Genomic DNA, 72,089 nt, shown 5'->3' with positions numbered 1-72,089 from the left:
GACCCCGCACTCACGCCCCGCCTGCGCACACCAGAATCCCAGCGGGATGGCTCCCCGGCTGGGACGCTGCTTTCCCCCACTCCGAGACCTGTCACTTCCTCCCGGGGACTTCTCCCTCTGGTGCGCCGCATGCGCGCACTGGGTGGGGGTCCCTGACACGAACGTGTGGGCCCCACCCCGGGGTCGCTTTAGGGAAATATATTTGATCCCCCCGCTCGCGCCACGCCCGCTTCCCGCCAAACTCCCGGCGGCACGGCTCCCCGGCTGGGACACTGCTCTCCCCGCTCCAAGATATGTCACTGCCTCCCGGGTGCTTCTCCCTCTGGCTGCGCCACTATGCCGCCAGCGCCAACCAGCTAGACTCCCTCCTGGGATGGGTTCGGAGGGGTAGGGCTGGGCCCCTTGTCTGTGCCGTCTGCCGCCCTGGACTCTGCCCCAGATCGGGCTCCGAAGGTCACCTGCCTGGTACGCTGGCTCCTAGTTCTGAAAACGGTCGCTGTCTGCCCGTATTTGTTCGTTTTCCGTCTCTAAGTCTGTGTTTGTTGTTCAGAGTTCGTAGATTGTTATGTATGTGATCGATTCACTTGTTTTTCCGAGTCTTTTTTGCAAGAGGGATCCGCGGTAGCATCCACCTAGTCCGCCATCTTGGCCCCGCCTCCTTATTTTTATATTTCCTTTTAAGTTGATAAAAGAAAATACAAATTTATATCTGCTGAATGACGCTCCTTATTTCTCCATGTCTCACTCTTCCACATACACACTTGTATTTTAATAATTTGTGGTTAACTAGCGCACATGGACTAAACCAAAACAAAACCAAACCCATTGCTGTTGAGTAGATTCAAACTCCTAGCAACACTATACGACAGCGTAGAACTGCCCCATAGGATTTCCAAGTGGTGCCTGGTGGATTTGAACTGCTGACTTTTTGGTTAGCAGCCATAGCTCTTAGCCACTACACCACCACGGTTTCTGCATATGGACTAGAAGGACTGAAAGGTTTTTTTTTTTTTTTTCCAGCTAACGCTCTTAGTTCATGCTGTAAATATAAAGCTACCTAAACAGACCTTCAAAAGGATATGTGGTTAGGGCTTTGATGTTTACACACTATCTATGGCTCTTTGCTCATGTCCTTTACATCAGTCTCCAGTGCAAACCTGCCATCACAAATGTTATGATTACTCACCAACAGGTACAACTATACAGAATAAATTTCATTAAGACTAACATCATATATAAAAAGTAAATAATCTTAAATATTATTCTCATTTATTTAGGGGCATATATATGGATTCTATCAATTGTCTTCTTTGGCACTTCTAGCTTCTGCAGTAATTTTTTTCAAATTCTAAGTTCTACTTTTTGGAATGATGAATAACATCTCATGTTTTCTTCTGAGAATCGCTTATTACAAGATTAAATCCCCATGGAGAGATCTAAATTCAACTGAATTTTTTTTTCTCATCTCTGATTTGTTTGCTAAATCATGTGTTTGTTAAAACATCACTTGAAATTTCGAATTTGTAGCACTAATTGCATCTACTTTGAATTCTTCATGAAATCATCTTTATCAAACAGTGTAATTTAATGTATCATATTTTTAGGAGCTTCCCATTGCTTTTCCTTTTCTGTTTCATACATTTTAAATGGTAAAACAAGTTATAAAGAGAATGTTTACTTCTATTCAATAATTCAATATTTATTAGACTTCATTATTACAATAAATTATTCAAAAACATCGAGCTATTTAATGAATGCCTTAGATAGCAATTATTTTACCTTTTACTACCAGAAAATATGTCTATTTACAACCACTTACATACCATTTGCTATGAGCCTGGCATTTTTCCATGTGCTTTATATAAATCTCCTAACACCTTATGATGCAGTTACTATTGCTATCTTTATTTACATTTTATAAATGAGGAAACTGAGACTCAGAAGGATAAACTAAACTGCTCACCATTACACAATGAGTATTTCATGGGACCAGGATGCAAACTTTGGCTATCAGGCTTTTAAAAAAACATCAATGATTCTCCAACTTTTAACATGCATTAGGAATCATCTCAAGCTCTTGGGAAAACATACTTTTCTAATCCCCACCCTTAGAGATTCAGTGATCCATGGTGGTGTTTGTAAATTGCATTTCTAACAAACTCACAGATGATGTTGATGCGGTTGACACAAACACCACACTTTGAGGACCCCTGAAGTACCCTGTATTGATTCTTTCCTGAGGGTAATCAAAGATAATAGGACAGAAACCCCAACAGTGCTTACTATTTTTACCCTGAAAACACCAAAATTTTGTTTTGTTTTGGAAGAGCTCAAAGACTCTTCAAACAATATATTATACCTAATACTTAATCTTAAAAACTCTATTAAAATATCTTTTGGTAAGGATGCCCTTTACCACTGCTCTTATTCAACATTGTGCTAGAAGTCCTAGCCAGAGCAATTAGGCTAGACAAAGAAATAAAGGGCATCTGGATTGGCAAAGAGGAAGTAAAATTATCTCTATTTGCAGATGACATGATCTTATACAAAGAAAACCCCAACGAATCCACCAGAAAACTACTGAAACTAATAGAAGAGTTTGGCAGAGTCTCAGGTTATAAGATAAACATACAAAAATCACTTCGATTCCTCTACATCAACAAAAAGAACACCGAAGAGGAAATAACCAAATCAATACCATTCACAGTAGCCCCCAAGAAGATAAAATACTTAGGAATAAATCTTACCAAGGATGTAAAAGACCTATACAAAGAAAACTACAAAGCTCTACTACAAGAAATGCAAAAGGACATACTTAAGTGGAAAAACATACCTTGCTCATGGATAGGAAGACTTAACATAGTAAAAATGTCTATTCTACCAAAAGCCATCTATACATACAATGCACTTCCAATCCAAATACCAATGGCATTTTTTAAGGTGATAGAGAAACAAATCACCAACTTCGTATGGAAGGGAAAGAAGCCTCGGATAAGCAAAGCATTACTGAACAAGAAGAAAGTGGGAGGCCTCACTCTACCTGATTTCACAACGTATTATACAGCCACAGTAGTCAAAACAGCCTGGTATTGGTACAACAACAGGCACATAGACCAATGGAACAGAATTGAGAACCCAAATATAAATCCATCCACGTACGAGCAGCTGATATTTGACAAAGGCTCAGAGTCAGTTAAATGGGGAAAAGATAGTCTTTTTAACAAATGGTGCTGGCATACCTGGATATTCATTTCCAAAAAAATGAAACAGGACCCATACCTCACACCAAGCACAAAAACTAACTCCAAGTGGATCAAAGACCTAAACATAAAGACTAAAACGATAAAGATCATGGAAGAAAAAATAGGGACAACCTTAGGAGCCCTAATACAAGGCATAAACAGAGTACAAAACATTACCAAAAATGACGAAGAGAAACCAGATAACTGGGAGCTCCTAAAAATCGAACACCTATGCTCATCTAAAAAAAAAAAAAAAGACTTCACCAAAATACTAAAAAGACCACCTACAGACTGGGAAAGAATTTTCAGCTATGACATCTCCGACCAGCGCCTGATCTCTAAAATCTATACGATTCTGTCAAAACTCAACCACAAAAAGACAAACAACCCAATCAAGAAGTGGGCAAAGGATATGAACACCCGCTTCACTAAAGAAGATATTCAAGCAGCTAACAGATACATGAGAAAATGCTCTCGATCATTAGCCATAAGAGAAATGCAAATTAAAACCACGATGAGATTCCATCTCACTCCAACAAGGCTGGCATTAATCCAAAAAACACAAAATAATAAATGTTGGAGAGGCTGCGGAGAGATTGGAACTCTTATACACTGCTGGTGGGAATGTAAAATGGTACAACCACTTTGGAAATCTATCTGGCGTTTTCTTAAACTGTTAGAAATAAAACTACCATACAACCCAGAAATCCCACTCCTCGGAATATACCCTAGAGAAATAAGAGCCTTCACAGGAACAGATATATGCACACCCATGTTTATTGCAGCTCTGTTTACAATAGCAAAAAGCTGGAAACAACCAAGGTGTCCATCAACAGATGAATGGGTAAATAAATTGTGGTATATTCACACAATGGAATACTACGCATCAATAAAGAATAGTGACGATTCTATGAAACTTTCATAACATGGAGGAACCTGGAAGGCATTATGCTGAGCGAAATTAGTCAGAGGCAAAAGGACAAATATTGTATAAGACCACTATTATAAGATCTTCAGAAATAGTATAATCTGAGAAGAACACATACTTCTGTGGTTATGAGGCGGGGAGGGAGGGATGGTGGGAGAGGGTTTTTTATTGATTAATTAGTAGATAAGAACTGCTTTAGGTGAAGGGAAGGACAATACTCAATACATGGAAGGTCAGCTCAACTGGACTGGACCAAAAGCAAAGAAGCTTCCGGGATAAAATGAATGCTTCAAAGGTCAGCGGAGCAAGGGAGGGGGTTTGGGGACCATGGTTTAAGGGGACTTCTAAGTCAATTGGCAAAATAATTCTATTATGAAAACATTCTGCATCCCACTTTGAAATGTGGCGTCTGGGGTCTTAAATGCTAACAAGCGGCCATCTAAGATGCATCAATTGGTCTCAACCCACCTGGATCAAAGGAGAATGAAGAACACCAAGGCCACATGACAACTAAGAGCCCAAGAGACAGAAAGGGCCACGTGAACCAGAGACTTACATCATCCTGAGACCAGAAGAACTAGATGGTGCCCGGCCACAACCGATGACTGCCCTGACAGGGAGCACAACAGAGAACCCCTCAGGGAGCAGGAGATCAGTGGGACGCAGACCCCAAATGCTCATAAAAAGACCAGACTTAATGGTCTGACTGAGACTAGAGGAATCCCGGCGGTCATGGTCCCCAAACCTTCTGTTGGCCCAGGACAGGAACCATCCCCGAAGACAACTCATCAGACATGAAAGGGACTGGACAGTGGCTAGGTGAGAGATGCTGATGAAGAGTGAGCTAATTATATCAAGTGGTCACTTGAGACTGTGTTGGCATCTCCTATCTGGAGGCGGGATGAGAGGATAGAGAGAGTTGGAAGCGGGCAAAATTGTCACGAAAGGAGAGACTGGAAGGGCTGACTCATTAGGGGGAGAGCAAGTGGGAGTACGGAGTAAGGTGTATATAAACTTATATGTGATAGTCTGACTTGATTTGTAAACGTTCACTTGAAGCTCAATAAAACTTAATTAAAAAAATATATCTTTTGGTAGAGTTTTAGAGTCATATGGCTTTGTGTTTCAACTCTTTCTGTGGCAGTTATGCTAATGTGATGTTGAGAAAATGATCTGTCTTCCCTAAATTCCAATTTCCTTAGCTGCAAAATGGGCATGATATTTACCTCACTGAGTTTTGAGTAAGTTAATTGAGATAATGAGTATAGCATCCATGATGGTGGCTGGAACTCAGTATTTGCCTATTGTTAGGTCCCATCAAATCAATTCCAACTCATAGAGATCCCATGTTGCAGAGTACAACTGCCTTACAGGGTTTCCTTGGCTGTCATCCTCACAGAAGCAGATCTCCAGAGCTTTCTCCAGTGGAGCCGTTGGGGGGGGTTCAAACCACCAATTTTTTGGTTAGCAGCCGAGAGCTTAACCATTTGCCCCTCCAGGGATCCTTGGTAATTGCTTAGTTAGAAGTTATTTTCTTCCCCTTCTCAAGCTACTCTAACCAGGTAAGAAATCACAAATCATTTAAATGAATCAATAATATATATCAAAGAAGAGAGGGAAACAGCATAAAGAAGAGGATTCAAGAAAATGGAAGTTATATATTGACAAACTTGTTTCATTCAACTGGAAATTAAATTAATTTTATAACAAAAGTAAAAACATTTCCTGACAACCTTTCTTGCTAATAGCTTGAGTGAAGTGATTAAAGGCCATTAAACTCTCTTAAAATAGTTGCTTTCCAGTAAGAACCCATTAAGCACTTTAAACAGTGGGACATGATTACGGAGAAAAGAATACTAATTATTAGAAATAATGCCATGCCTTGAACTAACTGAATCATTATTTTTTAATACGTTGTTATATAACGTTCTGTAACTGCGTATAAATTCTTAAATGTAAACTTCTCCAATTTTTAAAAATTGTTATCCATCCTTATTCCATTTTATTTGCTATATATTAGCAGAAAATGGTGGGATTTCATCTTTTCCTCTCTTAAATGTAAATGATAGGTCAAAAAATGAAGGGAAAAGTGGAATCAATGATTTGGCTGTCATTAAAACACGGTCTTTACTGTCAACCTGGGTCATGGTATTAAATTCCATGCTGTTTTCAATAATCATAAAGAGTATAGTCACGTTAAACTGATTTGAAGTATTTGATTTTCTTCTGATTTCATGGTGATACCTTTTGGTTAACAGCTGATAAGTGAGAGAATGCAAATCCTACATGCAAGATATTCTAAAACAAAACTACTATGTTAATTTAAAGTGTTGCCTTCAAGAGAACAGATAAAACTAACTCATGGTGTTAGAAGTAAAGATAGCTATCATATTTAGGGTGGGACACAAGAGGGCCTTTGTTGGTCTGGTGTGGTTGTTATATATTGAAAAGCAGGTCTTTGACTCATGCTGACCTCATGCATGACTGAACCACGTGTTCTCAATCCTGAGCCATCTCCATGACTGGTTGCAGGTCAGACTTGTGAGCCATAGGGTTTTCACTGGCTGACTTTCAGGAGCAGATCTCCAGGGCTTTCTTCCTAGTCCACCTTAGTCTAGAAGCCCCACTGAACTATGTTCTCAACATCATAGCAACACAGAAGCCCACACACACAGACAAGTAGTGGATAAGCATGAGGTACATTAGCTGGGAACTGAACTCATCTCTCCTGCATGAAAGGCAAGAATTTTACCTCTTTTTTTTTTTACCCTGGTGGCGAAGTGGTTAAGTGCTACAGCTGCTAACCAAAGGGTCGGCAGTTCGAATCCGCCAGGCACTCCTCGGAAACTCTGTGGGCCAGTTCTACTCTGTCCTATAGGGTCGCTAGGAGCCGGAATCGACTCGACAGCACTAGGCTTGGGCTTGGGGCTGAATGTTCTGTTAACATCTTCTTTTTATTGGAATGCTGGTTACCTGGGCATGTTCACTTAAAATTCACTGAACTGTGTGCTTATGGTTTGTGCACTTTTCTTTATATACACTAACTTTCAAATATATATGGCCTTCAATTCAGGGTCCTCTCCCCTGCTCCAACACTCACAATTTATAGCGTAGGCCACAAAGAGGACTAAATCAGAGAAACCATTTATTCGCTCCTAAAAATTTTTATTTTTTGGTTGCCATTCATAGCAGCATTAAAAAGACAACTTTTTTCCTGAACAAAGTATTTTTATTTCATGGTCTGTGTAAACACACATTTCAAAAGATTATAAACCGATTCTTGTTTTATGGTGGCTCTTGGTTTCCATTGCTTGATGCGAGTCAAAAATCAACTCTGGATAAAAATCAATGGCCTAAATTCAGAGGCATGATCTAGGACAAACCCATCTAGTGCTGGAAAGATAAAAATCGCCATCTACTAGATTTATTTCTCTTGTTACTATGCTCCAACAGCATCATTTTGGTTTCTAAAGACTTTAGAATAATTTGTTTTCTCTAAACCAATTTGTATCATGTCAAAGTGAAATTGCAGTTTTACAACCACCTGGGGAAACAAGCGATCCCCTTCCATAAATAAAAAAGTGATCTGCATAAATATGTACTAGCATGTCCCTATAGACTTTAGGGATTTTGTATATGTGGGCAGGGAGAGGTGTGCATAGAAACAACTAAAATATTACATTAGGTGAGTTACAAACTTAATTTGTCATATTCTAATTGTCTACTAAATTAATATCAATGTTGATAGTTGCTTTGTCCAAATATTCATTGGGGATTGCAGCCAGTCTTTTTAGAGAAACACCAATTTTCCCACTGAGCTGTACACTTCAAAGCAGAAACTTAGAAATTGCAGTTCAATAATTATGAATAACATGATACTTGGAAGAGCCAATATATTCAATTAAAAAATTCTGAATTATCTTGCATTATACTGCTCATCAAAGAATACTTTTACATTAATCAGCCCTAAATGTGTTTCTTTCTTCTCTATACTAGGTTCATATTAAGGCGACAGATACGTTATAGATAAAGCAGAAATGTACGTCTTCCCGTTGACAAGCTGTCAGGAGGGCGTGGATAACTCTACTCCAGAAGAGGAAGAGCCAAATACATATATATTTTGAAATTAATGTCTTCATTAGTTCCTTTCTAAAGATGGTTGACGTTTTCAGTATTCCAGCTAACACTCAAAGCCTGAAAAAAACAAGAGAAAAGCTACACTTGCAGCAATCAGTCTGCAAGATGTTCTGCCATGCATCCTTATCTCCAGGTTGTCAGTTAGGGCAAGATGACTAAAGTGAATCAGAAATTTAAATGTTGATGTAATTATACAATCACCTTGAGGAAATGCAGCCTCGATTAGTAATCACTAGCATCACAGGCTCTAAAATGCTCACGTCTCTAACTTGGACATGAACTCAGAGTAAGGAGGTCCTACTGCCACCTGTCTGTCAGTCTCTTGTACTGTGGTGGCCTGTGTGTTGCTACGATGCTGTAACTATGCCACCAACATTTCAAATATAAACTGGGTCACCCCTGGTGGACAGTTCCAGCGGAGCTTCCAGACTAAGACAGATTAGGAAGACGGGCCTGGTGATTTATTTCCAAAAGTTCTCCAGTGAAAACTGTATGGATAGCATATCAGTTTTGGAGGAAACAAAGGCAGGATGTTCCTTAAAAGCAAGGAACTTTGGGCATGTTTACTTTGGGCATGTCATCAGGAAAGACCAATCCCTAGAAAAGGACGTCATCTTTGGTAAAGTGGGGGTTCAGCAAAAAAAGGAGGAAACCCTCCACCAGATGGATTGACACGACAGCTACTACAATGGGCACAAAACACCATCAACCGTGAGGTGGCACAGGACTGGGCAACACTTCATCCTTTCACAGGTGAGTTTGCCTAAGTCAGACCCAACTCGACTGCAACTAACAACAAGCACCAAACTTTGACAGTTTGGATCATAAGTTTTAAAAACTTCAACAACTGGCTTCTTGCTACCAGCTGCACCACTGAGTCTCTTGGAGTCCATCCGTCCATCCTCCTACGTCTCTGTCTGTCCTACATATTTCAGGTACACTTATATTCACATTATTACAAATACTTTTATTTTCCCTATATGCCACTTCTCCTTTTGTACTAGAACATTTCTCCTCTCCTTTAAAACACTGATTAACTCCTTTCCTGGGGAAATCTTTACAGTTAGCATTTATTCTATGAAATGCAGGTAGAAAAAGTGACTATTTTCTTAATGTGATTGCAAGCACATTAAAAAGTGTTTGGAGGCGGGGCCAAGATGGCTGACTAGGTAGAAGCTACCTCGGATCGCTCCTGCAACAAAGACTCAGAAAAACAAGTGAATAGATCACATACGTGACAATCTACGAACCCTCACCATCGAACACAGATCTAAAGAGTTGACCTGAGTGACAGAGACTGAGAACGAACAACCACAGGGAAGCAGCAACTCTTTTCGGAGCCCGGAGCCAGCGTCCCAATCAGGAAACCTTGGCGCCGGGCTTTGGACTGGGCGCAGGGGAGCTGAGCATGGCATCCTGAGACGGCGCAAACACGGGGCACAGCCCTAGCCCCCAGAATTGACCTCGGGGAAAGCCCAGCCAGTGCACGCAGGCAGCACAGAGACACGGCTGACAGAAGAAGTCACAGGGAGACAGTGACTGGTTTTGGAGCCAGAAATGCGGCGTCCCAGCACGGGAACCTTGGCGCTGGGCTTTGGACTGGGAGCAGAGGAACTAACCGTGGCTTCTGAGACAGCGCAAGCATGGGATGCAGGCCTGACCCTAGGGAGCAATCTCTACCCAGCCAGCACACACAGTCGACGTGCCCCTCAGGAATCTCAGATAAAACAGTCATCCCAAGCAAGATAAGTAACTTTGTCTATATTCCAGGGTGCTACTCTCTCCTATTTATCTGAACCCTCCCCTCCGCTTCCCAGGCGGCTTCATTAACATTGGAATTTCCTGAGCCAGAGAAGGAACTGTGCTGCCCTTTTTCTCTCTTTCTTTCTTTTTTTTTTTTTTGGTTTTTTCCTAACCCATTCTCCTGGCCTGAGAGAAGCAGCTACAAAAAACCCAGGGACCAAAAATCCTTCCCTAATTGGACTAAAAACACAGAACCAGCTCCAGCCAAGCATATGTGATCCACAGTCTTGGGCTTTCATCCCTACAGGGAACAAGGTGGCTATTAAAATGCAAAGGCATTTCTGATAGGGATCTGCCTTTAATTGTTTTAGTGGATTACTGGAAAGACAAGTTTCCCAGGTCTGACATCTCTGCTTATTCAACAGAGCCTTCACTGACCCACAACAGGGAACTGAGGGCTGAAGCTCCCCCCAGACCACCTAGCCTCTTGCCTTAGGGGTATAAGGAGGGTGACACCTACCAATCAGTAGAGGTACTTGCATTGGGGGCCTAAGGTACAGCTGCAGAGCCCACCCACCAAGGTGCTTTAGGAATAGAGACACACCTACCTCACTGACACTTGGGGGAAGCCTGTCAGCATCCTGCCCCCCCTGGAGTGTGAACCCCTGCTGCTACTAGAATCTGGTACACACAACTATCACCACTACTTCTCTAAGTGGATAGGTGACAGTCTGCACCACACACTTGATGACCCAAAATCAGATTCTACTCAAGAATAGTGAATGGACTCAGGCTTATATATCTGGTAACAGCCCAAACCAGCTGGTAATAGGACATAAATGAGTCAAGGGCTACAACAATCAAGACAGTGCAATCTAGCAGTCCATCTACGTATACCGAAAGAAAACAAAACAAGATAAGACTCAGTGAGCAAATATAGAATAAATCACTACAATATCTTAGTGATGGCTCAGAGACAGCAGTCGATATCAAACCACATAAAGAAGCAGACCATGATTGCTTCTACAACTCCCCAAACTAAAGAATCAAAATCTTTCCCAAATGAAGATACAATCCTGGAATTGCCAGACACAGAATATAAAAAACTAATTTACAGAATGCTTCAAGACATCAGGGATGACCTCTGAAATGAAATAAGGCAATCTACAGAAAAAGCCAAGGAACACACTGATAAAACAGTTGAAGAACTCAAAAAGAATATTCAAGAACATAGCGGAAAAATTAATAAGTTGCAAGAATCCATAGAGAGACAGCATTCAGAAGCCCAAAAGATTAACAATAAAATTACAGAATTAGACAACGCAATAGGAAGTCAGAGGAGCAGACTCAAGCAATTAGAATGCAGAGTGGGAGATCTGGAAGACCAGGGAATTGACACCAACATAGCTGAAAAAAAATCAGATAAAAGAATTTTAAAAAATGAAGAAACCCTAAGAATCATGTGGGACTCTATCAAGAAGAATAACTTGTGTGTGATTGGAGTCCCAGAACAGGGAGGGATAACAGAAAACACAGAGAGAATAGTTGAAAATCTGTTGGCAGAAAACTTCCCTGACATCATGAAAGACGAAAGGATATCTATCCAAGATGCTATTTGAACCCCATTTAAGATCAATCCAAAAAGAAAATACCAAGACATATTATCATCCAACTTGCCAAAACCAAAGATAAAGAGAAAATTTTAAAAGCAGCCAGGGAGAAAAGAAAGGTCTCCTACAAAGGAGAATCAATAAGAATAAGTTCAGACTACTCAGCAGAAACCATGCAGGCAAGAATGCAATGGGATGACATATATAGAGTAATGAAGGAGAAAACCTGCCAGCCAAGGATCATATATCCAGCAAAACTCTCTCTGAAATATGAAGGTGAAATTAAGACATTTACAGATAAACACAAGCGTAGAGAATTTGCAAAAACCAAACCAAAGCTACAAGAAATACTAAAGGAAATTGTTTGGTCAGAAAACCAATAATATCAGATTCCAACACAACACAAGGTCACAGAACAGAGCATCCTGATATCAACTCAAATAGGGAAATCACAAAAACAAGTTAAGATTAATTAAAAAAAAAAAAAGCTCAAAACAGGGAATCACTGAAGTCAATATGTAAAGATCACAATAATCAAAAAGAGGGACTAAATACAGGTGGCATAGAACTGACATATGGAGAGGGATACAAGGCGATATACGACATTACAAGTTAGGTTTTTACTCAGAAAAATAGGGGTAAATATTAAGGTAACCACAAAGAGGTATAACTCAAATAAAAACCATAACTCAAAATAAAAACCAAGGAAAACATAACGACTCAGCAAACATAAAGTCAAATACTATGAAAATGAGGAACACACAATTTATAAAGAAAAACGTCTCAGCACAAAAAAAAAAAGTAGAAAAATGAAATTGTAAACAACACACATAAAAAGGCATCAAAATGACAGCACTAAACACATAAAAAACACATACTTATCTATAATTACACTGAATGTAAATGGACTAAACACACCAATAAAGAGACAGAGAGTCTCAGACTGGTTAAAGAAACACAATCCGTCTATATGCTGCCTACAAGAGACACACCTTAGACTTAGAGACACAAACAAACTAAAACTCAAAGGATGGAAAAAAATATATCAAGCAAACAAGAAGCAAAAAAGAAGAGGAGTAGCAATATTAATTTCTGACAAAATAGACTTTAGACTTAAATCCACCACAAAGGATAAAGAAGGACACTACATAATGATAAAAGGGACAATTGATCAGGAAGACATAACCATATTACATATTTATGCACCCAATGACAGGGCTGCAAGATACATAAAACAAACTTTAAGAGAACTGAAAAGTGAGATAGACACCTCCACAATTATAGTAGGAGACTTCAACACACCACTTTCGGAGAAGGACAGGACATCCAGGAAGAAGCTCAACAGAGACACGGAAGCCCTAATTGCTACAATCAACCAACTTGACCTCATTGACTTACACAGAACTCTCCACCCAACTGCTGCAAAGTATACTTTTTTTTCTAGCGCACATGGAACATTCTCTAGAACAGACCACATATTAGGTCATAACACAAACCTCTGCAGAATCCAAAACACCGAAATATTACAAAGCATCTTCTCAGACCACAAGGCCATAAAAGTGGAAATCAATAACAGAAAAATCAGGGAAAAGAAATCAAATACTTGGAAACTGAACAATACCCTGCTGAAAAAAGACTGGGTTATAGAAGACATTAAGGAGGGAATAAAGAAATTCATAGAATGCAACGAGAATGAAAATACTTCCTATCAAAACCTCTGGGACACAGCAAAAGCAGTGCTCAGAGGTCAATTTATATTGATAAATGCACACATACAAAAAGAAGAAAGAGCCAAAATCAGAGAACTGTCCCTACAACTTGAACAAATAGAAAGTGAGCAACAAAAGAATCCATCAGGCACCAGAAGAAAACAAATAATAAAAATTAGAGCTGACCTAAATGAATTAGACAACAGAAAAACAATTGAAAGAATTAACAAAGCGAAAAGCTGGTTCTTTGAAAAAATTAACAAAATTGATAAACCATTGGCTAGACTGACTAAAGAAATACACGAAAGGAAACAAATAACCCAAATAAGAAACAAGATGGGCCACATCACAACAGACCCAACTGAAATTAAAAGAATCATATCAGATTATTATGAAAAATTGTACTCTAACAAATTTGCAAACCTAGAAGAAATGGATGAATTCCTGGAAAAATACTACTTACCTAAACTAACACAATCAGAAGTAGAACAACTAAATAGACCCATAACAAAAAAAGAGATTGAAACGGTAATCAAAAAACTCCCAACAAAAAAACGCCCTGGCCCGGACGGCTTCACTGCAGAGTTCTACCAAACTTTCAGAGAAGAGTTAACACCACTACCACTAAAGGCATTTCAAAGCGTAGAAAATGACGGATTACTACCCAACTCATTCTATGAAGCCACCATCTCCCTGATACCAAAACCAGGTAAAGACATTACAAAAAAAGAAAATTATAGACCTATATCCCTCATGAACATAGATGCAAAAATCCTCAACAAAATTCTAGCCAATAGAATTCAACAACATATCAAAAAAAATAATCCACCACGACCAAGTGGGATTTACACCAGGTTAAAAAAAAAAAAAAAAAAAATTTTTTTTTGCAAGGCTGGTTTAATATTAGAAAAACCATTAATGTAATCCACCATATAAATAAAACAAAAGACAAAAAACACCTGATCTTATCAATTGATGCAGAAAAGGCATTTGACAAAGTCCAACACTCATTTATGATAAAAACTCTCAGCAAAATAGGAATTGAAGGAAAATTCCTCAACATAATAAAGGGTATCTATACAGCAACAGCCAACATCACTCTAAATGGAGAGAGCCTGAAAGCATTTCCCTTGAGAACGGGAACCAGACAAGGATGCCCTTTACCACCACTCTTATTCAACATTGTGCTAGAGGTCCTAGCCAGAGCAATTAGTCTAGACAAAGAAATAAAGGGCATCTGGATTGGCAAGGAGGAAATAAAATTATCTCTGTTTGCAGATGACATGGTCTTATACACAGAAAAACCTAAGGAATCCTCCAGAAAACTACTGAAACTAATAGAAGAGTTTGGTAGAGTCTCAGGTTATAAGATAAACATACAAAAATCACTTGGATTCCTCTACATCAACAAAAAGAACCTCGAAGAGAAAATCACCACATCAATACCATTCACAGTAGCCCCCAAGAAGATAAAATACTTAGGAATAAATCTTACCAAAGATGTAAAAGACCTATATAAAGAAAACTACAAACTACTACTACAAGAAACTAAAAAGGACCTACTTAAGTGGAAAAATATGCCTTGCTCACGGATAGGAAGACTTAACGTAGTAAAAATGTTCTACCAAAAGCCATCTATACATACAATGTACTTCCGGTCCAAATTTCAATGACATTTTTTAATGTGATGGAGAAACAAATCACCAACTTCACATGGAAGGGAAAGACGCCCCGGATAAGTAAAGCATTACTGAAAAAGAAGAAGAAAGTGGGAGTCCTCACTCTACCTGATTTTAGAACCTATTATATAGCCACAGTAGTCAAAACAGCCTGGTACTGGTACAACAACAGGCACATAGACCAATGGAACAGAATTGAGAACCCAGATATAAATCCATCCACATATGAGCAGCTGATATTTGACAAAGGCCCAGTGTCAGTTAATTGGGGAAAAGATAGTCTTTTTAACAAATGGTGTTGGCATAACTGGATATCCATTTGCAAAAACATGAAACAGGACCCATACCTCACACCACGCACAAAAACTAACTCCAAGTGGATCAAAGACCTAAACATAGAGACTAAAATCATAAAGATCATGGAAGAAAAAATAGGGACAACGTTAGGAGCCCTAATACAAGGCATAAACAGAATGCAAAACATTACCAAAAATGACGAAGAGAAACCAGATAACTGCGAGCTCCTAAAAACCAAACACCTATGCTCATCTAAAGACTTCTCCAAAAGAGTAAAAAGACCACCTACAGACTGGGAAAGAATTTTCAGCTATGACATCTCCAACCAGCACCTGATCTCTAAAATCTATATGATCCCGTCAAAACTCAACCACAAAAAGACAAACAACCCAATCAAGAAGTGGGCAAAGGATATGAACACGCACTTTACTAAAGAAGATATTCAGGCAGCTAACAGATACATGAGAAAATGCTCTCGATCATTAGCCATTAGAGAAATGCAAATTAAAACTACGATGAGATTCCATCTCACTCCAACAACAACAACAACAAAAAACGGCTGGCATTAATCCAAAAAACACAAAATAATAAATGTTGGAGAGGCTGCGGAGAGATTGGAACTCTTATACACTGCTGGTGGGAATGTAAAATGGTACAACCACTTTGGAAATCTATCTGGCATTTTCTTAACAAGTTAGAAATAGAACTACCATACAACCTAGAAATCCCACTCCTCGGAATATACCCTAGAGAAATAAGAACCTTCACAGGAACAGATATATGCACACCCATGTTTATTGCAGCTCTGTTTACAATAGCAAAAAGCTGGAAACAACCAAGGTGTCCATCAACGGATGAATGGGTAAATAAATTGTGGTCTATTCACACAATGGAATACTACGCATCGATAAAGAACAGTGACGAATCTGTGAAACATTTCATAACATTGAGGAACCTGGAAGGCATTATGCTGAGCGAAATTAGTCAGAGGCAAAAGGACAAATATTGTATAAGACCACTATTACAAGATCTTGAGAAATAGTATAAACTGAGAAGAACACATACTTTTGTGGTTACGAGGTGGGGAGGGAGGGAGGGTGGGAGAGGGTTATTTACTGATTAGTTAGTAGATAAGAACTGCTTTAGGTGAAGGGAAGGACAATACTCAATACATGGAAGGTCAGCTTAACTGGACTGGACCAAAAGCAAAGAAGTTTCCAGGATAAACTGAATGCTTCAAAGGTCAGCGGAGCAAGGGAGGGGGTTTGGGGACCCTGGTTTAAGGGGACTTCTAAGTCAATTGGCAAAATAATTCTATTATGAAAACATTCTGCATCCCACTTTGAAATGTGGCGTCTGGGGTCTTAAATGCTAACAAGCGGCCATCTAAGATGCATCAATTGGTCTCAACCCACCTGGATCAAAGGAGAATGAAGAACACCAAGGTCACACGATAACTATGAGCCCAAGAGACAGAAAGGGCCACGTGAACCAGAGACTTACATCATCCTGAGACCAGAAGAACTAGATGGTGCCCGGCCACAACCGATGACTGCCCTGACAGGGAGCACAACAGAGAACCCCTCAGGGAGCAGGAGATCAGTGGGATGCAGACCCCAAATGCTCATAAAAAGACCAGACTTAATGGTCTGACTGAGACTAGAGGAATCCCGGTGGTCATGGTCCCCAAACCTTCTGTTGGCCCAGGACAGGAACCATTCCCGAAGACAACTCATCAGACTTGGAAGGGACTGGACAATGGGTAGGAGAGAGATGCTGATGAAGAGTGAGCTACTTGTATCAGGTGGACACTTGAGACTGTGTTGGCATCTCCTGTCTGGAGGGGAGATAGGAGGGTAGAGAGGGTTAGAAACTGGCAAAATTGTCATGAAAGGAGAGACTGGAAGGGTTGACTCATTAGGGGGAGAGGAAGTGGGAGTATGGAGAAAGGTGTATATAAGCTTATATGTGACAGACTGACTTGATTTGTAAACGTTCACTTAAAGCTCAATAAAAATTATTAAAAAAAAAAAAAAGTGTTCGGTTTTCTAGAAAATGGATCCTAAGATGGCTATCCCCTTAATTCCAACTCTTTAAAAGAAGCTTTAACAATGTTGACCATTTTGATTCATTAATACTAGTCATCCATTAAACTTAATGGGCTGTTTTATTATGTGGTAAATTCAGCTTCTAGAAAGAATATAGAGCATGTTTCTTGCTTTCGGATTCACCACAGCATAAAGCAGGAACCAGGTTTGTAAACAGGTAACTGTAGTAGAATATTTTACAACAATAAGAGTCAGTGAGGAATCACTGAGGAAGTAATTAATTCTTTGGAGAGGGTGGGGATGCACTAGTGTTTCACAAAAGAAGAAATGACTGAACTAGTTATGAAATGACGGATCAGTCACAAGAAAACGAGGCAGGAAAAGGCTATTCTAGGCAAAAAATAAATAAAAGCATTTAGTTTTTTGGGGGGGTGGGGGTACACGTTTTGTTTAGAGAACTATAGCAGTTCAGTATGGCTAGAGATAGGGTGAGCCTGAAGAAAAACAGCAGAAGTTGGAACCGGACCCTGACGGTCTTGTGTATTACTCTAATGTGGTTGGACATTATGCAATAGGCAGTGGACCAGCATGGAAAATTAAGGTAAGGGATTGAGAATGTGAGAGGAATTTCAGTAGGAGGGGAAATATCAGCGTCACCCTGCTTTCATTCTTCTAGACTTTGCCACCGAGATCACCTCTCAATGTGCAGACTTGCTGCTACTTAGGGTCAATCAATCCCTCAGTATGAGTCATGTCAACGGGTTTGATTAACACGCTCTTTCATTGGAGGCCTGAGATTAGGGGTATTGTTTATATACTCCTATGATTAAGCCTTTATCAAGTACACAGTTATGGACAAAAGCTCTTCATCTTGATACATCATGCCAGAGCTTTTTGTCTCGAAACATACATTTTTTCCATATGAGTGAATATTTCTTCTTCCTTACAAATCTCTGAGGTACCGAAGTATAATAAACAGTCTGGCTAATTCACTACATTAATTCATGAATCTAACCAATGTTTATTGGCCATCTCTACTGTTTAACAAGCACCATTCCAAGCTCTGGAGATAGAGCAGTGAACAAAACAAGCAAACACCCTGATCTCATGGAGTCTATATTCATCTGGGGAAGATAGGCAATAAACAAAACAAACAAAATATATCGTAGGCTGGGTTCTGATAAGTGGTACTGAGGAAAACAAGCCAAGAAAGGTAGACAGGAACTGTGTTTGCGTGAGACGTGATTTAAGATAGGGTGGCAAGGCAAGGCCTACTAAGAAGGTGACATTTGAATAAAGACCTGAAGAAGATAGGAAAGAAATCATAAGGATATCTAGGGGAAGTGAATTACAGGTGGAGAGACTAGCAAGATGCCAAGGCCCTAGGGTAGAGCACATCTGGCATATTATAGGTATAACAAAAAGACCATGTTTCTCACGGTAAATTCCAATGATTATTAGGAGTGTGAGGCACTATAGTTAGAGGGTTATGACAAGAGACATGTACATGGCAGGAAAGGAAATCAGTGTCTAGACAGATGCAAAGGCAATTCCATCTTTCTAGATGATCTAGTTATAAGATTTGGAGTTATTCTTGACTCCCATCGTTCTCTCACGTTTCACATCCAATTCTTAGCAGACACTGTTGGCTCTTTTTACCACCTAACATCATTTTCAACCTTTTTCTTAACTCTGCTGGCTACAACCTTGGCCCTAGTCAATATCATTTTTCATTTGGATCACTGAATTACTTAATTAACCAAGAGGTTTTCCTACTTTTACCATTACGCCATTCAGTGTACCCTCAAAACTGCAGTGAATATAGAAAACCACAACAAATGGCTTTGTATTTCCTTCAGATTAAAACTCAAAATACTTACAACGGCCAACAAGGCCTCACACAAAACCCGCCTTCCTGATCCATCACCTATTACACTCAATCCTGGCTTTCTCTTCGTTTTTTTGGAACACGTCAGGCATATGCTCCCTTCAGAGACTTACATCCCACCTGCAGTTCACTCTGCCTGGCAAGTGTCTACATTGATGATAAGCTCAGAGAAGAAGGTATTTTAGAAGCAACTCAAATTTCCAAGTGTAGACAGCTCTTAAATACAGGTCCTAAGGAATCTGAGGGAAGAACACAGGTAATGAACAGATAATTTTTATGCTTTCTTTTGCTCCTTTTAACCAATAATTCAAGTTTTTCCCAATCAAGTTTTTTTTTTTTTCTTGTTAAACTTCTAATATACATAAGATATACTTAAATAGTCATTATCAAACTAAGTCAATTTAGGATTGATATGGAAGCAGGTAGAGGAGGGTACTGAGGATGAAAATAGGAAAAAAGATGGAAACATTGGAGGTTATGAACAAATATTACTTTCTTCATTTTTTAAAAAAATTATTCTTATAACCAGAATCTTTTACAGTAGAAATATGAACAGGATCCTATTCATGAACAGGCTTATCACATTTCAATGCTTTATCAAATATCTTAGAAGTTTTTTAGAATAGCAAGTATATTTTCGTTTCTCTAATCTTACAGCACTATATCTTGAATTCTTCATTTCAGGTTTATAGACTTTGAAAAGCAAAGGTGTTTGACTAAGAGATTTAACAATTGAAATGGTTTCCAGGCATAAGAATAACATTCATTTTAGAGTATAGCCAAGTCAAGGTTACCTGAGGTTGACCTGATTATCAATTAGACTTCATTGAATTATCTCATATCTTATCATATTTTTCAACTTTTCTTGTAGCAAACTTTTTACACTGTAATAGAGAGAGGCAATATAGTCAATGCTTTTTGTCTTTTAATTAACCACTTACATGTAAACAATGAGATTTGTGGTTCATTGACATTATCATAGTTTAGTAAAATAAGGTATTGGAAACTATTAATATATATACATAAACACAACGAAAATGGCTGTAGTAAATACCAAACTATTTTATGTATATCTCAGATTTTCAGAGAAAATTTAGAAAAAAATCTAGAACCCTAGCATTAGACTTCTCCTAGCAAATAAATTTAGGAAACACAAGACAAAATCATTAATAATAAAAAATCACGATTTTAAAACTATAGTTGGTCTTCTTTTACAAATCATATGATCTTAAATGTACCTAACCCCAGAAAACCAAACTCATTGTCATCTAGTCAGTTCCAACTCAAAGCGACCTCATAGGGTTTCCAAGGAGCAGCTGGTGAATTTGAACTGCCAACCTTTTGGTTAGCAGCCATAGCTCTTAATCACTGCAAAAGTTATGACAAATATCACCTAAAACTAATAAAATGGAAGAAAAATAATAATTCATAATTATTTGAGTTTCAACAAGAAGTGCATTTTAAAACCTGTTTTCCTTACACCCGTTCACACACACACATACACACACACACACAAAATCTACAAAATGGCAAAAGATTTTAGCACACACTTAGTTTAAGTGGCTCTGCTGTTGTTGTTGGGCTAGGTCGCCATTGAAAGTGCCTTTATTTGTTGCTTTGTTCTAATATGATTATGTACACGTGACTGAAATATTTAATGCATTCTTTCTAAGCAATTAATTCTTTTTCAGTTAGAGGCATAGTCTATTAGGCTATTAACTGTAGTTAGCTCAATTATAGAAAACATAATTCATCTGATTTAGAAACTTAACTGACAATGTGAGTGAACTTTGGCTAACCTCGGTGAGGTAGAAATGCAAAGTAACAAGGCAAAAGGATCCAGTCATACTAGAACAGAATCTACACAGTAACAGTTTCAGGGATACAAATGGATTATGAAGCGTTTTCAATTTTAGCATGGTTCGAATCGTTAAAATTATTATCACTATTTTTTTAAAGGCTTAATCTTCAAAAAGTATAAGAAGTTCTTTCTTTTGGAGAAATAATATGTTACACATGCTTATATAAAATATTGATAAAAACTACTGAAAAACCCATGGCCATCTAGTTGAGTCTGACTCATAGCGACCCTATAGAACAGAGTAGAACTGCCCCCTAGGGTTTCCAAGGAGCAGCTGGTGGATTTCAACTGCTGACTTTTTGCGTATCAGTAGTAGATCTTCACCACTGCCCTGGCAGGGCTCCAAAAACTACTGAGTGTTCACCAGATCTCTACCCAGTGATCATTTTGTCACTGTGGATTTTTAAAAAGTGTGTATTTCCTGAAACATTTAATGATAGCATTTTAACTATTCATTTTTACTTACAGAATTCACTCTCATTGAAGAGAAAAGCAAATTTTTTAGCTCTAAAATATACCATTAAAAAATGTGACTTAAGACTAAACCCAAACCCAAACCCATTGCGGTAGAACTGACTCTGAGTTATAGCGACCTTATAGGTCTCCAAGGAGTGCCTGATGGATTCAAACTGCAGACCTTTCGGTTAGTAGTCGTAGCTCTTAACCACTATGCCACCAGGGTTTCCCTAGGCATCACAGGAAGTTAGTAGGCTGCATCCAGTAATAGGTCTTTTAAATAATCACCACAACTCTGACACATCTCATGGTAGAAAAAGCAAGTTACATACTTATCATTGTAATTACACTTCATACTTTTCAGTATGAGAAGTTACAGCCCATTTGTCCTAGTAGCAATGGTTAAGAGCTTGGCGGCTAACCAAACGGTCAGCAGTTCAAATCCAGCAGCTTCTCCTTGGAAACCCTGTGAGGCAGTTCTACTCTGTCCTGTAGGGTCACTATGAGTTGGAATTGGCTCAAAGGCATCAGGTTTTGGTTTTTTGGTTATTGCTACATAAAGGAGCCCTGGGGGTGTGATGGTTTAGCCTTTGACTAACGGAAAGGTTCGTGGTTCAAACCCACCAAGATGCTCCAGGGGAGAAAGACCTTGCAATCTTCTTCCATAAAGATTAACAGCCTAGGAAACCCTATGGGGCAATTCTTTTCTGTCACATGTGTTCACTAGGAGTGGAAAATGGACTCGAGAGCACCTAACAACAAGAACAGTACTGCTCTAACAACCCCTAAAACACCATGGTTTCAAACAATTTCATTTTCTGTTAGGGATTTTGCGGTTCCAAATTAGGAAAAATCTTGGCTTGATGTTTCCAGCTCAAAGTTTTCATGTAATTTCACGCAAATGGTGGCTGGAACAAGGTAGGGAGGGGCTGAGGGGACAGTGCTAGAGAAGGTGAGGGCTTTCAAGCATCTATCTCTCTTGATACAGTCTCAGTGCCTCTGCAGATGAGCTAGCTTGGGCTTTCACACAAGAGGGCGGCCTCAAGGTAGTCAGAGTGCTGATATGTTGGCTGAAGTTTTCTGTAGAGAGCATCCCAGGGAGCAGGGAAGAAGCTACACCAGCTCTTATGACCTAAACTCAGAGTCAACTCTGCCACATTGTATTATTTGCAAGTGAGTCACAAACCTACATATTTGCAAGGTATGCAAGGTAGTTAGATTCTACCTCGTGATGGGGAAAAGTTAAGTTTCTAGAAGACCTTGTGGGGCAGAAAACATGGTAATGATCTTTGGCTAAAACAATCTGCCATAATCCTGATATGTCCTTCATCCTTCCCAACTATGCCCACAAATACATTCCCAGAAATATACCTTGCAAGATGTTGGCAATTTCTAAGTGAACTTGAAATATGAATCCCTTTTAATAAAGAAATATACAGCCCCAGTATAAACATTTATACTTATTTCATCCTCTACATTGTAATCATGAGCTAACTGGTATCTCTTTGTAGTATAATTTTTAAAGGACTCAAATGATAAGGTCAACTTCACCCAGGAAAATCTCCCATTTAAATAGTTTAAAGTCAACTGATTAGGGACCTTAATTACATCTGTCAAATTTCTTTACGTTTGCCATGTAATTAATCAATTCCTTCAACTCTGCTATAATCTATTTGCTAGAAGCAAGTTAGAAGTGCCACCCACACCCAAGAAGAGGGCATTATGGACAACGGTGTGGGTCACTGGTGTCATTTTCCTTCCTTCCTTTCTTCCTTCCTTCCTTCCTTCCTTCCTTCCTTCCTTCCTTCCTTCCTTCCTTCCTTCCTTCCTTCCTTCCTCCCTCCCTCCCTCCCTCCCTCCCTCCCTTCCTTACTTCCTTTCTTTTTTCTTTCTCACATTGAGCTACTTTAGGAGGGACTATACTTTATTTCTTTAATAAACACTTGGTAAAGTTAATCTGTGTATGAAAGTGAGAGTGAATACATGAATTAATAAAGCAGTTCATCCCTAGAAATAAGAAATTTTAAAAAGAAATATATTAGTTTTCTGTCTCTGTGTAAAGAAGCACTGGTGGCAGAGTGATTAAGCCCTTGGCTGTTAACTGAAAGGTCTGCTGTTCAAACCCACTACCCAATCTGTGGGAGAAAGATGTGGAAGTCTGCTTCTGTAAAGATTACAGCCTTGGAAACCCTGTGGGGCATTTCTACTCTACCCTTTAGGATCACTATGAGTCGGTATCAACTCAAGGGCAATGGGTTTTTTTGTTTTGTTTTGTTTTTTATCTCTGTGTAACAAGTTATCACAAATTTAGCAGCTTAAAGCTGCACATATTTATGACCTCAGTTTTCATGGATCAGGGCTGTGTGTATGCCCTAGCTCCATCCTCTGCTCTGGTCTCACAGAACGAAATTAAGGTGTTGACCAGGGCTGTGATAATCACCTGAACCTCAGGGTCCTCTTCCAAGACCATGTGGTTGTTGGTGTGATTTACTTCCTTGCAGCTTCAGAATGCATTGTTTCCTGTTTCTTCATGCAAAGGTTCTCTGTTGCTTCATGTCTCTCACACATCTATAGTCTCTGACCTCTACACCTTCTTTTAAAGGACTCAACTGATTAGGCCAAGCCCATCCAGGAAAATCTCCCATTTAAATATCTAAAAGTCAACTGATTAGGGACCTGAAGTACATATGTAAAATCTCTTTACCTTTGCCATATAATTAATCAATTCCATCAACTCTGCTATAATCTATTTGCTGGAAGTAAGTTACAGGTGCAACCCACACCCAAAAAGAGGGCATTATGGACAAGGGTGTGGGTCAATGGTATCATTATAAAATCCACCCTACCATAAGTAATAACAACTGAAAGTAAATTTTATAATGTTCCTCAAGCTACAGGATGACTTTAAGACAAAGGTAATTGACTGACAATTTCTTTCATGTGTGAATTCTACTATGGCTCTCTTTTTCACCATATTTTGCCAACTAGATACTTGTATATAAATAAATAAATAAAACAAAGAACTAAACCCGCTGCTGTCGAGTCGATTCTGACTCATAGCCACCCTATAGGACAGAGTAGAGCTGCCCCATAGGATTTTCAAGGAGTGCCTAATGGGTTTGAACTGCCAACCTTTTGGTTAGCAGCCATACTCTTAACCACTATGCCACCAGGGTTCCCAAATAAATAAATAAAGGTGCCCAATTGATATTTCTTAGTATATATAATAATCTTCCTCAGATATGAGTTGTGTTGTTTTCAGAATACTTCAGAAACTAACTTTAAGAGCCGAAATAAAATGTATGGAATTGTTTCCACCCTTTTTCAGGATTTTTTTTTTTTTTTTTTTACAGATGAACAAGAAGGATACGGGTTAACATTCAGGAAAATAAAGATTGCTCTGAAAGGAGAAGTCTGTGAATAAAAATTAACACAAATGCCACTCATTATGTCAGAACAAACACATCCTAAAAAAGAAAATTCTGAAGGATTTCCACATAAGCAGTCTGATTGCATACAATCAGCCCAATCCACACGTTAGCCATCTCTTCCGCTTCTCCTGTTAGCTGTGCCTGCAAGCAACTGAGAAGGTCAATCAAGGAGAGGAAATGACTGAAGTGTAGATTTAGATGTTTCCATTTTTACAAGACCTTAGGCTCCACATTTGCATTGACTGTTTCAACAACACCTGAAACGATTTGGGGCAGCCATCCCTGTTGTATAAATGGTCTTCTGCCATTTATTGGAACTGTTTTGCTGGAATCACATGATTAGAGAAAGAACTTGTCCAACTTATTCCTGAGTCTTTAACTAAAAAGATAGCAATTAAAATTGGTAATTTTTTTATCCAATAGATGATATTTTGTGGTAAAGGATTCTTTCAAGAAAATTTATGATTAACTTACATAAAATTTTTACAGCTTAATTAACTTCACCAAATATATTAGTCTGAAGAAGACAAAACTGGTACTGAGAAATGAGTACTAACTAACTTACTGATCAATTGGTTGGCTTGGTTTGGTAGATACCATTGATTTATTGGATAAATAAATCTATTCGTTTCTTCATTCAACAATATCATATACTATGTACTAATATAATTCTATGGGGCAGTTCCACTCTGTCCTATAGGGTCGCTGTGAGTCGGAATCGACTCAACGGCACTGGGTTTGGTTTCGGGATTATGTACTAGTATGTTTTAAGCATAGTATGTACACAATACATTTAACATAATTTTTAAAGCTTGATATAGATTTTTCAATTATAATTTGAAAACAGTGTTCATCTTTTATGTTTAAGTAAAGCAGCTTAATTTTTAAAACAGGTAAAGTTTGCATAATTGATTTTAAGTTTGAGCTAATATGAAAGAATTGTGTGATGCTCTTTGTGGTAGGTTCCCTTCTTTGCCAACAATAAAGTAAATATCTCAGGAATTTTATATATTAGATCAGAATGTTAAATCTCATAAATATCATATTATAATAAAAGACATGTGCTTTGGCCATTATGCACAAGTATTCAGTAAATATTTTTTGAAAGTCATAGAATTTTATATTTTGAAAGTGACCTTAGCAGTTATTTAGCTCAAATTTTACCTTATCCTATAAAAATTTTAAAGACGTGAGAGAAAGCTGTCTTATGAAAAAAAAAAAAAATTGCTTGTTTCCATCAGTTACTATAAGCAATTTTTTCCCCGTTAGGGTAGTCACTCACATACTTAATTTCTGGAAAAATCTGCTTTTCACACTTTATAAGATGGTATTTTCTGAATCAGGTCCTAAGTAGCCCATCATGGGCCTCCTTTCTTTGTGTAGAAAAGAGATGATTGACCCTTAGAACTTCTTTATCTCACAGAGGATGGCTTTTGTAGGGTGCCTGAAAGATATTTTTCTAGTAGGTAATTGTCTAATTTAAGTCTGAATTCAACACACTACTTTTCAAACTCCTTTCCCATCTCTGTAAAGTGTAGAACAAAACTTTTATTACCCATTCCCTTTTAATCTAATCTGGGCTTTCATAATTTTCTAAGGAAGTCTTGTCCCATTAAACCAACTCATACACATTTGTTCAGTGTAAAAACATAATGAAATTCTGATTGTCACTTACAGTAATGAACAGATTTCGATTTTTTAAGAATTCCCTAACCATATATAAAACACTATAAAAATAAATCAGAGTTCATAAAAGCATAAAATCATAGAAAAAAATCATTTATACAATTCACCTGCTCATCCATTCACTCATTCAATTCTATCGGTTTTAAAAAATAAAAACATTACCAAAATAAGTATTTCCTACGAGGGCAGTTGGTTATTGGAAGTTAAGTGTAGGGAGCGTCATAGAAAACAGCTATGACAATGATCTGAAGAGTCTTGTAAACAGGACCCTACCCCAGTCCAGGTATATCAGAAGATGGAATAGGTCAAATCTGAGCTACATTTTAAACAATAAGAGGTATGTGTGTTTAAGAGAGCAGAGAATATCCACGCATAAGAAAATGAGTAAAATTAAGGTGTTATATCACTACCTGGGACAGAATGCAAGAGAAAGATAAGTATAATTAAGGAAACATACTGAATTTGAAATACCAGTGAGATACCATCCAGGCAGAGATGTCTCTGCAAGTAGTTTACATTGGATTCTGTCCGGAGGAGAAAGAGGTCTTATTGGGCATAAACCCCTTGCCACCGAGTCTATTCCAACTCATAGCAACCCTATAGGACAGAGTGGAACTGCCCCATTGAATTTCTAAGGAACACCTGGAGGATTTGAACTGCAGGCCTTTTGGTTAGCAGCTGTAGAACTTAACCACTACGTCACCAAGGTTTCCTTACTGGGCAAAGAGTTATGGTAATTTTCCTTATGCAATTAGCAGTTAAAAACATGAGAACAAATGAGATCTTAGAAGGCCAAGGATAAAATTACAGGAAAACCTAACACTTAAGATAAGTTTGGAGAATGAGTTAAAAAAAAAAAAAAAACACTTAAGATAAGTTTGGAGAATGAGTAAACAGATTAAAAAAAAAAAAAAAAACCTTGGCAGGAACAGTGAGAGCTCCAAGAGAATAGAATGTTTAAGAGAGTAGAAACCGAGGAATAGACTATTTAAGAAGAATGATCAAATCCAAAAGCGAGACGAGGAAAATAAACACAGAAAATTGTCAATAGATATAGTAAGAAGGAAGCACAAAAAACATTTTTTGGTGTAAATATTTTTAGTGAATTATGGGGACAGAAGTGATTTATGTTGGGATAACAAGAGAATAAATGGGGAGGAAGTGAAAATAGCAAGTCTAGACAAATCTTTTGTCAATTTACCTAAAAAGGAATGGGAAAATTATGATATAGCATGTAGAGAGATGAAATTTCAAGAGAGTATTGTAATAGTTTATTTGCTGCTTTAGAAAACAAATCTGAAAGGAAGAAACCAGTAGGTTGAGAGAGGCCAAGTAGAAAGGTGAAAACGTGGAGGCTGGATCAAGTCAAGTTCCAGAGGTGATGGAAGAGAATGGTATAAAGAGGTCAAAGAAGGGAAAAATGACACCTCACCCATTTTCTATGTCCGAGATTATGTCAATATAAAGTTTTATTGTGGGAGGCCATTGAGGAAGACCATAACTTGTGTCCGTTTTTCCATTCTTTTCAATTCTTTTCAGCTATTAATCCCTTCCATACCTAATCATGTGCCTCAGTGGAAGCCGTGCACGCCCCCCACTTCTGGATGCATGACATTATAGGTTATTAGTTGAAGAATGAGACTGAACAAATTCAAGATCTTATGAGATGTGAGAAAACGTCTTCTGAAGGGGGGTTGCTGGTTGCATTAATTTTAAGAGACAGATACATGGAGAAATGTCTGTGCTCCAGTTATGGAGTGCTGTAGAACAGGGTACCCTCAAACTCAGTGGGTTGCAACAATTTATTAATTTTATGCCTCATGATTCTGTGGATCAAGAATTCAGACAGGAGTGATGATGGCTTATCTCTGCTCTCTGGTATTTAGGGCTGGGGAAACTCTGTCTTTCTCTTTGGCTAGATTGGACTTCCTCACAGAATGGTAGTCTCCAAGTAGTTAGACTTGTTATGTGGTAGCTCAGGGCTTCGAAAGAGTGTTTCAGGAGAGGAGAAGTAGAATCTGCAATCTCTTAAAGCCTGGCCTTGGAAAACCAGCACAGGATCCCTTCCACCATACTCTGTTGGACAAGTGGTCACAGAGCCAACACATTTTTAAGGAAGCAGAAATAGAGCACATCTCTCATGAGAAGTCGTCAAGGAATTTGCTGCAAAGAAGACTTTTCATCTGTCGCAGTCACTTTTTTCCCCCCTTCGGGCATTATGATATGAGGCTTTAAATCAGGCATGAAGATTTAAAGATAATAATAAGATTTAAAAAAAATAATAATAATACAGGACCTTGTGGACATTATATAACCGATGAATCAGCCAACCCTAACGTTAGCCTTACCTCTATGACTATCAGTTACATGAGAAAATTTTCTCATTTTTTAAGGTAGTTTGCTTCTAGAGTTTTGACACTTAGAGCTGAATGTATTCTAAGTATCTTAAGTAAGAAGAAATGTTCATTTTTACTGGATATTGATAGTTATGAAATCCAGGAACACTACGAGAATGAAAATCTCATCCATAACTCTACCACAAAATGACAGTAATAAGAAGGAAAAAAATCCAGTGCTTTTGCATGTGTGATCTAAAAAGCAGTCTTTTGCCAGTGATTGAGAAGTTGTTTATTATACATACTGCCGTGAATGTAAATTTAAACAAACATTTTAAAAAATACTTCAGTGATACATTTCAAGAGCCGAGACAACGAAGATAATAATAAAAGTAATAACTTTAATCAATTATTGAACATATACCCTGGTCTAGTCACTGATCTGCGTTCACTAATTATATTGTTTCAGTCACTCTTTAAGCAGACATTATGATTCTTTTTATACTTAGGCTTAGAAAAATTAAATAACTTACCCATAAATATATATGCAGAGCAAGTACTGTGGAAAATGCTTTTATAAACATGTTTTGTAAATTCCCTCTCAGTGAGGAATCCCACAGTTGGTAATCTAGCCTATAAAATAACCTTAATTGCCTCCAACTTTTTATTGCAACCTCATTATGTCAGAATATTTGGGAATTAAAGCTAAATGTACAATAATCGGGGAACAAATAATCAAGCCAATTATGGTAACATTTCAATGAGATTATAATTCATCGAAATTGATAATTATAAATTTTGCATAACATGAAAATGTACCTCCTGTGGCAAACTGAAAAGGTGCACAATTACATAGGCAGAATTATCAGCACTCTCTTGTTCTACTGTCTGTCTATCATCAATTTTTTATCCGTCCATTCCCCGTTTATCTAACTACACCTAGAAATACAGAAAATAGATAGAGGCAACACACTGAAATATTGGCTGCAGTTGTTCGATGGTGGAGAGAGGTGTGTGCGTGTGTGTGTGTGTGTGTGTGTGTGTGTTTTCCTTCTTTATACACGTTCTGGTGGTGAAGTGGTTACAAGCTTGGCTACTAACCAAAAGGCTGGCAGTTGGAATCCACCAGCCACTCCTTGGAAACACCATGGGGCAGTTTTACTCTGTCCTATAGGGTCGCTATGAGTCGGAATCGACTCGATGGCACTGGGTTTGTTTTTTTTGGTTTATGGGGTTGCTATCAGCCAGAATTGACTCCACTGCAATGGGTTTGGTAATGGGTTTATACATACCTACATGTTAAAAAAAAATATTACAATAAATGTAACTTTAAAAGGAATAATAATTGTAAAAAAGAAAAATAACTGACAAATAAACCATTGCCAGTAATAAAAAGTACTTCTAGGCAGTGCAAACAGTTAGTGCATTTGGCTGCCAACCAAAAGGTTGAAGGTTCAAATCCACCTAGAAATGCTTAGAAAAGCCTAGCAATCTGCTTCCAAAAATTCTGCCATTGCAAGCCCTGTGGAGCACATTTCTCCTCTGATATACCTGGGGTTGCCATGAATAGGAATTGACTGTACTGGTAATAATCAACGATCTCTGTATGTGTAAATACATCTCTTCTTGAAACTTAAAGAATGTGGAAAAAAAGGCACAGTTTGTTAAAAAATAAATAAAGAAGACATTGGAACCTTTACACAGGTATCAAAAATTAATATAATCAATGAAACTACCAAACCATGACTTTAAAAAAAAAACAAACTCCAATCAAGATGCATAATCAAGGGACTAAGAATAAACACTTCTTCATAGATAATGTTTATATCCCTTCTCCTTGAATCTAGGCCTATCTTTGTAACTTCCTTGTTACCGATAGAATGCAATGGAAATGAATGTGTAACTTCCAAAACTAGTTAAGAAAGGGCCAGACAATTTCCATCTGGTTCTCTTGGGGTGATGTTCTCGTGGAAACCTGCCACCATGTAAGAAGTCCTACTACCCAGAGGCTGCCATGATATAAAAGCTACTTGTAGGCCAACCACTTGGCAGCCCAGCTAAGCTCCCAGTAGACAGTCCACATTAATTTCCAGTTATGTGAATACACCATCTTGGATGTGCGGTCTACTTAGATTCAGATGAGTTCAATCGCAGTCAACATCTAACTGCACTCACAGGAAAGATTTCAGGCCCTCCCCAGCCAAACACTTACCAAATTCCTCTTCCATAAAATCATGAGCAAAATTAAAAATAAATACACAAATGACTAATTCTGGGCCATAACCCAACCCCATCAAAGTATTTAGTGGAATAAAGGTCTTCTTTTCTAATTTATTCAGACTCCTTAAGATAGTAGTTTGAGTGATCAAGAGCAAGTACGTCTGTTCTTACATAGCTGCAAAGTTTTTTATTATTACTGAATGATAGTTTAGAATAATATACATTTGGGTAATATAAAGTTCCGCCTCAAGAAGAAAACTGTATGTACAGGCAAGTGCTAAATTGGTATAAAATAAAGAACAACTTTAAAGAGTGGATGGAGAAAAATGTAGGTGCATAAAAAAAAAACAACATTCTAACCTGAAACTACTACAGTTTCACACCAAAACCAAACCCGTTGCCATTGTGGCCATTCCGACTCATAGTGACCCTGTAGGACAGAGTAGAGCTGCCCCAGAGAGTTTCCAAGGAGCACCTAGTGGACTTAAACTGCCGACCTTGTGGTTACCAGCTGTAGCTCTTAACCACTATGCCACCAGGATTTCTGTAGTTTCACACAGCAGCCTTAAATAAGTCAGCTTTTCTGTACTTCCTTCTATGCTTAGGTCAGCCTGACTCCACTCCCAATTCCAGGAGATGTAAAAAACCTAGGTGAATGCAGATAGAAAAGTGTCTTGCATTGCCTCCGGAGAACTGAGTTACCCACAGAACTCCAGCTACAACAGGCAAGGATACTGGCTTGAGTGCCCACAATTCTTCGTCAAAACTGGCATATATTTAAACTGGAATAAGGCCAGGTCCTACTGTTACCACTTTAACCAAAGACTATAAATCAGCATGTGAAGTGGAGGAGTCCCATTTTTCTCTGATAACACTATGCCTGCAGGATGCTCCTGATGAGTGGCAGAAGCTTCATTATCATAAAATGACAATGCCAAATTAATTCTAATTATCCTGATCATTGAACATTTAAATGAAAATGAAGACATTAAAGGTAACTAATTACTGGGAAGGCCATTTCTGAGGATGAATTATGAAAGATTTTAAACAAAGACGTTGTAAAACAATGGGTTCCAACTGCCCAAATCTTGTCAGTTTGTTTATTTGGGCTGATCGCATTGGATTTACGCACCAGAAAATTGGGAATGATTTGGTTGTTAAAAGGATTTGGAGGAGACTCTGCGAAGAAGTGCATCCTCATTTGTGTTTCCCGAAAATCAAGTCACAGTTAATTATTTCTAAACTAGTAACTTTATCAATTTTCAGGTCCAAACATAATATTCTTTAATTCCTTGTTAGCCTGGAAAGATAATTTCATTATTTCTTTTTTCCAAACTTGTTCCTCAGAAGCGATTCAAGAAGGCCAGGGCTTCACTAGTCAAAACATTTTGTTTTATTTTGTGTTTTATTAAACAGTTGGCAATCATGTAAAATCAGATGTACTTTTGATAACTGGTTTGCTTCAGTTCGAATATATTTCCTACCTGAGACCAAGTAGCCTTCATATTACTAAGATTCATGGCCATCCAGGTACTTGTTTGTGAAAAGAAAAGAAAACAAAAAGCAACTCTGCTTCTTTGTGATATTTATCAGCATTACATTGCCAAATCGAGATTGAACAAAAAGCCAAATATTGGTAATACTAATAGGTAATATATTTATTTTTAATGACTTATGTGCTAAATGGAACCCCTGGTGGGGTAATGGTTAAGAGCTAAGGCTGCTAACCATAAAGGCTGGCGATTCGAATCCACCAGGCACTCCTTAGAAACTGTATGAGGCAGTTCTACTCTGTCCAGGAGGGTCGCTATGAGTCAGAATAGACATGACAGCAATGGGTTTGGTTGTGTTTTTGGTACGTGCTAAACTGTTCAGTGATCCCTGGACTTGATAAGTAAATGCTTTTTCTTAAAACTGATAGAAAATAGATGCTATACTTTCTGTTAAGTTCTATGTCAAACTCTTGCGTTTTAACAATATATTTACAAATGCATTTTTACACACAGACTTTATTTTTTGAGACCCTCCCCCACTAGACTAAATCTGTGATTACTAAATTAGTTCCAGGTTCTTTATGAAACTAAACTTAAACTTGATTAACCTATTGAAAGTTAAGGAACCACTGAGAGACTTTAAAACATTGCTCATGATTCATTAAATATTATTTGCAATTGCCTAATTTAGATATAAGCATCCTTTACTACTAGGTTGAAACAAACGAAAATGCCATTTTTGTAAGTCAAAAACTATTGAACGTTGGCAATATCAATATGGTTCAACTAATAATATGAGGGAAGAGGAAATTTCTTATTCTCTACTGTTCCTAAGAGCCTCTTTGAAGTCTAGTGTCACATAGAAAATGCCCAGTAAACGTAGTAACAGATCATTGCCCAAGCAGTGATTTTTTCTATGTTTCTTTCATTAATCCATTCATTTGTTGACTTCACTCAGTGAACAAACATACAATCTGTTGAGTGGGCAGTGTAAATCAAGTGGAGAGAAATTTATTATGTTAGAAGATTGTAAATTAACAAGGATAGTAAGCACAAGAAGAACACCATAAGTGCACAAAAGTGAAGTGAGTTAGGAATGAAGTTAGAGCTTGATCAACTAGATGAAACAATTGAGGCTAGATTGGGGCTGCTTCACCAACCTAAGAAGTAGAACAAGGAGTCAATACAAACTTTCATTAAATTCTAGGCATTATGTTAGAAACTGAAGATACAACATTGAAGTAGACCACTCATCAGAGGACCTTACAGGCTTTGATCCAAGCTAAAATAGAGAAAGAGAAAAAAGATTCCGGGGAAGAAGCTTAGAAGTAGAGGTTGGTTAACTTCCTAACAGCACCTGGTACGTTTGCCTAATTAACAGGCCTACCTTGTAAAGAGGTACTTCTAGGAACTTGAAGACTAAGGATGCAGTTTGATCACAAGACTCTGAGGTGTCTACAATCCCAACGACAATAATTTTAAGTATTTAGGCATTAAACATTGGCGGACATAGCTAAAACTTAGATGGAAGATTCAAAGAGGTATAGCTAGTAAGTGGAGGAATGTGTTTTCAACCATCACTATTGATTTCCTCTTTATAAGTGGAGATACAAGCTCTGGAGTCAGACAGATTTATGTCCAATCTCCTATTTCTCCACTCCCTAGCTATGTGACTTGGTGCACATTACCGAAATTTTTTGTATTTGTTTCCACAGTTCTAAAAAGGCATATTAATTACAATTACCTCAAAGAATATGTGTGAGAAATAAGAAAATCTCTGTAAATAATTTAGTATAGGGTTCAGTTTACAGTAAATAGCAAAAAAAAAAAAAAAAAGTCTATTGTCTTAATTGTTATGAAGTAGCAATGGCAGCTAGTTGGGCCCCAAAAGAGCTAGAAGCTTAAGAAGATTTAATGAATAATTGCCTATAATGGATTTTAGAACTCCTGGTGGCATAGTGGTTAAGTGCTTAGCTGCTAACCAGAAGGTCAGCAAGCTGTTTGAACACAGCAGTCATTCCTAGGGAGAAAGATGTGGCAATCTGCATCCATAAAGATTTACAGCCTTGGAAACCCTATGGGGCAGTTCTACCCTGTCCTATGTGGTCACTATGAGTCAAAATTGAATCAATGGCAACCGGTGTAACAGCTCTGCTATTCCCAGCAGTAACCTTCTTGTGGTAACAAAAAATCCACACGTTCCTTGAGACAACTACCATCTTCTATGCTTATGTCAGCCTGACTTCACTCCCAACTCCAGGAGATGGAGACAGGTTCTGCAGAGCAGGTCTCTGGAAGATCTCTTTGTCATAGACTTGCAGTCATGACCAAATTTGAGAATCAGTACTTTTCATGTCCCTGGCCATTGTGATTTGGAGCTTGGCTGCTAACCAAAAATGTCAAGAATTTGAACCCACCAGCCCCTCCTTGGAAACCCTATGGGGTAGTTCTACTCTGTCCTATAGGGTCCGACTATGAGTTAGAATTGATTCTGTGAGTAACAAGGTTTTTTTTTTTTTTTTTTTTTTTTTTGCCACTCTGATTGGCTCTGAAGTGGGCACTGTCACAAATCAGAGCCTTCTAAAGACTTCATTCTGAGTCTTTAGTTATGTCTACTAAAAAGTGTCACTTTAGAGCCTGAAAACAGAGCTTACACAAAGAAATCTTAATAAATAAATAGAAAATGAGACAAGCTATATTCTGGTGATGTTTTTTGAGCCATCAAATAAACCACATCTGAACACCTACCCCTGAACTGTTAGCTATATGAGCTGAGAGATGATATACTTTTTGCTTAAGCAAAGTTGAGTTGAATTTTTTCTCACTTGTAACAGAAAGCGTCCTAACTGACTAATGGTCATTGACACACTAAATAATTGCTATTGATTAGGACTTCTACTTAAAAAGTTAGAAGGTTAAATCTCTTGATCTCACCTAATTTGTCATGTAAATATGGTCCCTATCTGGATGCGTGACTTAGCACAGTTGGCTACTGTTTGCTGGCTGATTTCTCCTGATTTTAATGGCATGTTCTTTAAACTTGAATAGTAGTGGATTAAAAACAGTTGCTGTTGAGTTGATTCTGACTCATAGTGACCCTATAGGATGAAGGAGAGCTGCCCCATAAGATTTCCAAGGAGCACCTGGTGGATCTGAACTACGAACATTTTGTTGCTCTTAAATGGAACCAAAATGAAAACTCTTTTTTTTTTTTTTTTTTTAGAATTCTAAGCTGTGGGTTATATGCCATTACTGCTTCTATTTTAGAAACTGAAATTATATATATATATATATTCTTCTCATTGCCATGGAGTCAATTTCCAGCTCATAGTGATCCTATAGGACAAAGCAAAACTGCCCCATAGGGTTTCCAAGGAGCGCCTGTAGATTCGAACTGCTGACTTCTTGGTTAGCAGCCAAGCTCTTAACACTGTGCCATTAGGTCTCTCTCTTTCTCTCTGTCTCTCTCTCTCTCTCTCTCTATATATATATATATACATACATACCCTTGTTACCTGAGATGTGTCCAAGGCTAGAAAGAAATGGGCAGATACATTAACTTTAGAAAGTAAATATCTGCTTCCTGTCTCTTGTCCATGGTCTGGTCTCTTGTCCTTAAAGCACCTTTGGGCTTCAGTGATAGGCACTATGTAAATGTAAATGTAAAAGTGGCCTGGAATGAAAATAGCTTGGAGCTCTCTCAAAGAGCAAAGCTATTAACCCTAGGGTTCTGGTCAAATTCTAGCTCAGGCAAGTGAGCCACACAGATTTAAATCATTTGAAAGCAGCATGCCTCAGAGAGAGTACTGGTCTCATGCAGTGCCCCTGTGCCTTATTGCTACCTGACATTTAATGTGCTCCAACATACCAAAGGCAGAGGTGCCATGTTTATTCATCAACACGGTGTACAGAACAGAGAAGTAGTCTCTATCCAGGGGGCTTGTTCTATTGCTATCTGTTAGCTTGAGCTCTAGAGACAAGTAAACTGATGCCTAAAGCCCAAAGATCATGTGTCAGTGAGACTAAGTGCTTCTAGTTCTGTAGTTTCAGATCGGCTTCACTTCTCTCATGTCTCTATTAGTTTGAACGGCAAATAAAAAATAAAGGAAATGAGTTGTATTTAATAACAAATGTACCAGGAAGTTAAGTAATGAGCTTATACTTCAAAATTTACAACTAACTATACTATATTTCTTCTGCATATACAAAAAGATATAAACCCATTGCTGTCGAGTTGATTCTGATTCATAGGGACTCTATAGGACAGAGTAGAACTGTCCCATAGAGTTTCCTAGGAGTATCTGGTGGATTCAAACTACCAACCTTTAGGTTAGCAGCCATAGCACTTAACCACTGTGCCATATCAAGGTACTAATTAAAAAATAAAGCTGATGAACAAGGCAGTAGGATCCAGTATAAAAGAGAGAATGAGTGGTCAACAGCATAGAGAACCAGCAGAGTCTAAGATATGTATAATTTATGAGAAAAGCCATTAAAGCTTGTTACAAAATTATCACAAATGACCTTAACAGAAGTTGTGGCAGAGGAATGAAGCAAACTCTAGATCAAATGTGGCTATTTAAGGACTCAGTGACTGATTATTAGGTAGAAGAAATGAGAATAAACTTGCAAGAGTTGAGGAAGCCTTCCTGGAAGTTTGGAAATGAAGGAGAAATAGCATCATAAATTTAAAAAAAGTAACAGCCTACAGTGGCAGTGTGGCATATTCAGACATACAAGACAAAAAAAACCAAACCAAACACAGTGCTGTAGAGTCGATTCTGACTCACAAAGAGCCTACAGGACAAAGTAGAACTGCCCCCACAGAGTTTCCAAGGAGTGCCTGGAGGATTTGAACTGCCGACTCTTTGGTTTGCAGCCGTAGCACTTAACCACTACACTACCAGGGTTTCCAACATACAGTATACATTCCCCAAATGTGGATCCTTGGTGGTCCGAAAGTCAACCTACTTGCAAGCATCAACGGGGAGAATCTTCTGTTCTTTCCGCAGTTCTAGCTATCCCTGAGGTATTCCAAGATAACAGCTAACAGCTTCTTCATCATGCTCAATTTGATGGAAATATTGATAATGTCAATGACAGGCCATTTTTCCTGTCCACATAATAGCAAAACTATTGATTTGGTTTTAAACTACTACTCGACAAGGCAGAATTGTCTATTTTGAATGAACAGCTTTAATAAAAACTTTCATTAGGTTTTCAAAGACTCAGAAACTTGCTACCTGAACATTTTGAAGGAGACAATTATTTAATTATAATTATAGTCATGCTGTTGTTGTTGTTGTTAGGCACTGTCAAGTCGGTTCCAACTCATAGAGACCCTATGCACAACAGAACGAAACACTGCCCTGTCCTGAGCCATCCTTACAATCATTGTTATGCTTAAGCTCTTTGTTGCAGCCACTGTGTCAATCCACCATGTTGAGGGTCTTCCTTTTTTCTGCTGACCCTGTACTTTGCCAAGCATGATGTCCTTCTCCAGGGAATGATCCCTCCTGACACCATGTCCAAAGTATGTAAGATGCAGTCTCGCCGTGGAACATTCTGGCCGCACTTCTTCCAAGACAGATTTTTTTGTTCTTCTGGAAGTCCATGGTATATTCAGTATTCTTCACCAACACCACAATTCAAAGACGTCAACTCTTCTTCGGTCTTCCTTATTCATTGTCCAGCTTTCACATGCATATGATGCGATTGAAAATACCATGGCTTGGGTCAGGCGCACCTTAGTCTTCAAGGTGACATCTTTGCTCTTCAACATTTTGAAGAGGTCCTTTGTAGCAGATTTGCCCAATGCAATGCATCTTTTGATTTCTTGACTGCTGCTTCCATGGCTGTTGATTGTGGATCCAAGTAAAATGATATCCTTGACAACTTCAATCTTTTCTCCGTTTATCATGATGTTGCTCATTGGTCCAGTTGTGAGCATTTTTGTTTTCTTTATGTTGAGGTGTAATCCATACTGAAGGCTGTGGTCTTTGATCTTCATTAGTAAGTGCTTCAAGTCCTCTTCACTTTCAGCAAGCAAGGTTGTGTCATCTGTATAACGCAGGCTGTTAATGAGTCTTCCTCCAATCCTGATGCCCCATTCTTCTTCATATAGTGCAGCTTCTTGGATTATTTGTTCAGCATACAGGTTAAATAGGTATAGTGAAAGAATACAACTCTGACACACACCTTTCCTGACTTTAAACCAATCAGCATCCCCTTGTTCTGCCCAAACAACTGCCTCTTGATCTATGTAAAGGTTCCTCATGAGCACAATTAAGTGTTCTGGAATTCCCATTCTTCTCAATGTTATCCATAGTTTGTTATGATCCACACAGTCGAATGCCTTTGCATAGTCAATAAAACACAGGTAAACATCCTTCTGGTATTCTCTGCTTTCAGCCAGGATCCATCTGACATCAGCGATGATATCACTGGTTCCACGTCCTCTTCTGAAACCAGCCTGAATTTCTGGCAGTTCCCTGTTGATGTCGTAGTTAAGTGAAAATGTAAAAAAAAAAAAAAAATCTTTCTTTTTATTAATTTGGAATATATATTCTGGAAATTTATGACATGTTTGATAAAGAACAAAAAAATTATAGGGGGCATAGTCACAAATATCCTCAGATTGAACCAAACATTTTGCAGGATTGGCATACTGGTTTGAAGGCCTAGGACCGTAGTCTCATGGGACATCTTGGTCAATTGGCATAACATAGTCTATAAAGTTTATGTTCTGCATCCTAGTCTGGTCAGTAGCATCTGGGGTCTTAGAAGCTTTCAAGGGGACATCTAAGATACAATTATTAGCCTCTACTTGTCTGGAGAAATAGAGAAAAAAGGAAAGCAAAGACTCAAAGGAGAAACCAGTCTACAGGACCACTTGCCCACATGAAGCATAACCTCATCTATCCAGAGACCAGAAGAACTAGATGGTGCCCCGCTACTACTACTGACTGTTCTGACCAGGGCCACAATAGTTGGTCCTAGATAGAATGACAGAAACTGTAGAGCAAAACTCAAAACAAAAGGCCAGGCTTCCTGAATTGGCAGAGACCTGGGGAACCCTCAAGACTATCGCCCTGAGATACTCTTTAAAATTTGAACTGAGGCTACTCCCAGAGGCTAAAAAGCAGATTGGCTCATAAAATAAACAATATCACTGTGAATACTGTGCTTTTTCCAGTGGTATTACTAGAGCCAGCACCCTGAATTCCAACTTCTAGCCTTCTAAACTGTGAGAAATAATTTTATGTTTGTTAAAGCTACCCACTTGTGGTATTTCTGTTATAGCAGCACTAAGAAAACTAGGACACAAATATTGGCAGGAAAACAATCTATTACCTCACTCTTAATCTAAAAGGATTGACTTAATAGACCAGAACATTCTACCAGGCAAATAATGAAAGATTTTGTGTATTGAGTTTTTGTATAGCCTGAGGGCTTTACAGGTGATAGGGTATTCATTTTTTTTAACTTTTTTTTTAAATTCCATTCTTCATGTTATCTAAATCAAAGTTTTGAGAGTTAAAATTAACAAACAAGTCTATAATCTTTCATGCGGATCTTAAAGGCCTACTTTTACACAGTCACAAAGAAACTAAAAGAAGACCTGGCTAAAATTCTTTTTCTTCCCGCAGCATGGTTGGTGATTTAAGTTTCTAAGAAATAATTTTTTTCTTAAAGAACAAATGAAAGCCTTGTGCTCACTCTTGCTTCACATTTGACTATGACTCTTATATCATTGCTGTACATGAAATTCGTCACGCATCCTTAAACAGAAGGATTTTGAGTTTCTGTTGTGGAGAATATTCATACAGTGTTAGCACTGGCCAAGCGGACATTTGGAAGGAGCCAAAGATTCTGGCCGTCGGGAGATGTAAGACATGGCTTATCCTAGCTCTCCAGTGTCGGGAAAGAGGAGGAACAATGCTTAACCCACGTGACAGTGCAAAAACCCCCAAAAGAAACACCAACCCCTTCCTCTGTCCCTGAGCACAGGCATTTATTAAAAACTCACTTTCCACACAGATCATAACACTACCTTAGATTACAGCCCCTGTGACATCACCTGTCAGAAAGGGAAGACCTAAAGCTCCTGGTTAGGACAACTTAGGATCATTTGTCCCTACTAGAACTTGGTGACTTAAACAAAAAATCCTCACCCACTTTAAAAATGAGGAAGCTGAGGCAAGACATGGTTAAGTGACCTGCTTCCGGTGATTCAGTGTTGACTGTGTACCTTGCATCCCTGGGTATCTGCTTCTGGTCTTTTTTTTTTTCCCCAAAGAATCAGATGAAGGTTTGAAAAAAAAACTTTTTGGTGTTGTTTGTCTAGATTCTGGAATGACTAATAAATTCCATTTTTTCATTAGCTTCCCTTAATGAAAAAGCAATTAGTGTGCAAAATAACACAGAAAAGGAAACCGGAGCCAAAATCATTTAATTAGTCATGGAAATATGTGGCTATTAAATATTATTATCATCTTAATTTTGGAAAAAATAATCAGGGTTTTGAAGTAGTTTCAATAACTTAACTTCAAGACCAGATAAGAGACAGTGATGAAGAAAGAAGAAAGAATTAACATCACTTAATTTTCCAGTTATTGCATTGCCTATGCCAGGTCTTGGAGCCCTGGTGGCGCAGTGGTTAAGAGCTGAGCCGCTAACCAAAAGGTCAATAGTTCGAATCCACCAGCCGCTCCTTGGAAACCCTATGCGGCAGTTCTACTCTGTCCTATAGGGTCAGTATGAATTGGAATAGACTGGAAGGCGATGGTTTTTTTTTTTGGTCGTGTGTTTTTTATGCCAGGTCTTCATCCCTAACAGTGAAATAACAATCAATACACTCCTTGGAGAAAAAATGTCCATAGATTTTTAAATCTGGTTAATCACTTGCAGTACTTACGGTTAATAAGGCAATTAACATTTATAAAAACACGTATGTTTCCCAACTATAGTTTTATTGAATTCTTGATTTACACTTTATTTTCAAGAGTGATAAGTTTTATTTTGACCTTTTGCTGTATTATAGTCTTAAAATTAGCTCATCAACCTTCTGTTAAATAATCTACCTTTCTTTTCTGACTCTTTTAGAGCTTGTATAATTAGTAATGCAAATTGTGAGTTTGAAACCTTAGATGCGTCACCTTTTTCAAGTATTTATCCTTTGAAATGTTCAAAATAACATATTGACAAAGGTGTACACTTTTAGAGAGGCTTCAACAAAACATCTGTGATATGATTGTTGCTATGGCAACTGGTTTATTAAACATTAAAACTAATAACTCTGAAAACCATTTAGGCTGGCATGAAAGAAAGAACTTTACAAACGTAATTGAGGTATAACAGGAAAATAACCATCTCAGGGCAGATGGGCCTCTCCTATGCAGTCTTTTGCCATCTCTCTTGAGATCTGAAAGACTTGCAGAAAAATGTCACGGCTGGTATTTGGGGGATTCATCCTTTCTCTTTCGGAGGGTTGCTGGGAAATATGAGAAATTGTGAATTGTGCTGGAGACCTGGAAAAATTAAAACATTTACTTAGATATTTATGTCTTCTGAAATCTTTATATATCCAGGTTTAGGAGTTCATGGGTGGCACAAATCATTAGGGCTCAGCTACTAACAGAAAAGTTGGTTGCTCAAACCTACCTAGAGGCACCTCAGAGGAAAGGCCTGGCAATCTACTGCTAAAAGATCATAGCCATTGAAAATCCTGTGGAGCCCTGCTCTACTTTGAAACATGTAGGGTTGCCATGATTGGAATTGACAACTTTTTTTTTTTTTAATCCAGATTTATATCAGCCCAGGATGAGCCCTGAGAGCTTTTGCCTTTGTGGGCCCTTCTGGTCATAATAATATCAATATTAAAAAATGATTTTTGATATAACTTTAAACACATTGACATTGTTTTTCTGTTTCAGTATACAAAATTTAACAGATTTTCCTAGTCCCTAAAATGTTTATTTTTTTCTGATATGGGAATGAAATTAAAACTTTTTCTTCAACCCTAACATTTCAGCCTTTTCTTCTGTTTTTAAAAGAAATTAAAATATTGTCATGGACCCTTAGAAATATTAGGGACTCCGCCTGGAGCACTGTGTCTCCTGTGTCTGATGGTAAGGTCCCTTCTCTTCTTTTCATGTGTATATTCTCCACTTTAGCAATTTCCTCCACACGCATGGCTTCAAATACTGTCTATTCAGATGACTCACAAATTTCTTGTCTGCAAGTCAGCTTCTTCTGTAGGCTTTTGGTCTTCATAAAGCCCAATACCCTGAAAAATCCCATACCCTCTGGACATCTCTTAAATATCTCAATGATATATCAAACTCAGGGCGTCCAAAAACCAAATCCATGCCCTGACCCAATGGCTAATACATTTCCTAGAATCCTCATCACAGTTAATAGACCATAAGCTGTCCAATTTGTCATGAGAGACAAAATGAGAATAACCCTAGTTACCTCCAGGTGGTGGAAGTAGAACTAGCTTTCATTCTCAATCATGTCCGTGTGCCTCTTCCAAGTTTCCTACATTGGATATTATCAAATAATAACAAAAATAGCTTATTGAAACTCTCCTTTTATAAAACGCTTAAAAATATGAGTCAACTTCCAGACAAATGATTAAAGATTATCAAACTCCTGTCTTTTGCTAAGGCATTCACAATTCAAGAGAAAACATGTTGAAACCCCCAAACTGATCATCCTTCATTCCAATATAACTCTCGTTTTAATTAAAATGAAGAAGCTATCCATCTTCTAGGCCTCGAAAAACGTGTTAAATTAAAGAAAAGGCAGAGAAATGTATTGAGTTTTGTATTTATCAAAACATCACTAATAAAACAGTTTGTCTTCCACCTGAGATTGACTAATCATGGTGCTAAGCCCCACAGTCATCTCAGGGTACTCCTTCCCAATACTTTAGCTTCATATCAGTTTCTACTTGGTTCAAAAAATAAAGAATAATAACAACTAATATTTATCCAGCCCTTCCTATGTTAAACAGTCCTTGGATCATGCAAACAGGTAACTCCCTGGGCTGTTAGCCAAAAGGTTAGAAGTTTGAGTCCACCCAGAGGTGCCTCAGAAGAAAAGTCTAGCATTCTACTTTTGGAAAAATCAGCCATCCAAAACCCTATGGAGCGCAGTTCTACTTTGACACACATGGGTCTCCAGGAGTTGGTGTCTACTTAGTGGCAATCAGTTTTCCTATGTCAAACATCTTAACTTAATCCCTATAAACCTAAGAAGCAGTTACTACTTTCACCCCCATTTTACAGATGTGAAAGTTGAAGCAAAGGAAAGTTTCTAGCTCGCATGAGGTTGGACAGCATGTTAGTCATGGCGGTAAGCTGTAAACCTAGCAGTCTGTTTTCAGGAGCTGGATTTTTTTTTTTTAAAACCCAGAATATTCTATGACCAGCTAAAGCATAAGGATAGTCAAAAAATATTGATTATTGACTTTCTAACAGAGTGACGAATAGGTTAATTTCTTGTTTCACAGATAATGGGTTATGATAAGCAGGCAGAAAGTACGCATTCTCTTTACCTGCCAGCATATACACAGGTGTGTCCTTAATAGATGCTAAAATGCAATGATAGCCAGATCCATAGACTCACATGTACCCCAATGCTGGGAGGACCTTCTCAGCACTTCTGAAAGTCCTCTAATTTTACTCCTGGAACACGGGCTCCTGAAGACACAGACTCGCATGCCCCACACCACCCTTTCGGCAAACAGGCCTGGTTTCTGGACGTCCAGCCCAGTGTTCTTTGCAAGACACCATGTGTTCTTCAGACTTCTGAGTTCATCCCTGTACCCTCCTAGAAGAAAGACTAGGTCTATCAGGCTGGAGAGCAATTGTGGCTTGATCAAGTTCTGCTCTTAAGCAGAGGAGAGGGTTTTATGTGGGTTGAACAATGCCATCTTTCCCTCTTGACACTGTGGTAAGGATTCTGTCCCAGCTTCAGGGCTCTACCCGCTGGAAACTGCAGGGATAGGCCAGGACTCTACTCAAGGACACTTTAGGACAAATTCTGGCAATACCAAATACAAAACTCTTGAAAAAAAAAAAAAAAATGAATGCTACCATTGGAAATGACGCACACACCTAAGATTATTTACTGTAGAATGTTGTAAATTCTTTGGTATCAGATTTCCTTATGTTGGGGAAATCTGGTAAGATCGTTAAGTAAAAGCTCATTACTGTTCAGTGGTTTGTAATAAAAACAGCATCTCCTCTGAGTGTCAAAACCAAACATCTTTCTCACATGCATCAAAAATAGAATGGGGGGGACGATAAATTCATATTGTCACGTTGGATATTTTCAAACATAAACTCATTTATTAAATAATCACTGTGAATAGCGAAGCTATGATAACAGACCTCAGTTTCCATAACAATGTTTTTACTCACAGCCCTGAAGGAGTCATCTCGCACATTTTAATGAAGTATCTGAAAGAGATGTGGGCATCTCAGTAGAAACCCCACATTCTGCTACCCTGACATGAAATGTTTATTTTTAATAAAGCTCTCGGTACGACAACAGGCAAGGTTAACCGGGTAGTTTCCTATTGATAGGGCAATAAACACTAGGGTGAGTATCAAGAGTGTTTCCTTTAATCTCTAGCACTGATGCAAAGAGCCAGCAAAAAGCCTCCACCCCAGCCTTCTAAGGTGTTCTGAGATCAAAAGCAGACAAAATAAATATCAGATATTCACACCGAGCATGTTATTTGCCACTTCGCTGAGACTTGCAATCACTCGCATTTCACGCTTCTGCTTGAAGATTCCGTTGCTTTTTTCCCTAAAAAAAAAAGATTCTGAAATCCTATAGTTCCTTATCCTACACTTGACTACAATGTCTAATAGCAATGTAGAAAAATGTTCAAGGCTTTAGCCATAATAAAGAACATGTGGCTAATTATCATTACTTTCAATTTATGGCTAGGGCCCTTGTCTATACAAGACAACGGAAAAGCAATTTGAAAATAAAAAAGGTGAAATGTTGATGTGGTCATAATTAAGGAAGTCTAACCATTAACATATCTTGATTAAATGCACTAGTTCTACCTTTTTTTTTTTCTTCCTGTTTTGTGGATGTGATATCCTAGTAAAAGACTCAAACTTTAAGGTGGCAAAACTGGTCAGACAAATGTTCCCCACCCAAGTTCTCAGAAGGCCCGCTGGGCTCTTGGCTGGAGAATATTGTCAGCTCTACCTGGCATGCTGCCTGGCCAACAGAGTTGGGATCACACCAGAGTCGAGACTTGCCAAACCACTCTGTAGAGCGTTGCTTTCTGTGGAACCATCATTAGCCTAATATGGGATTGCCACATGCCATTCAACAGCCTACCGACATTAGGGCCCAGGCAGGCAACCAACACTGAAACAAGCATTCTCAGGGTATGACGGAGACCATGCCCCAAATGAAGCATCTAACCACTGGGGTCGACGGGGGAGACTAATATGATAAAGAATAAATATGAGAGAGGAAGAAAGAGAGAATAACATCTTGATTACAATCCGTAGTTATTTTCATATTGAAAAAACAGTTGCCATCAAACCAATTCTGGCTCATGGCAACCCCATTTGTGTCATAGTAGAAATGTATTCCATAAGGTTTTCAGTGGCTGATTTTTGGAAGTAGATCTCCAGGCCTTTCTTCCAAGGTGGCTCTGGGTGGTCTTGAACTTCCAACTTTTAGGCTAGCAGTCAAGCACCTTAACTATTTGCAACGCCCAGGGATTCCTATTTTCATATAGATACTTGCTTAAATTTATGTCAGAGATACATCATGTCAAAGAAATTAAATTCTACAAGCAGTGATTGAATACCCATTAGCCGATATAAGAGGATTGTTTTAGCAATTGTATTTATTCACCATTTGACCTTGATCCCCGAATTCTTTTTCAATCATGTATGTATTTCACTTTCTGAACACATACTCGGTGTCAGGCTCTATTCCATGTACTGAGGATTCAGAGTTGAATAAACACATTCTTGTCATCATGAAGCTTCCAATCAGTTAGATGAAGACACACAATAAGTAAACCCATTTACATTAAATCAGTGACAAGTGCTTTGAAGAAAATTATAAAGCAGAATAAAACGACAGGGACTCAACAGAGCTTGGTGGTGGGGAGGCAATACTACTTAAGATTACCGTATTTTTACACAAATAACACTTTCTACATTTATTTTCCAACCTCACCCTCCCCCCATGAGGTATTTTCATAAGTGCTGCTATGCAAATTTTTTTACACATTACTGTAAAAAATTAGCATAGCACACTTATAAAAATACCTCAAGGTAGGAAGGCCGTGTTGGTAAACAAATGTAGAAGGTGTTCGTTATTTTCATAAAAATATCGTATGCGATCAGGGAAGTCCTCTTTGATGTGAAGATTTTTGAGCACAGAAATGTGTGAAAGAGAGAGAGATTTCAAAATCTTTAGGAAGGGTGTTTCTTCCAGAGGAAATAGTAAGTTCAAAGGCCATCACAAAATGACATCTCTATAAGAGGAAGTGGAGATAAAAGTCTAATTCGTGGGCAGATTTAATTAGAATTTAGGACCACCCAGGAGTTTATGTAGACTATACTGAGATGAAAACAGAATCAAAAGTGATTTCACTAAATTTGAAATAGAAGCATTCATAAGGGGTAAAGTGACACAAACTTGAGGGATGGGGTTCTAACACTGAATAATTAATAATTAAAAAAGGGACCAGAGACAAATTAATTTCATTTGGAACAAAGTAATAAAGAATGTGTGTAACAATTTAAGAGATTCTTCCATAACGTTTATTTGGTTCTCACAACAACTCTATAATGTTGGCATTGACCATTTTATGATCCTCATTTAAGAAATAATGAAAATGAGATTAGGAAAAAAAAAAGTCCAAAAATGATACTGGTGTATTCCATTAGCCCCGTTGCTGTTGAGTCGATTCCAACACATAGTGATCCTATGGGACAGAGGAGAACTGCTCCATAGGGTTTCCAAGGATGGCTGGTGGATTCAAACTCCTGACCTTTTGGTTAGCAGCCGAAAGCTTAACCACTGTACCACCAGGGCTCTTTATTACATTAGAGTTGGTGTGAATTCTTTGCTAGTCCTCCCATTGAGAAGTGGAGTTTAATTTCCTCCTTGAACCTGGCCCTGCCCTTAGTGACTTGCTTGACCAATGATATCCACCAAGAATTAACTTTCCGGGACTTCCAAGACTAGTTATAATGTAGGTTTGCATCTGTTTTCTTGGAACACCGTTGCTGGGAGTCTTGAGTGGGCACGTTATGAAGTTCCATTTCCCTGAGACTGCCATGCTGGACAGGCCACAATAGGTTTGCAGTGAGCAGTCTAGGTGAACCCAGCCTTCTAGCCACCCCACCAAGGTCCAGACATATGAGGGAAGCCACCTTGGAGCCTCCAGATAACTATATCTCTGAGTGACCATCATGCATGCCACATATGACACAAGAGCCACCCATCCTGCCCAATTTCTAACCAACAAAATCAGAAATATAATAAAATGGTTGTTGCTTTAAGCCACTACATTTGGGAATAGTTTGTTAAATGGCAGTGTTGTTGTTGTGTGCTGTTGAGTAGATTCCATCTCAGAGCAACACTATAAGAGTAGAGCTGCCCCATAAGGTTTCCTAGGCTGGAATCCTTATGGAAGCAGATCTCCAGGTCTTTTCTCCCATGGAGTGGCTGATGGGTTCTAACTGCCAACCCTTTTGGTTAGCAGCCAAGCACTTACCCATTGCGCCACCAGGGCTCCTTAAACAGCAACCGATAGCTTGTTTGTCAGTTGCTAAGTGGACTTAAACTCTGGTAAACTTTGAACTCTAAACGTTGGGCCTTTTTCTTGCTTCTAATACAGAGAGCATCAGATTCTAGATAAAAAGGTAAACCTGTAACAATGTGGTTTAAAAGGCTCTGTGAATCACTTCAGATGAGTTAATCATAAGTCAAGAACCTAATCCTGGTAGAAAGAGGTCATGAAACAGGGATGTCTAAATAACAATATAGTATTTCTGTACGGACTTAGAAGCTGAAGTACTTGGCCAGAGAATGAGAATTCAAAAGAATTTGCTAGTGTTTATACATCATTAATTGTAGTTGACAGATATTCCAATCTTAGGGAGTGACTCTAAGAAAGTTTCTCAATACTAGGGTGGATCATGAATTAAACTTTCCATAACTTGCTGTAAAATCCTTTACCCAGCATTTGTTTCACTGTTGTTGTGATTCCGACTCATAGCAACCCTATAAGACAGAGTAGGACTGCCCCATAGAATTTTCTAGGCTGTAGTCTTTACGGAACAGATTGCCAGCTCTTTTCTCCCATGAAACAGTCGGTAGGTTAAAACTGCCAACCTTGCAATTAGCAGCCAAGGGCTTAACCATTGTGCCAACAACTCTGAAACACTTAGGTTGGTTTTCATCACTAACTGACACCGGGAAGTTAGTAGAGGACTTGGAGTCTTGCTACATGCCTTTTAGAACTTCTTGAATTTGATTTCATGGATGAGTTTGGCTGGATCCAAATGAATGGGAAGATTTGAAAATAATAATAATAAATTAAATGGATATCTTGGGCCTCATAAAATCAAAAGAGAGTACCGCAAAGAAAATAGTGTTCACTGCAGAGGATTTTAACTACAGAGGATTACAGAGTCAGATTAATTATTGGCAAGTAATTTATTTCACAGCAAATAAATAGTGTTAGATAATTTATTTTCTCTGAAAGGTCAAACAGGGGATTTGGTGTTCTGGCATTTAAAATGTCTGGTTTAGTTGTTTCCGTTTGTTTTAAAATTGGGTTAGCATCACAGACGGACAATCTCCAGAGGATACCCACAGCTTCAGAGGCACAGGGAGAACATGGTGACAGTTCCAAAACCCAAAAAACAAAACCCACTGACTTCAAGTTGATTCTGACTCAGAGAAGCCCTAAGACAGAGGAGAACGGCCCTAAAGGGTTCCTAAGGAGCAGCTGGCGGGTTTGAACTGCTGGTCTTTTAGTTAGCAGCCGTAGCGTGCGCTGCAAGTGCTCCAAGAGTTCCACGGAGAACCACAGATAGGTTCCTCACATTCATGAGCTGGAAAGTAAGTAAGGAATTGTAAAACCAACCTTAGCAGCTAGCCTAGCAGGAAAGGTAGTACTCACTCTTAATAAACAAAACAAAACAAACAAAAAATCATAAATGCAGTTAGGGTTAAAGATATAGTTATCTATGATTACATAATGCTACAGGAGAAAACCCAAGATGTGGTTACCTGAAGGCCCTAGAATGAGTAAACCTCAGCCCTCCAGCTGTAAACGGCCTGGATAAAGCGGTCCAGGGTCCAAACACCAGGAGAGGTTTTTCAGGAGGCAAATGATGCAGGTTGGAAAAGTACCACCAATTTCATATAATCCCACCTTCTTCTGATCACACCCTGGGCAAGATCGGGCACGCTGATCACACCACCTGAAAGCACTACCAGTGTCTTGCAGTCAAATAAGTTGGTGGAGTACATTTCACAGGAAGACACCGGCTCTGACCAACCATCAGTCAGGCGTTAGTTTCGAGTTGTTTTATGATAGCAGATATTGAGTTACAGTAAGACATTTATTATTTTCCTCTTTGGCTGCTCTGATCTCCTCTGAGATTGTGTTTGTGGCCCCCAGTTATCTTGCTCATACTTCTCCAGTGGCCCACCTCTGGGCTATGACTTTGAGAACCTCTTCTGCTTGGCTCTTTACGTCTAGTGACAGCCTGGAAATAGCGTTGGCCAGAATTCCATCATCCTGCCCTCTGAGCTCCAACAGCGCCTGGTGCCCACTCAATGATTTCTGTTTCTACCCTTTCATTGTCTTCTTTTCATCTCTTTCCAAACCTTTGTCCCTTCACAAACGACAACCCTTTGCTGTGCAGTCCCAAAAAAAAAAAAAAATCAACTGGGAATTTATCAAGAGCAATGGGAATAACTGCTGGGTAAATCATTTGAATTCAGTCAAATTACCTGTTAAATAAAGAGTTTAAAAAATGCTGGATTAGTCAGTTGTTTAATTCTTATTGTTTAAACCATTTCTGTAGGGAGTATGAAAGTTATAATGACTTTCCACTTCTATCTTTAGTGTATAAAAATCTTAGTATTCTGAAAAGCACAGTTCTTATTTTCCATTTTCATGTGGTCAGTTTGATTCAGATCCATTCTATCAAAATGGCATTCCCAATTTTGGCTTACGATGTTGTTGTTGTTGTTGGGTGCTGTCGAGTTGGTTCCGACTCATAGCGATCCAATGTACAACAGAATGAAATACTTCCCTATACTGCACCATCCTCACAGTAGTTGCTATGTTTGAGCCCATTGTTGCACCACTGTGTCAATCCATCTCATTGAGGATCTTCTTCTTTTTCCCCGACCCTCTACTTTGCCAAGAATGATGTCCTTCTCCAGGGAACGGTCCCTTCTGATAACATGTCCAAATTACATGAGACAAAGTCTTGCCATCCTAGCTACTAAGACAGATTTGTTCTTTCTTCTGGAAGTCCATGGTATATTCAATATTCTTTGCCAACGTTTTAATTCAAAGGAATCAATTCCTCTTTGTCTTCCTTATTCATTGCCTAGCTTTCTCATGCATATGAGGTGGTTGAAAATACCATGGCTTGGATCAGATGCACCTTTAGCTCTCAAAGTGATATCTTTGCTTTTTAACACTTGAAAGAGGTCTCTTGCAGCAGATTTGCCCAATGCAATATTTTCTTTGCTTTCTTCACTGCTGCTTCCATGGCTATTGATTATGGATCCAGCTAAAATGAAATCCTTGACATCTTCAATATTTTCCCCATTTATCATGATGTTGCTTATTGGTCTAGTTGTGAGGATTTTTTTCTTTATGTTGAGGTGAAATCCATACTGAAGGCTATAGTCTTTGATCTTCATCAGTAAATGCTTCTAGTCCTTTTTGCTTATGATGCCAATGCTCATGTAGTTACTCCCTGCGTTCTCTTTGTGCAGCATCACCAAGTCTTATTGACTGACAAAGGCTGCCCAATTCTATGATCACAAGTCATCTTTCACAAGGACCAGTGAAACCGATGTCTTCCGAGATCTCCCTGTTGCAACCTACATTCTTCTTTATCAACAGAATTCTCTCTCTTAGTCAAAATGGAATCTGTCGTGTCTTCAATTAATTCTGGCTGCCCTACTCTCTCCCCAGCTCAAACATAAATGCAGATTTCTTATCATACAGATGGGCAACCCTCATGGTGTGCCACTAACAATGCAATGTATACCTCCAAAAAATAAATGAACAAAATAACCTTTAAGATGTTTACACCCTAAGAATTGCTAGATAAACGAATGCATTTTCTTAGAGGTAGAAACCCTGGTGGCGTAGTGGTTAAGTGCTACGGCTGCTAACCAAAGGGTCGGCAGTTCGAATCCACCAGGCACTCCTTGGAAACTCTATGGGGCAGTTCTACTCTGTCCTATAGGGTAGCTATGAGTCGGAATTGACTGGATGGCACTGGATTTGTTTTTTTTCGTTGCTCTTAGAAGCAGATAACAAAGCAAACTTATTTAATTTCCTCATCTTACAGAGTTAAGTTAAAGGATTGCGGTTAAGTTAAGGAAAATCTTTTTCAACAGAATTTTTCAGAGAATTTCATGCTGAAATTACTTCTTGCTTCTTGAAATTTAATATCATGATCTTTGGAAAAATAACTATAACTTTAGTTAACAACCTTGGTTGCACAGTGGTTAAGAGCTCGGCTGCTTATCAAAAGATCTGCAGTTTGAATCCACCAACTGTTCCTTGGAAACTGTATGGGGCAGTTAGTTCTACTCTGTCCAATAGGGTTGCTATGAGTTGGAATCAACTCGATGGAGACAATTTTTTTTAATTATAAAATCGTGCAAATAGGAAACATTATCTGATAGTTGCGTTTGAGAGAGTATTTTCGAAATAGCACAAGGTCATATAAAACATTCCTAAAGCTAAACGTGTCTTTAAATGCACGTTCAATTATCAGGATAAATTAACATCACAAAAATACCATTGTCATATGAGAGCTCGATTTCGCCAGAAATGTTTAATTTCGGCAACAGCACAAATTATTAATTTTGTAATCTCCATGTGCATTTGGGAGTGGGTGGTGGGTTATTTAGGCTCATGAATGTCAATGACTTCTACCAAAACCATTAAAAAAAATCATCACATTTAAAAAAAAAATTTACGAACTTGAAATCTGGTTATGCAGTGTCTTGTTTATGTTTTATTTGAGAAATTATTCCTTAAATTAAAAAAGAAAGAAAGGAACAGGAAAAGGTATGTATTTCAGAATATCCTTTCAACCTCACTGGCCTTTACTCCAGCCCACCTGCAGACACTGCAACAAAGTCAGTTTGGCAAGCGAGAGGCATTAGGAAGAAAGATATCCTTCCTGACATTTATGGGTTCATTTTTTAAGGAGAAATTATAAACTTTCCAAACATGTAGAAATCCATTAAAAGAAATGGCGTGCCAGAGGCAGGACTCACTCCTACAGTATTGACATGTCACTGCTTCGCTGCTCTCACCACGTAAACCTTATTTCCAATTAGACTGAGCACCACGAGAATCAGAGAACACATAAACATCCTAAACACATAGTGAATATGCCACTTCAATTTGCCACCAGCCTGTTACAATATATCTATCAAACGCTCCAAAGAAGTAGGCTGTGCCGCAGAGACTCTTAATAGCGGTTCACTCCAACATCAAGTACTTTAAAAACATCGCATACCCCTAACCCGGTAGATAAACATTTTATCTTTCTACTCTTGATAGAATATAATTTTCAGCCTTTGATCTAATATAATTTAAGGTGTGTCAGGATGGGTTTTGGCAGAGCAGGCTAGTGAACAGAAAGGTTTAGTACTTGGGTTTCTGGAGAGCCACATCCCAAACATGGGTTTTTGGCAAGGGTGGGGACTGTACAGCCAGTTTGACTACAGGAAATAAAAGAGGTGCTGTTTAAGAGAAAGAACTTGGGTTAGGGTGGAATTGCTGCTGCAAAAGATGTTCAATTCACATTGCCATATGGCTTTTTTGGAACAATTCCCATGTATCTGAGCTATAGGCTTGGCACTTGGAGCTGCGTTTGGATCCGTGGCACGTCCTTACTGCTTTGAAGCTGTAGGAAAGTAATATCATGTAGCTCCACCTTCCCAGTAAAACTCATTGATTATTGCAGTAAAAACATCTGGATAAAAAGCTCCAGGAACTGATCTTGTATCTTAATGTCACATCTATAAATATGCTATAAAATACGGTTAAACATTGCTCTGTAATTTGAGGGAGATATAGTCCACCAATTTATGTGGATGGTGAGAGAAAACTATTTTATGTTGAAAATTTGCATAAAATAAATATACCATATTTTACTCAAATAACGCACGCATATTACACATTTTTTGCCAACCACGTAATCCCTTCACTCAACATTTTCCTAGGCGCACTATGCACACTGTAGATGTAGACCCATTTTTTTACGAGGGTGCATTATTTACAAAAAATACGGTAGTATATATCATATTGCAGTAAATTTGGAAAAAATACTGCTATATCATATATTGCTTCTGTGCAACTATATGAAGTTCAACTAAAGAGAATTCTTAAGTGAATTAAAAATCATATCACACACCAAAAACCTTCAAAGGCAGTATGCACTCATTCATTCTTTTGTTTTTTATTCATTTATTCATTCAGTAAATATTTACTGAGCATATTGCATTAGACGTGTTATTTACCAAACCAAATGAATAAATCCATTGCCATCGAGTCCATTCCAACTCATAGTGCCACCAGGGCTCTTTCTATTTTGGAGTAAATTATCCCAAATGCTATTAAAATAAGTAGTAAATCCACTTTTGTTTGTTTCTGTTAATGTCGTATTTCATATGAACCCAAATGTATAGAATCTTAAAAATATAACACGATGGTATTAAGGCCCTGGTGGCAAAGTGGCTAAGCATTTGGCTGCTAACCAAAAGGTCAGCAATTCAAATCCACCAGCCGCTCCTTGATAACTCTATGGAACAGTCCTACTCTGTCCTCTAGCGTCGCTGAGTCAGAATCAACTCGAAGGCAACAGGTTTGGTTTGGTATTAAATAATATAACTAAAAAATCATGGATTTTATAGAGAGATAAGTATTTAAATTCTCATTCTGTCCATCAATATTTGGGCCATGTAGAACAGGTAATTGGACTCTCTGAACTTTAATATAATTACCTATAAAATAGGAATGTTTCAGAGCTGTGCTCTCCAACGGGTGTGGTTATAAAAATGGAGGTATTTTTATATTAACTGTTTCTGACTATGACCTAGAATGACGTTGAAATCTTAAAAAATTATTTATTTTGTGAATAATAATATGTGAATCAATATTTAAAAGTGGCAGAACTTGCTGCCATCAAGTCGATTCCAACTTACGCGGACTTTATAAGAGAGTAGAACTGCCCTGCAGGGTTTCCAGGGAGCGGCTGGTAGGTTCCAACCACCCATCTTTTGGTTAGCAACCCAGCTCTTTAACCACTGTGAGGTACTATGCATATCATTTCATTAGACAGATGTTTCTTAATTATAATTCAGTAGTCACTTATTGATGGGCTGTAGACTATTTTATGCTCACTGTGAGTCAGAATTGACTCCGTGGCAATGGGTTTGTTGATTCTATCAGGTGTTAAAAAGACCCCTGGTGGTGCAGTGATTAAAGCACTCTGTTGTGAATTGAAAGGTCGGCAGTGTGAACCCACCAGCCATTCTATGGGAGAAAGATGTAGCGGTCGGCTTCTGTAAGATTTACAGCATTGGAAAGCCTATGGGGCAGTTCTACTCTGTCCTACAGGGTCATTATGAGTTGGAATTGACAGACGGCAAATGGGTTTGGTTAATTGGTTTATTTCTTCCATCAAAGTCCCTAGGTAGTGCAAATGGTCCAGGCACTCAGCTGCTAACCAAAAGGTTGGAGATTTGAGTCCACCCAGATACTCCTTGGAAGAAAGGCCTGGCAATATACATCTGAAAAACCAGCCATTGAAAACCCTATGAAGCATAGTTATACGTTGGCATATATGGAGTCGCCATGAATAAGAGTAGACTCAACACAACTGGTTAATTTATCCCACCTTTGCCGTGCTTATTTCTCTCCTTTCTTGCATTATTTTTTTTAAGGGGGGAGGAAGAAAAGGCCAGTTGACAATATTTTTCATTCAAAATTTTTTTTCACAATTTGTTTAGGTATTACATGCTGTATGTCTAGTCTTTATTTAGAAATGTTATTACATATACTTAATTTACCTAAATCTCCTGAGCAATACAATAACATCAGAACCTTTTCTCTTACTTTTATCTCCCATTTGAATTCTATCTATGGTGCAGAATATTCTAACTCTGTATCTGATTTTTACTTGTCCCATGAGAAATCGCTTTGTTTTTTACAACAAAGTTTACTTAGATTTATTTAAATGCTGTTGTTGCTGTTAGATGCTGTCCACTCAGTTCTGCCTCATAGGGACCCTGCGTACAATAGACCCAAACACTCACTGCCCGGTCCTGCACCACCCTCACAATTGTTGCTATGTTTGAGCCCATTGTTTTAGCCACTGTGTCAATCCTTCTCATCGAGGGTCTTTTTTGTTTATGTTTACCTACATATTTATCCCAATATTTGCTTGCCCATTCTCCCTCCATCTCAGGCCTTCCATGAGGGTTACCTTTTCTTGTGTTTGAAGTTCATCATTTGGAATTACTTTTCACGAGGTTCTGCTCGTTGCAAATCCTCTCAGTGCTTTTGTGCTGGATAACGTTTAGTTTTTGTTCTTATCCTTGAGAGAAATTTCCACCTAGTATGGAATTCAAGGTTCACAGTTATTTTCTTTCAGCCTATGAAAATCTTACTCCAGTCTCTTTTGGCTTACATTGTCACGGCTGATAAATCCATTACAGACTAAAATGTCCCTCCTTTCAGGTTAACCTCCATTTGTCATTCTCTTTCTCTCTCTAATGGTGACCTGAAATTTTTTCTCTTGACTCAGTGTCCTGTAATCTTAGCCTGATGTGTCTAAATCTAAATTTCATTTTATTTAACTACTCAGAAGATGTTGGAATTCTCGAAGGTGTGTATTGGTGTCTTTCATCAGTTCTAAGAATTTCTTGGCCATTACTCCTTCAATATTTATCCCAACCTATTCTCTTTTCTTTTCTTTCTTGGGTTCTGATTCAATATACTTTAGACCTCTCACTCTGTCCTCAGTGTCCAGCTTCTCTGCTGTAGTTTAAATACTTTCTTCTGTTCTCTTCTAATTCCTTCATTCTATTTCCATACATTTCCACTATACCGTTTATTTCATCCATTGAGTTTTTAGTTTCATTGATTTAAAGAAGTGCCTTTTGATCTTTTTCAAACGTTAGATCACTCTGTATCATTTCCGTCTCCTTGCATACATTGAAGTTTTTTTTTTTTTCTTTAGTTTTACTAAGCATAGTTGTTTCCCAGTCTTGTCTTATAATTCCAATATCCATTGACTTTATGGGTTGCTTTTATTGGTTCTCATTCATGGAAAATTTTGCACCTGAGCTTGGTTAACTTGTACCATTTGATGTCCAGTTTGCTTGAAAACTGATTTGAATGACCTGAAGCCTAAGATTGAAAGTACCTTATTCCAGAGACTGACTATTATGTTTCTGTCACACTCAGGTTGGGGACATTAACAACCTAAGACCATCTTAAACAAAATCCATGGTTCAAGGATGCCTGGACTACATGAGACGATGTGTGTCTGTGTTGCAGATTCTTGGTTTACTTTTGATTCAAATTTACCTAGAGGGAGAACCTCTGGGTTTTTGTGCTTAATTTGGGTCAGGTCTTTTACTACATTCTGTAGCTTTTAATGGCTTTTTGTTTTTGTTTCCTCGGTCCCATAAGGCACTCAATGTAAAGTTTCAAATGTTTCTACGTTGGGAAATAACCTCATGGCCTTACCAGTTTCTGAGTTGAGCTTCTGTTCAGTTTTGGCCTTGTAATTCCTTCATATTCTTCTACCCTAAACTACTCCCATTCTTCCTCCATCATAATAGAAAATTTTGAGCATATAGGAAAAAAAAATATGTATATATATATAAACAGACTTGCAGGTGGTGTGTGGAGGGAAGAGAGATCGAATTTGTCTGCATCGATATCTGTGCTCCAACCCAGTAAGCCCAAAGCACCTAGTTACACATGTTAAAGACAGAAGGAGAACACGGAAAGTAAAAACACTTGATCAGATAGGGCAACGGAGACGTACATGGATTGTGTGGATTTTTCTCTTCTGATATTTTTCTAGGTCTATGTTATAACTTTATAGTTTCAGCTTAGACTCGAACATCTTTCAGATTTTTATTATAAATCTGCCTTTTCTGGTCTTCCATTCCCACACCTCTAAAGCTTTGTTGTTGTTAACAGAAAAAGGAAGACGTTTTTATCATGCATTCCTTTTCCCACCAGTTAAATGGATGAAACAAACGTGTAAGTCAAGAATATCCTCCATCACATCCATTATAAACACCATGAAATTAGGGATCATTTTTATTCTTCTTACCACTTTTTCCTCTACTTTATATTCAGTACAGTGTAGATGTTCCCAATAAGTATTTTTTGAGTTAACTTGAGACAAGAAAGCAGGCAATGGAGACAATTAATATCTGTGCACTAAGAGAAAACTGGATACTAACACTAGAGTTGGAGCCTTGCTGGCGCAGTGGTTAAGAGCTCGGTTGCTAACAAAAAAGTCAGCAGTTCGAATCCACTAGCCGCTCCTTGAAAGCCCTGTGGAGACAGTTCTACTCTGTCCTATAGGGTCACTATGAATCAGAACCAACTCAAGGGCACACAGCAACAACAACACTAGAGTAGGAAAGTTTTGTATGAACTTTATTTCCAGGCAGCGTTATATAATCTCCAACATATCTCTTCCATCCACTCAGTGAATACATATATAGTCTTCTGTTGTGGTTGTTGTTGCTTTTTGAGTGTACTTTTTGTTTATTTATTGTGTTTAGGCAAAAGTTTACAGAGCAAATTAGTTTCTCATTAAACAATTAATGCACATATTGTTTTGTGACATTGGTTGCCAACCCCACGATGTGTCAACACTCTCCCCTTCTCGACCTTGGGTTCTCCATTTCCATTTGTCTAGCTTTCCTGTCTCTTCCTGCCTTCTTGTCCTTACCCCTGGGCTAGTGTGTCCATTTAGTCTCATATACATGGTTGAGCTATGTGTATTATTGTTGGTTTTATAGGCTTGTTTAATCTTTGGCTAAAGGGTGAACTTCAGAACTGATTTCAGAAGTGAGTTAAAAAGGTGTCCAGGGGCCATATTCTTGGGGACTGTCTAGTCTCTGTCAGACCAGTAAGTCTGTTTGTGTGTGTGTGTGTGTGTGTGTGTGTGTGTGTGTGTGTGTGTAAGTTTGAATTTTGTCCTACATTTTTCCCCAGCTCTGTCTGGTACCCTCTGTTGTGATCCCTGTCAGAACAGTCAGTGCTGGTAGCAGACACCACCTAATTGTGCTGGACTCGGTCTGGTGGAGGCCATGATAGAGGTGGTCCATTAGTCCTTTGAACTAATCTTTCCCTTGTATCTTTGGTTTTCTTCATTCTCCCTTGCTCCAGACAGGGTGGGACCAGTAGATGTATCTTAGATGGTTACTCATAAGCTGTTAAGAGCCCAGACGTTACTCACCAAAGTAAGATGTAGAACATTTTCCTTATAAACTATGTTATGCCAATTGAGCTAGATGTCCCCGAAGACCATGGTCTCTAGTTCTCAGCCCAGTAACTCGACCTCTATAGGAGTTTGGAGGTGTCTATGACTTTGCCTTGGTCAAGATGCGCTGGCTTCCCCAGTATTGTACACACATTCTTAAATTAAATTCTCAGAGCAGCATAGTTTAAAAAATCCCAAGAACTTATTGGTTATAATAAAAATAACGGTGCTATCAGCTGCCAAGGAGTTGCCCCCCGAGTGATGGCAACCCGATGCACAAACAGGATCAGACCTTTATGATCTACAGGGTTTTCTTTGGCTGATCTTTCAGAAGTAGCTCACCAGGCCTTTCTTCCCAGTCTGTCTTAGTCTGAAAGCTCCCCTGAAACCTGTCCAGCATCACAGCAACATGCAAGTCTCTGCTGACAGGCAGGTGGTGGCTGCTCGTGAGATGCACTGGCCGGGAATCAAACCCAGGTCTCTTGTACGGAAGGCGAGTGTTTTACCACTGAACCTCCACTAACTGTGCCCACTGTTCCCTCTGCCAGGCACTAGGCATAATTACCTTATCTCATTTACTCTTCAGGAGAATATCATGATGTAGGATTTATAGCTTTCTTTTTATAGATGAAGAAACTTAATTAAGTTCAGAAAAAACTTGTCCTACAGTATCCAGTTGCAAGTCAGAATTTTGAACTCAGATCTGAGGGTCTACACTGCAACTTTGGGTTCAAACTTAAAAAACAATCAGACATTACAGTAAGGATTCTTGTTTAGGGAAATATCACATCGTCGTTAAAAAAAAAAAAAAAAAACCCATTGTTGTAGAACCTATCCCAACTCCTAGCGACCCGGTAAGAGAAAGGAGAACTGCCCTATAGAGCTTCCAAAGAACACCTGGTGGATTTGAACTGTAGACCTTTTGGTCAGCAGCAATAGCACTTAACCACAACGCCACCACGGTTTCTGTAGTACACCCATATTTCAGCTTCTTTCAGGTTTTGCTGGGGTGGCCTCTGCAGACTTCCCCAAGAGGCTAACTGTGTGGACAGTTTGGTTTGTTTAGTGATTTATCAATTTGTCTATATATTAAAGTTCTTTTACTATTAATTTACAAGTTTGCTTTAAAAAGGGCTTTTATAGCACTGGAAATGGCTAAGATCAATTGTCACCTGCAGGTTTGCAGGCCTAAGAAGTGACTTAGCCCAGGATCGTGGACTACTTATCCTAGATAATCTTGCTGAGGACAGTGAATTCTTTTTCATCATTTTGTCAAAATTCTTTCAGATATGGACAGTCCAGAATTTAATTGGAAATTACGATGTTTTCCCCATAAAAGTAAGTCCAACTATGTTTCAAAATCAACTCGTAAAGCTTCTCAGTGGCTGTAAAGACAGCTATGCGTATCTGTGTACGTAGTGGGCATTTGCCACAGTGCTCAATAACGTAGCCGTCAGAACTTTAATTCCTGGACGGGTCTGCTTCCTTGTGTTTAAATTGGCAACTTTACTGTTGCTTTACTGCACTTTTGCATCTAATTGCCTCGAATTATATATTAAGCAAAACAAGTAATTTCAGTGGAAATAAGCATTCAAAAATATAGAGAGAGAACGATATCATGCCAAAGGAATTTAAAAAGGGCAAAAATCAACTTCGCCAGTCAGTTAATGTTTAGCTTTTTTAATTTTATTTTCCACTGAAGTGATTTTCTCCTCCAGGCTAATTATGATTCCAGTATTACTAAAAGAACTTCTGCAAATGTTAGCCTTAATCTTTTTAAAGAATCAAATGACTGCTTGTGGTCAAAAATGTTTTTGGAAAAAAAAAATTTTGAAATTGAAATGTAACAAAATTAGAAAACCTAAAAATTCTGTGTTATCAGAAGAGTTGAATTTAAGCTAAGACTTCTGATGCTAATTCACTCAAAGTTACTCATTCTACATTAGATGTTTTTCCATAGCTCCCCAGTGATAAATTATATTCCACGGAAAGTCATACGAGTTCTTTACATTTGCTAGGGTACCTCTCAAAATTCACTGAGTAGTCTCAGTCCCCAGGTAACCTAAAAGGGCCCATGCAGCTTTCAAAGCGTCTTGCCCCAAATCTGGTACAATCTATATGGACTGTAAATCAGCCTTATTACACAAAATTGCTTCTAAACAGATAAGCTAATGCTTACATACAGTTACATCAGTATGAAACAGAATCTATTAAAATCAATATCGTGCTAAGATAACAAACATAGTGTACATTAGGAAACATGTAAATTCAAACCAGTGCCAGATCTTTAGATTTTCCAAGAGAAAAAAACTAAATTTTTTTCCTTAAGGACTGTCTGAGAAAGTATTTTGTTCGTTTGTTTTTATTCTGTACATACGCGTGTATGCATATATATATCACAAAATTTATAACCCACCGGGGGATCATTTTAAACCATTTCAATTTCATATGAAATAACATTGAAATTGGACAATCATGTTGTTGTCAGTTCTAAGTATGTTTATTTACTTTATGAGATCTGAAAATACAGACTTGAGTTTGGTTTGCCAATTGCAATATCAGAATTGATGTATTAAATTAAAAAAAATACTATCATGCTTATCAAAATTTTGACTACAAAGTATCTGTTGCTTCAGATTTTTTTTTTGAGAACCAAACCAGGAATGTGTGTTTATATTTTCTTTTTTTCACATCACCATAAATTTGGCAGGGAGCTTTAAGGTCATCTTGTTTAGGTTTCCACTCAATATAGGAATATCCTTAAGGCTATCAGTGATCCACACCCGCTGGCTCACTATATAAGCCCAGTGATAAGAAACTCAACCTTTGACCATTTTTTAAATCACTGTATTCCATTATGAGACGGAGTATATATTTTTATGGATTCTTTTGTACTATTCCAAGAAAACAAAAATTATATCCCACTTTTGAAGATATATTACAGCTTTTTTTTTTTTTAATAAGCATTCACTAGCTCAGTGATTGTATTAATGTTTGGGGGAATTTTTTAAATGATTCTTAGTAAAATACATAAAGAGCAAGGAAGTAGGATAAAATACACTGTTCCCTTTTGATACATAAAGTTTGCCTTCACAATTCAAAATTCCTTCAGAATTTATAAGGTTCTGCCACTGTTGTAAAGCACAAGTCATCGATTTTGAAGGAAAGGTTGTCAATTTTGTTATCAAACATTCGAGTATCCCAGAAGTGCTGAAACTGAAGTTCGAATGAATCTTGACTTGGTCACCCATCCTTGGAAGCCAAGCTGGGAATATGAACAGGTGACCAAAGCAAGCTGAATTCAGTCTTGGACTGTTGCCTCACCTCCAGACATGTAGCTAGTGAGCTTCCACAAAAAAATCTCTAAAGAGAATCTTCAAAAAAAATTGGAAGACCAGCCTTCTGAGCTTTTGTCAGGTAATTAGGGAGATGGTGGTGGACTAATTATTTTCCTCTATACGTTCGCATTCGTAATTTAAATAACCAGTTGTTCATGGTGAACCAGTTTTTAACCTGGGCTCCAAGGAGCCACTACGGGGGTTCTGTGGAGTTTCAGCATTTGAAAAGAGACTGGTGAGGTGGGCTATGACACCCAGTACCCTCTTCCAACAGTAGAGCCCAAAACCCCCCCCCTTTATGCTTTTATTTATATGTTACACTTGCAAGCAAAACTTTGATTCAAGAGAAGAACTATGTTGCTTTCTTAAATACTTGGAAGCCACATTTCTTGCATTTTTCTGTGAAAAACTTTCTCTTCTCCAGATTACAGGTTCTCTATTACCATCTTGAATTCAAGGATCTCCAGTTAGAACTTGCAATCATTTCTGTTTACTATCATTTTAATTGTCCATATATATTCAGACTGAATGGGGAGGATTTGACCAATTCCCATTTAGGGTACTAATAGTTCATTTTCATTTTGCGATAGTTTTGGTGTAATCCTATAAAAAGTTTCTCCTTTCATGTAAAAGTACTTTAGAGATTCTTTTCTTTCCTATTAGCAAAATCATAAATGGTTAAGAAGTCACGTAAAGTAGAAAATAGATTTTTAAAAAAAAAAAAATAAACAAGACCTCTAAAGGCTTTTTTTTTTTTTTTCCTAAAGGCTTAGAGTTTAAAATTAAGGAAATAGTAAAAATAAGCAAACAAAAAGCAAAAGATAGCAGGTATGAAAACTTCACTGTTGGAGGACCAGGACAGAGGCCATCAAAAATAATACTTGGCTTCACATTAAATGTGGGCGAATATTCAGGGTAATGGAAAATAGTTTTATCTCCACCTATTCTTTTATCCCTGACATTAGTTTCGATTGTTCAAAGATGATCTTGTAGACTATAGATTGGCTGTGGAGACACAGTACAGACCTAGTATGAGAATTTATTTGCTGCAAACCTGCATTCTTGTAACATTTCTGTGGGTGCCTTCAGAATAAAGTGGAAACAAAAACAGCCAAGTGAGTCACTGCACGATAAATGAACCTGCCCCAAAACATGAGTCTGTAATACCAGCCAGGATTACTGATTCAGGCTTGTCAAGAATAACATGAAAGAAAATAGAAGAGGGTTTCTCACAATGCCAACTCAATCAAAAGCTTCAGACATGATAGTAAAAATATTTGATGGAGGAAAAAAAAATAAAGATACTCAGCTGTTTTCCTGACTGGAATGAGATAAAGTTGGAGGAAATATGGGTTCTGTAATTAAAGAGTGTAGATACTTAGACAAACCTGCACCTCAAAATCAGTCCTTCAGAGTGAATTATAATGTTGTGATTTGACTTTCAGTTTACCTGGCATTCGTAAAATAAATAGAATCACTATTTTAAGAGTGTATCAACCGAGCTCAACGAGAACTTGGAGTTTGGCAGGGAAGAATCTGGGATCATTCATCTCTAAAATTGTTGACTTGTATGCACTGATGAACTCAAAGGAAGGATCACATTGTACTTTGCTCTTTTGTTAGGAGCACCAAGGGGTTGGTTGAAGACAAAGGAGTTTGATGCCAGAGCACCTAGGGAGATAAGATAATAATGGAGGTAGCCAGGAAGGCCCCTTCCGTCCTTGTTTTGAGGAACTGTTTTGAGCACCAGTGACAGAGAAAGAATTATAAAATGAAGTGGCTATTTTCATGATAGATTTTTATGAATCTCTGGCAAAGAAAAGGCGCTACTTTAGGGCACTGGGGACAAAGTGGGGCACAAAGTATGGGACACAGGCATTCCTCCCATTGCTTGCCTAAGTTAGTGGGGTGGCTTTGAAAGACTGAGAGCCAACAGAAACCTTGGCATTAGCAGTGCTGTTTATATGAAGCCTTCAAAGAAACAATGGTGAGATAGAACATAACAGTTTTCCTTGACCTAATATGAGACGCCAGCCAAGCAACTGCCAAGAATAAGTGGAAAATTTGCAGTGGAACCGAAGCTCTGCAGAAATACACGAAGTTGTGTAAATAGAATTCTATGGTGTTTAAACAAACGTAGTTACCCTTCAGTGCAGACTCGGTATTTGCCAGGGTTTTTACACTCATTGTGTCTAGCTTTTAACAAATCTATAAGTCTCCAGGTGGTGCAAATGGTTTGTGCTCTACAACTAACCTAGACATTGGTGCTTCGATTCCATCCAGCAGTGCTGTGGAAGAAAGGCGTGGCGATTTACTTCCATAAAAATTACAGCCGAGAAAGCCTACGGAGTGGTCCTACTCTGTGACTTATGGGGTCGCCCTGAGTCAGAACTGACTTTACCCAATGAGTTTGGGTTTTTGTTGACTTGTTTTTTTTTTTTTTTTTTTTTAAATATTTTGGTGTGATTACTATCCCTCTTTATGAAAGAGAAAATTGATGTTCAGAGAATTTAAGCAATATGACCAAGTCATTGTGCAAATAAATGGTGTAGCAGGAAATTAAATCCATGTGTCTTTAACTAACTCCAGATTCTGTGCTTTTCTCACTTTGCTGTGTTTGATAAATACAGTTATCCCTCAGTGTCCTCGGGGGATTGGTTCCAGGACATTTAGCCCTCAGATATCAAAATCTGTGGATGCTCAAATCCCTTAAATAAAACGGCATAGTATTTGTATGTAACCTACACACACCCTCCTGTATACTTTAAATCGTCTCTACCCATAAACCAAAACCCATTGTTGTGGAGTTGATTCCGACTCCTATCGACCTTATATGACAGAGTAGAAGTGCCCCATTGAGTTTCCAAGGAGCGCCTGGTGGATTCGAACTGCTGACCTTTTGGTTAGCAGCTGTAGCTCTTAACCACTAAGCCACCAGGCTATCCACATCATCTCTAGATGACTCATAATACCTAATACAATCTAAATGCTGTGTAAATAGTTCTAATACGCCAGCCAGTGGATTCAGACTGATTGCAACACTATAGGACTGAATAGAACTGCCCCATAGGGTTTTCGAGGAGCACCTCCTGGATTGGAACTACCGACCTTTTGGTTAACAGCAGTTGCACTTAACCACTAGGCCACCAGGGTGTCCAGTTCTTACACAGTACCGTATACACTACCATGTTATTTAGGCAATAAAGACAAGACCAGAGGTGAACAATGCTCGACCTGCCAGTGCAGGAGAAAGACTGAGGATCTAAGAGATGGCGGGGGCTACAGCTAGGGCTGCCTGCGCACCATTTCATTGGCGTGGATTCAGCCTAGTGCTCCACATGGGGCAAAGCCCAGCTTTGCTTTTTGGAACCGTTTTTTTTTTTTTTTTTCCTTAATATTTTCGATCCACGGTTGGTTGAATCTGCGGATACAGAACCCAGGGATATGGAGGGCCTACTCTATTTCATTTAACAATATTTTATCTCTGCAAAGTCCTTAAAGTATATATCTTTATTATCACATAGCCAAACCAAAACAAACAAACAAGAAAACCAGCTGTCCTTGAGTTGGTTCTGAACCATGGCGACCCCACGTATTACAAAGGGGAGCTGCATGCTACAAGGTTTTCTAGGCTGTGAAAGCAGATCGCCGGGCGCTCTTCAGAAGCATCTCTGGGTAGGTTTGAACCTGCAAAACTCTCGGCTAGTAGTCGAGCACTTGTCTGTACCACCCAGGGACTGCTATTAGCATGTAGGCTATATAAATGAATTTTATTCATTAAGGAAGTTGGTCAATAGATTCCAAAATATTAAGCAAAAGCAAGTTGACAAAATGATCTAATAAGGAGATGATAAATTTTTCTCCAGTGTTAATGATGTTTTATACAAGGTCTGTTATGTAAGTTTCATGGAAAGAAGATAATACCCGACAGAATGGGTACAACTACCTTTACATTTGGTTGGTTGAAATCATATATTGAACATTTATGAAAAGAAATCTTTTCCATGGAAATGATAGCACTTCAAAAAAAACACAGCCTTTAGGGGTATTACGCACTATCCTCAACCATCCATGTTTTTATGGGAGTTTCTGGTGTTAAACTGTCATTTAAATTCCATGAATAAAAAATGTTTTATAATAAATGCAAATGACATGATCCCCTGCCATCAGGAGAATTTTCTGTTTATTGGCCTTTGGCCTCTACTATTGATCAAGAAAAATCATTTTTTTTAAAAATTCTTATTTCATGAGTGGTAGTAAAAGCAAAATTTTTGTCAGTTCTGAGACCCGACATAATGCCTTGACTGTAGCCAGTCCTTGGGAAAGTTTGATTGAATGAATGGTTAATTTCAATAATCGTGCATTTCTTAGCTTGAATGGAACATTGAAACTCAAGGCATAGTAGGTCTTACTCTTTTTAAACAAAAGATGTTATCAGAGGAAAGAAAGATAAAGTACATTTTCTACTAATTGAAAAGAATTTCATGATTTCAAAAAATAGAAATTTGATCTATGTTTACCAAAACATGATATTCATAAAAGGAATCAGAGAAATGATAAAGAATGCCTTACATTTGTAGAACTCTTTAAAATTTTCAAAACACTTCTCATACTTCAGATGTTTTAAAAATAGGCCTTAATTTTAAAAAAATAATGAGAGAATGGTAGATTTTATGGAAGAATCCAGCCAATACATACAGAAGGTATGACCGAGTTCTATCACCATTTTGCAGTCTAAAATTTACCAACTGATTCAGGCAAGGATGCTTCAAACTACCAGGTGGAGGTTTTTGAGAAATAGGACATTTATAGTGCCACAATGTATCAACATCTCCCCTGTTATTTACCAAACCAAAATCAAAACCCATTGCTATTGAGTCGATTCAGACTCATAAGGCAAATAGAAAGGAGTAAGACCCACTGTGCCTTGAGTTCCAATGCTCCATTCAAGTCAAGAAATGTGTGATTATTGAAACTGATCATTCAGTCATTCAGTCAACCTTTCCCAAGGACTGGCTACAGCCAAGGCATTGTGTCAGGTCTCAACACAGACTAAAATTTTGCTTTTACTACCACTCATGAAATACAAATTAAAAAAAAAAAAAGATTTTCCCAAATAATAATGGAGGCTGAAGGCCAATAAACACAAAATTCTCCTGATGGCAAGAGACCCTATAACTGCCCTATAAGGTTTCCAAGGTGCTAAATCTTTACAGAACCCGACTGCCACATCTTTCTTCCCAGGAGCAGCTGGTGGGTTTGAACCACCAACCTTTCAGTTAGCAGTCAAGTGTTTAACTACTGCACTGCCAGGGCTCCTATTATTTACTGAAGTGGGGGAAAATGTATCTTTATAATGAAGACATCCCCCTGTCACGTTGATCAAGTGATTAAAATTAATATCACCAACAGTGGGGCTACATGAAATTATGTGCCTCCTGATTTGATAACATAAGAACACAATATCAGCTCTATAGTATTCTTCCCAAAACTGTTTTATTTGGCTAAACATACATACACAATAAGACAAATTCAGAATGTAGGGCATTCTAAAAACAAGCGTCCTGGATTCCTCAAATGTCGTATTAGGGAAACCAAACCATCAAACAAAAAGGCACTCTATGTTAAAAGAGATTCAAGGCAAAAACAAAGAGAAAACAAATGCAATCTGAAAATTTTGATTTGATTCTGGATCAAGGAAAAAAAAACAAACACAAAAACATATGGAAGGAGGGCGGAGCCAAGATGGCAGACTAGGCAGACGCTACCTCGGATCCCTCTTACAACAAAGATACGGAAAAACAAGTGAATCGATCACATACATAACAATCTACGAACCCTGAACAACAAACACAGATTTAGAGACGGAGAACGAACTAATACGGGGAAGCAGCGATTGTTTCCAGAGCCTGGAGCCAGCGTACCAGTCAGGTACGGCACAAGCACAGAGAGCTGCTCCACCCCCCTGAACTAACCCCGAGAGGGAGACCAGCTGGTTCCGCGGGCAGCGTGGGACACAGCCGGTAGGAGAAGTCCCCAGGAGGCAGTGACTGGTCTTGGAGCAGGAAGAGCAGCGTCCCAGCCTGGGAACCGTCTCGCCGGGATTTGGACTGGACGCAGGTACGGCATAAACACGGAGAGCTGCTCCACCCCCCTGAACTAACCCCGGGAAGGGGCCCAGCCGGGTTGCGCGGGCGGCGTGGGACGCAGCCGATAGGAGAAGTCCCTAGGAGGCAGCGACTGGTATTAGAGCGGGGAGAACAGCGTCCCAGCCGGGACACTCGGTCACGGCACAAGCACGGGGACCTGCTCCACCCATCTGAACTAACCCCGGGAGGGGGCCCACCTGGTTCGCGGGGGCGGCACAGCCACGCGGCTGGAGGGACGAGAAGTCCCCGGGAGGCAGCAACTGATTTTGGAGTCGAGAGTGCACCGTCCAAGTAGGGGAGCCTTGACGCTGGGCGTGGGGCTGGAAGCGGAGGATCTGACCGTGACTCCAGTGGGCCAGACCCCCCGGGCAATCTCCACACAGCCAGCACACATAGGCGACGCGCCCGCGGGAATCTCAGATATAATAGTCATTCCAAGCAAGACAAGCAACTCTGGCTATATTCTGAGGTGCTACTCTCCTATCTCTCTGTTCCCTCCCCCACCCTCCCCAAGCGGCTTCATTAACATCCAAATAGCCTGAGCCAGAGGGAGAACTCTAATAGGGGTCTGACTGCATTTTTTTTTTAGCGGATTTTCTGGAAAAACTAGTTTCCCAGTGATGGCTCGGAGACAACAATCCATATCAAACCACTTAAAGAAGCAGACCATGACAGCTTCTCCAACCCCCCAAACTAAAGAATCAAAATCTTCCCCAAATGAAGATACAATCCTGGAATTATCAGACACAGAATATAAAAAACTAATTTACAGAATGCTTAAAGATATCACACATGAAATTAGGATAACTGCAGAAAAAGCCAAGGAACACACTGATAAAACTGTTGAAGAACTCAAAAAGATTATTCAAGAACATACTGGAAAAATTAATAAGTTGCAAGAATCCATAGAGAGACAACATGTAGAAATCCAAAAGATTAACAATAAAATAACAGAATTAGACAACGCAATAGGAAGTCAGAGGAGCAGACTCGAGCAATTAGAATGCAGACTGGGACATCTGGAGGACCAGGGAATCAACACCAACATAGCTGAAAAAAAATCAGATAAAAAATTAAAAAAAAAATGAAGAAACCCTAAGAATTATGTGGGACTCTATCAAGAAGAATAACCTGCGAGTGATTGGAGTCCCAGAACAGGGAGGGGGGACAGAAAACACAGAGAAAATAGTTGAAGAACTCCTGACAGAAAACTTCCCTGACATCATGAAAGACGAAAGGATATCTATCCAAGATGCTCATCAAACCCCATTTAAGATTGTTCCAAAAAGAAAAACACCAAGACATATTATCATCAAACTCACCAAAACCAAAGATAAACAGAAAATTTTAAAAGCAGCCAGGGAGAAAAGAAAGGTTTCCTTCAAGGGAGAATCAAAAAGAATAAGTCCAGACTACTCAGCAGAAACCATGCAGGCAAGAAGGGAATGGGATGGCATATACAGAGCACTGAAGGAGAAAAACTGCCAACCAAGGATCATATATCCAGCAAAACTCTCTCTGAAATATGAAGGAGAAATTAAGATATTTACAGATAAACACAAGTTTAGAGAATTTGCAAAAACTAAACCAAGACTGCAAGGAATGCTAAAGGAGATTCTTTGGCCTAATGACCAATAATATCAGGTACCAGCACAATACAAGGTCACAAAACAGAACGTACTGATATCAACACAGCTCAAATAGGGAAAGCACAAAAACAAACAAATTAAGATTAATTCTAAAGAATAAATAAACAAAATAATACACATAACAGGAAATCATGGAAATCAATAGATAAACGATCACAATAATCAAAAAGAGGGACTAAATATAGGAGGCATTGAACTGCCAGATGGAGAGTGATACAAGGCGATATAGAACAATACAAGTTAGGTTTTTACTTAGAAAAATAGGGGTAAATAATAAGGTAACCACAAAAAGGTATAACAACTCTATAACTCAAGATAAAAGCCAAGAAAAACGTAACGACTCAACTAACATAAAGTCAAACACTATGAAAATGAGGATCTCACAATTTACTAAGAAAAACGCCTCAGCACAACAAAGTATGTGGAAAAATGAAATTGTCAACAACACACATAAAAAGGCATCAAAATGACAGCACTAAAAACTTATTTATCTATAATTACCCTGAATGTAAATGGACTAAATGCACCAATAAAGAGACAGAGAGTCACAGACTGGATAAAGAAACACGATCCATCTATATGCTGCCTACAAGAGACACACCTTAGACTTAGAGACACAAACAAACTAAAACTCCAAGGATGGAAAAAAGTATATCAAGCAAACAATAAGCAAAAAAGAAGAGGAGTAGCAATATTAATTTCTGACAAAATAGACTTTAGACTTAAATCCACCACAAAGGATAAAGAAGGACACTATATAATGATAAAAGGGACAATTGATCAGGAAGACATTACCATATTAAATATTTATGCACCCAATGACAGGGCTGCAAGATACATAAATCAAATTTTAACAGAATTGAAAAGTGAGATAGATACCTCCACAATTATAGTAGGAGATTTCAACACACCACTTTCGGAGAAGGACAGGACATCTAGTAAGAAGCTCAACAGAGACACGGAAGATCTAATTACAACAATCAACCAACTTCACCTCATTGACTTATACAGAACTCTCCACCCAACTGCTGCAAAATATACTTTTTTTTCTAGCGCACATGGAACATTCTCTAGAATAGACCACATATTAGGTCATAAAACAAACCTTTGCAGAATCCAAAACATCGAAATATTACAAAGCATCTTCTCAGACCACAAGGCAATAAAACTAGAGATCAATAACAGAAAAACTAGGGAAAAGAAATCAAATACTTGGAAAATGAACAATACCCTCCTGAAAAAAGACTGGGTTATAGAAGACATTAAGGAGGGAATAAGGAAATTCTTAGAAAGCAACGAGAATAAAAATACTTCCTATCAAAACCTCTGGGACACAGCAAAAGCAGTGCTCAGAGGCCAATTTATATCAATAAATGCACACATAC

Source organism: Loxodonta africana, chromosome 23 (genome assembly GCF_030014295.1).
Source record: "Loxodonta africana isolate mLoxAfr1 chromosome 23, mLoxAfr1.hap2, whole genome shotgun sequence".
NCBI classification, from domain to species: domain Eukaryota; kingdom Metazoa; phylum Chordata; class Mammalia; order Proboscidea; family Elephantidae; genus Loxodonta; species Loxodonta africana.
Note: the sequence above shows the minus strand (reverse complement) of the source record.